This window comes from Salvia miltiorrhiza, chromosome 2 (genome assembly GCF_028751815.1).
Source record: "Salvia miltiorrhiza cultivar Shanhuang (shh) chromosome 2, IMPLAD_Smil_shh, whole genome shotgun sequence".
Lineage (NCBI taxonomy): Eukaryota > Viridiplantae > Streptophyta > Magnoliopsida > Lamiales > Lamiaceae > Salvia > Salvia miltiorrhiza.
This window is the reverse complement of record NC_080388.1, coordinates 61,345,671-61,417,393: the sequence shown is the minus strand read 5'-3', so window position 1 is coordinate 61,417,393 and position 71,723 is coordinate 61,345,671. Positions and strand designations below refer to the sequence as shown.

General features: G+C 37.9%; 6 protein-coding genes and 3 long non-coding RNA genes across 12 annotated transcripts; 4 read left to right on the top strand and 5 right to left on the bottom strand.

Moving 5' to 3' along the window:
• Positions 1-1,121: 1,121 nt before the first annotated feature.
• LOC131010912 (14-3-3 protein 2) lies at positions 1,122-4,845 on the top strand. The gene is made up of 4 exons (XM_057938620.1): positions 1,122-1,953; positions 3,804-3,926; positions 4,084-4,200; positions 4,470-4,845. The coding sequence occupies exons 1-4, from the start codon at positions 1,477-1,479 to the stop codon at positions 4,530-4,532; spliced, it is 780 nt and encodes a 259-aa protein (XP_057794603.1). The 5' UTR covers positions 1,122-1,476; the 3' UTR covers positions 4,533-4,845.
• Positions 4,846-6,847: 2,002 nt separating this feature from the next.
• On the bottom strand, positions 6,848-8,109 carry LOC131010899 (VQ motif-containing protein 9-like). The gene has a single exon (XM_057938602.1). The coding sequence runs from the start codon at positions 8,107-8,109 to the stop codon at positions 7,126-7,128; it is 984 nt and encodes a 327-aa protein (XP_057794585.1). The 3' UTR covers positions 6,848-7,125.
• Positions 8,110-9,879: 1,770 nt separating this feature from the next.
• LOC131010926 (uncharacterized) lies at positions 9,880-12,025 on the top strand. Of its 4 annotated transcripts, none has more exons than XR_009096699.1 (6): positions 9,880-10,141; positions 10,249-10,301; positions 10,596-10,953; positions 11,029-11,135; positions 11,358-11,534; positions 12,000-12,025. It is a non-coding gene; the product is annotated as an uncharacterized LOC131010926 (long non-coding RNA). The 4 variants fall into 4 exon arrangements; XR_009096698.1 differs by having other exon boundaries at positions 10,243-10,301; XR_009096701.1 differs by having other exon boundaries at positions 9,884-10,141; positions 10,852-10,953.
• A 908-nt stretch (positions 12,026-12,933) lies between these two features.
• LOC131010928 (uncharacterized) lies at positions 12,934-13,534 on the top strand. The gene is made up of 2 exons (XR_009096703.1): positions 12,934-13,002; positions 13,307-13,534. It is a non-coding gene; the product is annotated as an uncharacterized LOC131010928 (long non-coding RNA).
• A 12,112-nt stretch (positions 13,535-25,646) lies between these two features.
• LOC131009841 (uncharacterized) lies at positions 25,647-27,158 on the bottom strand. The gene is made up of 2 exons (XM_057937246.1): positions 26,223-27,158; positions 25,647-26,144 (listed from the first exon to the last, which is right to left on the bottom strand). Exons 1-2 carry the CDS (start codon positions 27,156-27,158, stop codon positions 25,647-25,649), a joined length of 1,434 nt encoding a protein of 477 aa, XP_057793229.1.
• Positions 27,159-42,793: 15,635 nt separating this feature from the next.
• Positions 42,794-44,329, bottom strand: LOC131009840 (uncharacterized). Its single transcript, XM_057937244.1, has one exon. The coding sequence runs from the start codon at positions 44,327-44,329 to the stop codon at positions 42,794-42,796; it is 1,536 nt and encodes a 511-aa protein (XP_057793227.1).
• A 2,023-nt stretch (positions 44,330-46,352) lies between these two features.
• Positions 46,353-51,803, top strand: LOC131009839 (uncharacterized). The gene is made up of 2 exons (XM_057937243.1): positions 46,353-47,288; positions 47,367-51,803. Exons 1-2 carry the CDS (start codon positions 46,353-46,355, stop codon positions 51,801-51,803), a joined length of 5,373 nt encoding a protein of 1,790 aa, XP_057793226.1.
• A 3,677-nt stretch (positions 51,804-55,480) lies between these two features.
• Positions 55,481-61,372, bottom strand: LOC131010879 (uncharacterized). Its single transcript, XM_057938569.1, has 2 exons — positions 57,794-61,372; positions 55,481-55,697 (listed from the first exon to the last, which is right to left on the bottom strand). The coding sequence occupies exon 1, from the start codon at positions 61,121-61,123 to the stop codon at positions 59,588-59,590; it is 1,536 nt and encodes a 511-aa protein (XP_057794552.1). The 5' UTR covers positions 61,124-61,372; the 3' UTR covers positions 55,481-55,697; positions 57,794-59,587.
• Positions 61,373-68,447: 7,075 nt separating this feature from the next.
• Positions 68,448-71,289, bottom strand: LOC131010927 (uncharacterized). The gene is made up of 3 exons (XR_009096702.1): positions 71,206-71,289; positions 69,314-69,377; positions 68,448-68,719 (listed from the first exon to the last, which is right to left on the bottom strand). It is a non-coding gene; the product is annotated as an uncharacterized LOC131010927 (long non-coding RNA).
• Positions 71,290-71,723: the final 434 nt, after the last annotated feature.

Sequence of the window (71,723 nt, the reverse complement as noted above, 5' to 3'; positions counted from 1 at the left end):
AGCCAAAAAAATGCAAGCCGAGTTGAAACGGGATGAGTTCGATTTGAAGCTCCTCAACACGGATACTACGAACATGACGGATGCACAATTGGCATTGCACAACCACATGGTCCAAGAAGTGCTCAAGCGTCGAAGAATTATTTAGATTAGGGTTTTAATTTATGTAATTTTTTCCTTTTTAGTTTCAATTATGTCATTTTTATTTTTATTGCAATGTTTGAATTTGAATTTTAATAAAAAAATTGAAATTTTGAAATTAAAGTGTAGAATTGAGAATTTTGCGGAAATGAAGATTTAAGACACAAGCTAAAACACAAGGGCTGTAGAGTGTTGTGCCTCAGGTGAGGATCACCATCTAAGACACAAGGGCACCGCCTTCGACCCGAGGCGCCATGGATACACGGCGTCGACACAACCCGTGTCTCCAGCGCGCAACCCCTTCCTTCAATCCGTGTCGACCCGGTGCGCCGCTGCCGCGCTGTGGTTGCTCTAATGCTACTGAATTTTGATCATTCGAATTGTATACATGTATAATAATTTAATTTTCGAGATTCGGGTTCGTCTACGAAAAAAATATTACTTCTATTTATAATAATAAATTTATACAACTCAACTTATATTTAAAGTGAGACTCATGTTCCACTAATAATTTTATTAAGTAGTTTATTAAGATTCGTAACTTGTGTACTGTGGTAAATTTTTATGTGGAATGAGAGAATATTATATTTATAATAAATTTAAATTAAAAATGGTGGTAAAATTAAAATTGGGGTTATTTTTTAAGGGTTAATTGCATATAAATTACTAATCTTTCAACAAATTCTCATTTTGGATACGAACTTTAAAATCTTTATTAAAATTACTCAACTATTAATTTCTTCTCATTTTGCATATTTATCCATTTTTCAGCATCATGACATTGCATAAATATATTCACTTGGCATGACATAAATATGACCGTGTAAAAATTGAACTGACGTTATAATGTATAATTGGATAAAAACGACGTTATTTTAGGATCAAAGTTTAACCAAAAAATAAATAAATATACAAAATAAGAAAAAATTAATAATTAAATAATTTTAATAAAAAAATTTGTTAAAAGTTCGGGTCAATGGAGGATTGCTGCTGTCAATTGGTACAATTATTAATCATATTTGATTTGATTTGATGGGTGTGTTTGTGAGAGTGTGGTGGCGGTGATAGGGAGAGAGAGAGGAAAAGAGAGAAAAAAGGGTGTGGCCCACAGCACGTCATTGGAAGCACCGCGTCGCCAGCAAGAGTTTTCCAAACTCCAGCTCACAAAAAATCCTAAATCCCCTCTCTTCCTCTCATTTCAAAACCACTTCCCCCTCTTTTCCATTTATTCCTTCATCTCAAAAATCCACACACACACACACACACACTCTCTCTCTCTTCCCTCGCACAACTAACTACACGCGATCCAGATCGGGAACAACCACACCGAATCCATCCATGGCGCCGCGAGAGGAGAATGTCTACATGGCCAAGCTGGCCGAGCAGGCCGAGCGCTACGAGGAAATGGTGGAGTACATGGAGAAAGTGTCCACGTCGCTCGAGGACAAGGAGGAGCTCACCGTGGAGGAGCGCAACCTGCTCTCCGTAGCCTACAAGAACGTCATCGGCGCGCGCCGGGCGTCGTGGCGGATCATCTCCTCGATCGAGCAGAAGGAGGAGTCCCGGGGCAATGAGGACCACGTCACCACCATCAAGGAGTACAGATCTAAGATCGAGGCCGAGCTCTCCAAAATCTGCGAAGGAATCCTCAAGCTGCTCGACGATCGCCTCATTCCGTCCGCCGGCACCGGGGATTCCAAGGTTTTCTACCTCAAGATGAAAGGTGATTACCATAGGTATCTGGCTGAGTTTAAGACTGCTGCTGAGAGGAAAGAGGCTGCTGAGAGCACTCTCAACGCTTACAAGGCTGCTCAGGTTTGGTTCTCTATTTCCTTGTATTATTATTCTTCGCATTTTTAATTTCTTTACCGCATATTTGTGAATGCTTTAATTGCCTAGATCAGATGCAGAGTTGCTACTGTATGTGACGTAACTGATTTCTACATTTCCGCATATAGTTGACTTTATTGTCCTCTTATGTTAATTGTGGCTTAGTCTCCAATGCAATAAATTAAAAAAAATGAAAGAATACACTGATGCAGGCCTGGACTGTAACCGCTAATTGTTACAATGTTGATTAACTAAGCTTAGAATGTCTAATTGGTAGTATTATTCTTTACGAAAAACATAGCCACTGCAGAAGATGTATGCTTCCATTTCTTGTTATTCTGATTAAAAAAACGTAACATCTTAGTTGTTGATGAGGATGGAATGGGTATAGGGAGTTAAAGAGCTGTTAGCATCGTAGCTGACTGACCTCTATGTGACACGAACAAATGCTTATTTTCTCTGCAATAATTTGGATATGACAAAACTGTGAAGTATAGTTTGAATTGGAAAACTTCAATTCACTAAGGCATTGAGCCCCCTATTAATAATGCAAGAATATAAGTTGAACAAGAGCAGGATTATCTTATAATAGAGGTTAGAGCTTCCAATACCTCAATTCCTCATATTGAGGTGATGAGCCACTAGGTGATATTTTTAAAAATGAAGTGAAGAACTAGTGCCAAACAGCCATGGTTACTCTCACCTCACAGGGTCATCACAAATTAGTGACATCAAGTTGGCATGGTCTGGTGAATGTTATAGCGCATATCTAAATTCTTAATTCCTGTATTCCACTATCGTATTCATGGACAATGCACTAAAATCATCAGTTCAGCTGATTGTAATTTACAATGCTGGCTATGCTGCTCTTTTCATTGTACTTTTGTTTGTACATCACAATTTATCTTTCGGTAACTAACTAGCATGTTAGAAATCTACTTTAAGAAACATGGCACTGTAATTGAGATATTATTGGGTTTTTAGGACTAATTAACAAATAACAACGCTCTGTACGTGTGGCGAGCTTGATTGTCTGATAATTATTAGTTGTTCATCGCGTACCACCTATAGTTGCATGTCTTGAACCTTGATCAAGTGACACGAGCAAGACTGAATTCTGACAAGAAGTTAGTGAAGAATTGTTTGTTGATTAGAGTTGACTTAAAAATTTCAAATATAAATTAACATAAATTCTCGTGGTTGTATATTTATGTGGATTGTAACATATTATATTCATTGAGTAAACATCTCATTGACAAATATTAAGTGCAAAACGTGACAAATTGCTTCAGTAATTCTATTTGTGGAAGTTCCAATATAGGAAAATTTTTATTTCATTTGAACTTCTCAAGTGAGACTATAATCCCAAACTTTCTCGTAGCTAGGAAATATCGGACCTTGGTTCATGAACTCTTGGATGTCCTATGTTTCAACCAGACAACTTCTGTCCTCTTCTTAATGCTCTGTTTTTTCTGCGTAAAGAGTTTCTAATACAATAAACTAGCCTGGGCAGGAACACATCTAAGGTGCTTTAAGAATTAAGATGATACATTGTGTTTTTATCTTGTTTTGTCTTGATAGATTTTCTCCCAAATCTTTTGTAATTATTGTTATCAAATGTGCTTGTCGACATCGTTTTGGCATTAGTTCAATTGTATTGACTGTTCTTATTAGTGAAACAGTAGATTGATACGGTAATGTCAATTATTTATATTTTCCCTTATTCTTAAGAGATCCATTATATGTTTTTGTAGTATTCATTTATCAGAGAGAGATGATAATTAATACGGGATATACTCTCCTAAGTTCTTTCTTATGATATATTCTTTTTGCAGGACATAGCTAACACAGAGCTCGCCCCTACACATCCAATTCGATTGGGATTGGCCCTGAACTTCTCTGTTTTCTACTATGAGATCTTGAACTCTCCTGACCGTGCATGTAACCTTGCCAAACAGGTACAAATTTGAACATATATCAGCTTATTTTCTGACATTTATGTCATATAGTGATTTGTCCTTGATACTGTAATTACCTTCTGTGATGAGCCTATGCATTCATAGATACATACGTATATGTATACGCATATTCATGTTCAGTTGTATGACTGTCCAGGCTTTCGATGAGGCCATTGCTGAGTTGGATACCCTTGGCGAGGAGTCCTACAAAGATAGCACTTTGATCATGCAACTTCTTCGAGACAACCTCACCTTGTGGACCTCTGACATGCAGGTATTGTTTCCTCTCAATTAGTCAATCAACAATCATACTGTTATCTATGTCCAATAGTTCTGATGAAGTATTAATAAAATGCCGTACAGATACAAACCGTTGTTTGATTTAATCAAGTTTACAAACTTCGTAACTCTTGATATACTCGTGGGCATTACAAAGAAGGCGAAAACCTAGCACATTATGCACATCATTTGAAACTAAACAAGTTTTATTTCCTACTACTATTTGCCAAATTTCCTGTAGCTAAAAAATGGTGTTGGATGCAGGATGATGGGGCCGATGATATCAAAGAAGCTCCTAAACCTGAAGAAGCAGCAGCTCAACAGTGAGGATGAGCCTTCACTTTGATTTTTCTTCCTTTGATCTCTCTTTTAAGCCTGGCATTTTTTCGGGTCTCGTTTAGGTCTTGATGTTTGTTGTTACTGAATTGTGCCGTTGGTTCAAACGCCCTGTCATGCAGCCCTCTAACTAATTATGCTGAGTTCTTTCTTTCGACTTTTTACCAAATACTTCTCAGTAATTATATTTCGCAGGAGGCTGCATCCAAATAATCCATTTGGGTTCTTTCTTGCAAAAAATAATGTTCGTCTTGTGATGTTTCATTGGCATAAGTGAAATAAAACATGAGATCCTAAATGTTAACATTTGCATTTACGAGAGCTTTGCCGATGTTTATTCATAAAACATGGCGAGAGTTTCAATTTCTCAGCTCTCAGATTTAACCTGAAAATCAAGACATGGTCGCCCCGTGCCCACATATATATTAGTGGTGGTTCCATGTAAACTAGTAATTCAAATATAAAGGTGTTTCTGGAGCACAGGAGAGATAGAAAGAGGGTGGGTGAAACTGATTCAGTTTTCATACACAATTGCTCTATCGAAAATAAATTCCTCACTCCACAGGTCATTGCTGGCTGCCTTTATGAGTTTCCAAGCAAAAATCATAATCCATCACTACTCACCACTGCTGCCCAAGGAGTCGAGTCCTCCTTCGTTTGCAACACTCCCCCGACCACCTAGCCACTTCTCGAAATCCATAACCTCATTACCATCTTCTTGGAAAAGGTGCAAACTCGGAGCTTCCCCCCTTTGAGGACAACAAATGTGGCACATGTATAACTAACTAGAGGATTACATCATTATAATTGATCTAAACTAAGTCCATCAACACCTCAACACCTATGCATGGCCTTTTGGATATAGTTCAGATCGAAGGATTACATCATTATAATTAATGTAAACTAAGTCCCACAACAAAAATTGTCACTATTACTAGCTCAGAACAGAAACTATTGAAAATCATAACAAATAGAGAACTGACAGTCCAACTCTTCATTTCCATATTCCATCAAACATACAATAACTGAAGTTTGTAACAAATCTTCCTACCAAAATGCATATAATAAAGCGCATGCATACACATCAAAAGCTTTCTCAAATATCAAAATATAAATCTTTCCTTTCATATTTTAAATCCTCAATGCAGCAACTCAAGCACATATATAAGGCCGTCCATAGATATTCAAGCATATTTCAATGTTTATCCTGCATGAACGGAGAGTAGACCTCCTAAAATAGTCTTTTACTGTTTCAAATGACCATACCGTATAGGTAGCTCGTGATATGACTTGGATGTTAAAGCATCAGACAATATCTAATAGATAGAACAGTATCTAAAAGATAGAAACTTTAGCACACCTACTTATTGAAGCATATTTGCTGCTTCAGAAAACATAAGGATTTAGTCATAATTTGCTAAATCTACGGCAGATTCTCACTCCATCTGGCTCCTAGTTTTAGTAGAAAACAGACTAAGTCGTACGGATAAAATGTCAGGAATTGAAATAAATGCAATTTAATCCATCACATTAGAGAGGCTTCCAAGCACAACAAAATCATTTAAATTAGAGCATCACGTTTCAAATCCATATCCAAACAATCACCACAAGATTTACTGCAATGGATTTCAAATCTGTGATCTATCCATAAATCCTCCAGTGTTAATGCAACTTAAGAAAATCATGATAATATTCTGATGTCATTTGTAAAACTATTTACTTCCCATCATCAGAGTAAATTAACTTGCCATGATTTTCAACTCTCGCTCTCGCACACACAAATGTGTTTATACTTCATTATGCAGAAAATGGAAGTTCCACTAAGCTCTATGCATATATTTGAATTTATTAAGCACAACCAACTTATTGTTAGGAAACGAGTGAACGTGTAATTCATGTAAGCGTTGACCATGGAATGGTGTTTCATAATTGTTCTTACTAATGTGTTCAATTCTAATATCAGAGTTCATAAACAAGAGTTATAAAACTCTTTGCATTACCTACGACACGTGGACAACCCAAGTCAATAATTTCCTAAATTTCACAAGTTCATTGAACTCTAGCAATGCTATTACAGATTGATTGCAATATCTGAAGAAATAATTCTGCAAATCCTAAACAAATAGTAATAGAAACTAGGTATGGTCCCAAACTTTCCATGGCACAAAACTATATTCAAATGAAGACGAAGCAAACACTTCTGTTATGTTCCCCTATGTATATTCATATATAAACTAGGAAAGATTCAAAATTCAAAACCTAAAACTATAAAAATCAAAAAAACAAAGTGCACAACTAATAAAATGGAAAGGGAAATTTTGAAATTGGAATTCCCACGAGTCCAAAATTCTACAAACATGTAAACTGGGAAAGACGAAGAGATCTTAACTTCCTTTGCCTTCATCGTTCATGTAAAGAACAGACAAGAATAACTTTTTCCACTGTAAATACAACAATTTCTTACTATCATACCCCAAAACCATGTACATATACAGTATTACTACTATCAAAATCTAAACAAGAAGAGACTGTAGAAACCCTAAATCACTTACCTTTTTTCTTACATTTAGAGATTTGAATTCCTTCACATCCCCTTCCACCTAGGGCTTGGAACGGGCAGAGTTGGAGATAATGGCAGCTGCGGCAGCCCCAATTGGCCGGTCGGCGAAAACAGCGTGCCGTAGGGAGACTTCGGAGAAGGAATGCACCCAAATGGCAGCGGCGACAATGGCAGCGCCGGAAATGGAGACAGAGAAGCGAAAGACGTCGGGAAAGGCGGCTGCTGCGGGGGTGGAAGCGTCGATTGCTGCGGCGGTGCAGTGGCGTTCCACTGCGGTGGAGCAGTAGACGAAGAGTAGGAGCTCTGCAGAAAACGCATGTAGGCAGAGACCGGCGACTCCGCCGCCGGTGGCGGCGCCCGCGGACCGTCGCTTTGGGGAATTAGGGCATCAGGGCGCGGAGCTGAATTCCAAAGAGACGAAGCCGAAGCGGCGGAAGCCGAGTTCTGGAGGAACCGCATGTAGGCGGAAATCGGCGACTCCGCCGCCGGGTGGACGGATGGCAACGGCGGCAAAGGCGTGAATGGCTGCTGCTGAGCGCCGCTGTTTTGGGGGCCAATCTGAGGGGGGCGATTGACGATTTGGGAGAGGGGCGGGGGGCGAATCCTCTGCAGGCGCGAGCTAGGGGGCCTAGTCTGAGGCGCCGGCGGCCCAGGCGCTGAGAACCGCTCGTGTGCCGGAGACCCGGTGAGCTTCTGAACGACGTCGCGGAAGTCGTTTTTGTTGATGTTGTAGACCGGCGGCTGCTGCGATTGGGGCTGCGCCTGGCTCGAATTAGGGTCCAGAATCGAAATACCGGCGGCGGAAGACGACAACGAGGCCGCCGCCGCAGGAGCGACGGCGGGAGGCAGAAGGAGAGGCTTCCGAATGGGCTTAGAAATTTTGTGCGAATTCCTGCTTACATGTTTGAGATACACATCTCTAGTGCTGCTGGAGCTGCTTCCACTATTACTGTAAGATGCGGAAGAAGCTGAATCATCAGCACCGCCACCAACAAATCCTTTATCCATATCTTCACAGCATAAACACTCAACTCTTTCTCTCTCTAGAATTTTCTCACTCCACACACACTCTCTCTCTACCTACGCAAGAATTTGTGGTGATTCTCTCTCGCTCTATCCCTAAATGCGAAATTAATATCGCAACGGGAAAGAATAAAGCGGTACAATTACACAGAGTTTTGGGTGGGGATCTTTTGTGTGAATTTGGGAATTAGGTTTAGTGATTGCTGGCTTTTTCGGGAACGGGCGATTGGTGCAGTGCGGGTTTGTACCGCGCGCTGTGTGGGAGGTGCGTCGACTTTATCATGAGTGGCTTTGGGGTGGGTCCCATCTACATTTAACGTTTTGTTTTTCGGTTTGACTGAGGTTACTTTTAATGGCACAATCCTACAACTATATTCTTTTCCATTTTCGATAAATAGAAAAAAAGGCCTTTTGTATTTCTTAATTTAATTCCCTCCTTTTTAAATGTAGGAGTAGTAATTTACAGAGAGCGCCAACTTTAAAATAGCTGTGTAGAGTGCGCGAAAATCAAACTAATTCCATCACTCCTTAAACAAAAAAAACTTTTTATTTTGGATTCGGTTTAAGATATTTAAAATTATAATTAGATTTTTTTTTTGAGGTAAAGATACGGCATTGTATTAACTCAAATCCCAACAAACCAACTCCAGGAGCCAAACCGGGAAATTGGACTCCCAAATAATCACATCATTACAAGAAATTACAGCATGAGCTAAAGAGTGAGCAACAACATTTGCTTCACGTCTAACATGGCGGAAATCAACCACACAAGCTTCCCGTGCAAAAGAGAACGCAACACGCAGGTCGTCACAAAGAGTCTCCGAGCTAACCTGTTCATCATGAGCCACATGCACAGCTAGGAGTGAGTCCGAGTAAACCATGATCGGCCCTAAGTCCAGTTGAAGGCAGTGACCAATACCCAGCAGCATGGCCTGCAGCTCTCCCATCAGCGTCGTAGCAGTTGCGCTGATCCTCTGAGCCACCGCCACCACCAACTCTCCTTTCCAATTTCGCACCACCATCCCTGCACCTCCGAAGCGACCTCCCTCAGCTCTCGCCACATCCACATCCACATCCAACCTAAGGAAGGTTTTTTTGGGTGGAATCCATCTCTTGTCACCCTCACAAGGAAGAAGTATCTCTTCATTTCCCCAAACCCTCCGCGCCTCGATAAAGTTTGAGAGCAAAACACCGCAACTGTCCACCATCCACTTTCTCTTCACCTCTGCCCTCATGCTTAATATCGCACAACCTTCTCCAAATCCACCATAAGCAAACACCAAAAAGATCTAGCTCGGTCTCGCCAACTTCGTCCGCCAAACGAGAAAAAATCTCTCGAAAAGAAAGATGAGAACTAACCGAAAGAATCCCCCACCATCTGCTTTGTTTCCAGAAAAACCTCACCTCTTTACAGAAAATCAAGCAGTGAGTAGAAGTCCCCCAATCCGCCTTGCACCAATAACAGATCCCCCGGGTTGGAATATGATGTGCTCGAAGATTCATGTCCGTTGCAATCCAGTCGTTAAACGGCTTCCAAAGGAAGATTTTTATTTTAGGCGGTATCACTACAACAAAATCAGGCTGTGAGGATGCTTATATTGGGACTATTAGATGATAAGTGTCCTATTACTAATATAATGGGACTCTCAACTAAAAATGTCTTTGTATAAGACATCCCATTAAAAATAAACACCAAAGACTACAATCCACATCACGCTACCTTGAACTTGTAGTTTATAAGTTATGTAAATAGGAAATAAAAAAAGTCCAAAAATGGAACCCCCAAATCCAAACCTACTCAAACCTAAAAACACTCCGGCCCCCAAATCTGATTATACCGTCGATTAGAATGAGGGATCCCTCATTCTGCCCTAATCTTGCCTCCGCCAGCCGCCGCGGTCGACCCTGCATCAAGTGACACTACACTGCTCCCATGCCCGGCGACGAAGACGGACAAAGCCCCTGCTCCGGCTTCCACTCCACCCACCGTCGCGCCGGCGTCTCTCTCTTGCGTTAGGTTTTAGATCTCTCTTTCACACGTTCTCTATGTCTCTCTCTTTTTCACACAATTTCTATGTGTCTTCCTCTCTTTTGGATCTAATTTCTCTCTCTCCAAAGTTGCAGTTAAATTGTATTCGAAGCAAAGAGCTAGCAGTCACCGCTCGCCTCGCTGAAAGGTTTTAATTTTTTCATTAACTTTGATTTTAATTGCTTTTTTGATAAGGTGAGTTATGAAATAGGAGCTCTAATATTCGAGTGTGATAGCATATAAATCCTGATTTGAGATTCAATCTCTCACTCTACCACAATAATGGTGAGGAAGTTCAAGTTCCTCTAGAAAAGCTGCTTCCAGATCTCGACCTAGCTAGCTCATCAGGAATCTCATGATGATTTGGAATAATAATTTTAGTTCGTGTGTCTTTGGAATTTCATATTTATTTATTCATGTTTGGTGACTTGTTTTATTTCAGTAACTTCTTGCATCGACAAAGGTAACTTCTAAATTTAATTGAAATCTCGTTTGTTAACCCCATATCATTGGAATGTCGTTTGTTACACTTATAAATTTCTTTAATTTTTTTTTCTCTAACATTTAGATTTGTATGGATTGAGCAGTCATCTTCTAAGGATACCACCAAGTCTCATATATGAAAGTAGTCCAATTAATTACTATTATTGCTATGACATTGATATCAATGATATTAGTTGTTCCATTCTCTTGGAAAGGGATTCTGCACTAGTGGTTCTGCACAAGTCCAGCAGCTAATTCTGGTCAGTATGTGATTCGATTTTAGGAGCTCCAATTCTGGTATTGTGCCTGCAGCTGAGGTAATTCACAGCAGAACTCGCACACTCGTTTTATTTAAATAGTGAATTTTCTTAATCACATTTCTGCTTTTGTAGGTGCAAGAGTTAAATGTAGCTCGTTCCTTGACTCTGTATGAGAGAGCAGTAGCTGTTGCCCTGGCTGTTTCACTTGATAATGACTACTTCTCTAGACACGGAGGCTGGTAAGATATTGGTTTTCCATATTCCTCTAGACATTCACTATCATGCTTTAGTGAAGAAAGTGCAGCTTTAGTCTAGCAGGGGTGCTTATTAGGGGATTTTCGCCTAAAATGGTTTATTTTTACTTCTCTTTCAGCTCATTCATATTTCTTTCTCTGACTTTTATTGGGTTAACTCTTTGAATTAAGTTTTAAACGAATGATAAATTTATTGTGATCATGAAGCCTCTTCATGATCACTGCATCAATTGAGGGGAGCACATGACCAAGAGTAGACAAATGCCAAGAAAGATGGGGGAAGAAGAGCTTCCACCTACACTACAATTGAAGGATTCTGCAGCAGACCGATCTTCAAAATAGAAGCAAGGAAGGGAATTCAACAGCAAGCCTTTATCACCTCTAGTAAGTTTTAGTGATGTTCATCATTCTATCTTACGCATTTAGGTAGTTATATCTATGAAGGTTTGTAGTCTGCATAGTAGAAGTATCTAATTTATGGTACACTAAAACAAAATGGGTATATAAATTTGTGGTTATACTTTTGGATCTATGACTTATGCACTTTGTGGGGTTAACTTTTTCACAATCTAGCACCTCAGTGCTCCTAGAACTTCTAGAGAAACTGAAGAATACTACACTTCCATTGTATCCGCAGGTGACTGAAGTACGAGTCTTTTTTGCTCAAATTTCAATGCTAGTCATGCATATATGTGAATTCTGTATATATGATAGGGTGAATCCACTTGAAAATAGCAAATTCATTTAGTATTAGGTGATAGCTGTAGTTTTGTGTGTTATGAAACAAGATCCTCAATAGATTTTTTAGGTTGCATTACTTACGCTCTGATGGTTTTGTATTTCAACAAGGTACTGATGGTCGATGGCAACGGACTGCTTCATCCTCGAGGCAAGTCATTTTTTCATCCTCGAGGCACTGATTTCTCTTGAGATTGAATAATCTGCAATACCTCTGCTTTGGTGGTGCTATTCTTTTCGGTTATATATAGACTTGACAGAGTAATAGTGTGTTTTATATAGTTGTCCTTATTGAATAATCTGCAATACCTCTGCCTTGGTGGTGCTATTCTTTCCAATTATAGACTTCACAGAGTTATAGTCTGCTTTATGTAGTTGTCCTTATTTTCTACTTCCTCATGCAATTAGTTACTAATTTTCACTTTGAGAGATGCTTATTTTTATCTTAGGAGTTACTAAACATTTTCAATTCGTCAGCCTCTTCTAAATTTTAGATTATAGCTGCTAAATGATTTTATTGTTGAGAGAATGTCAATCCTTCAACATCAGAATGTTCATGGCTGATATAGCTCTTCCTTTGTAATTATTTAGTCATAACCCGGCTCCTATTAACTAGTTTTCTGTCTTGGTGATAATAATAATAATGTTAGGAGCTCTTAAATCTAAGGGATTTTATAGTTATGTTACTCTGCTCTTTATTGACTCAATACATTTTTCAGACTTTGTATTGGCTTGTCATCTAGGTGTTTTAATAATCTCATACTTGCATTTCTTTGTGTGGTGGCTCTGGTTTTTTTTTTTCTGTCAACTGTCAGAGTTGAGGGGTATTTCTAAAAATTTCTGGAATGTAGTCATAGCTTTTCACTTTCTTATATACCACAAGATGCCTACATGTATCATAGTTCATATTTCCTTTGCTTCATGTTGGTCTAAATATGTCAAAATTAATGGCTGAATGCTAAAACGATGGATCCTTGTTATTGGTGCAGACTTATCTTCAATCTCTGTAGACTTAACTTATATTTGTATATTTTTTTTCTTATGCAGAGCAGGGGAAAGATTTAGAAGAGATTTTTTAGTCAAAAGATTTAAAGAGCTTTCTAGTCAATTACAGGTGCACCCTATTTCTCATATATATTTAGGTGAAATATTCTCAATTATGTACACTTGCTACCTTATCTGTCATGTTTATATATTGGGGTTCAATCTGAATACATCAAAGAAAAACCGAGTGATCCAACTGCTATTTGTTTGAATATATATTTTTGCATTTCATTGACCAGGTTTAGATCTACAAGATTTCTTTGTTATTCCTAGAAACACATGCTTACTAAGTTCAATTTTCACTCTTATTCAATTATTTAGTATCCTGTTGGAATAACTACAATTCTAATGGGGTTTTCTCTTGCAAATTTTAGGTGAAAGCTAATGACGATTTGGATTGATGAGAAGCTGAATAGCTAGTGGAGCCTAGAGGTCCCATTGTTAAACAGTTGGTACCAAAGAGAACATATTCCAAAACAGTTGATATAATATACACTATGTAATAAGTTTTTTTACTCATGATTGAGTTCCTTCACCAGAATATTCCTTGGTGATGTCTGAAATTTCAGATTTGAAATAAAGCATTGTTATATTGGGATTAATCTCATATTTGTTGGATTATTGTTACGTAGAATATCGCGGATATTAGGAAATAATAGTTAATTTAGTTATAACATTAATTTCATATTATAATTGTATTTTAAAAGCCTCCTAGCATCCTAAAATAAGAGACTCCAATTATCCCAAATAGGACGGTAAAAAATGTCCTATTATGCATTTTTTGGCAAACTTTGAATAGGACACTCCTGAGCATCCTAAGCGTCCCAGAATAGGACATGCGCATGCGTCCTATTATACCTATTGTGACTAGCACAAATAGGACTCATTTTGGGAAAGTCCCATACAAGGGAAAGTCCTATTATATTGCGTAATAGGACACTTATGAGAGTCCTAATATGGGATTTTTGTTGTAGTGTATATTCCTCCCCCACGCCAAACTCCAGAAGCCCTTATCCACCGTAGACGTCGAGTGAGGATCCGGGGTGTAAAAACCGACACCATAAAAATACCCCGACTTGACATTATATATGCCCTTCTCATCAAACCGCCAAAACCTTGAATCATTCTCAACAAAGAAATATCAATGGATACAATAGATTCTGCTTCATGAGCGAGGAAGGAGTTATAAACTTTTTACTCAATTATAATTAGATTTTCATTAGTGATTTTTCTATAATCTGAAGTTTCGTTTGTTTAATTAGCGTCTTATATTGCGGACATACTTATAAATATACTTCTAGTTATTTTTGTTTTTATATTACACTTAGAATAATATTCTATGTGAACATATATATTTTAAATTGATGACATGGCAATTTTATATAGCGGTAAATATCAATACAATCCATTACATTTTAAATTTAAATGAAGTTTTTTTTTTCTTATAATAAAAATCGGTTCAATATGTAAAAGGGAAAAAAAGGAAAGATATGAAATATTTCAATTCATGAAAAGATAATAATTGAAACAAAATTAAAAGCATATCAAAATTCTAAAATAAACCCTGAGAACTAAACAAATTTCCATAATTTGTCAAGACTCGCCTAAAAAAATCCATAGGAAATGACAAGTTTCTAGAAATTTAGTAAATTCCTTAAGAAGGTAATAAAATTATAGCAAACTAAACTAAATTTCTTGAGGAGCTAGCACTATCGGAACTAGCAAAATCCTACATGATATATTATCGAAAAATACAGAATATAGGAGCGACCCAATCATTAATAAAAGTCCATAGGCTGGGCCCTAACTCGTTTGTTACATGGGCCCACTGGGCCTGGATTTTGTCTAGGATTACACGAGTCACGTTTGAGTTGTTAATATGATTTTTTTTTCCTTTTATATATATAAATAAAATGAAATCAAGATGTTAGTAATAATGGGTTTGTAAGACTATAAACGTTAGAGTGTTTTTTTTTTTTTGTACCTCTTCAAATAAGTGAAAAAGTAATTTAGGAAGAAATGGGACACAAAAAGCTCAAGCGTGTGGGATGATACGACTCGGATCCAACTCAAATTCGACTCAACCCTCGATCCATGATCTTAATTCGACTTAAACCTGATCCAAAGCTTAATTCATTATTTGTGTAGATCAAGTTAGACTAAACCTGATTGATACACAACTCAAATCCTAATCCAATCTCATGTTTGAGTCAGATGAGAACTGACTTCAGACCAAATTCGACCTGTGCATCGTGCACTCTAGCTCATATGCGGCTTAAAATGGAATTCAAGAGCTGCTTTACTAGAGTGTAAAGTTCAATTGGCGAATAAAATTATGAACTATTTTGAAATTACAATTTTAACGTGACATTTGAAATGTGGTGAATTTCAATTTTTGCAATCCTTCATCCTATTTTTTCGATCGCTAGAGTGATGAGTTTAAGCTTACGTGGATTAGTAAATACGGCGTAATTTTTGTGATGTATGAACGACGTCATTTCGTACAATTTCAATTAAAAAATTTCCTAAATTATAAAGGTATCACGTATAAGGCTGGTAATCGGTCCGATTCGATTTTAACTGAACCGATTTTTCTGTTAAGCGGAATCAAATCAGTGCGATTCCACTAACTGATAACTGAACCGATTGATTAACCAATTAACCGAATCAACAGTTAACCGGTGTTAGCTGCAAATAACCGATTTGTTTAATTTTTTTTAAAAAAAATGCGTTTACATTACTACTCAAGGTATTTGAACCTGTGCCCTTAAGAAAAAATGTGTAAAGTCTTTTCCACTCCACTAACTTAACATTTATGTTTACATAGAACAGAAAATTATTTGATAGAAATTTGTAATTATTTTCGATTACTTTGTTTTAATTTTATTTTTTAAAATATAATATAATATTTTAATTATTAATTCGGTTAATCGGTCTTAACCTACCAGTTGCCGGTTAAACCGATTAATCAAATTTAGAGAATTCGATAACCCGCCCGGTGAAAATCGGTTATCGGTTAACCGATTAATCAAAAATTCAGTTCAGTTACGATTATAACTTATTAATCGAACCCGTTTTATCACCCCTAATCATGTATTTGCACCATATTTTTCAATATATAGTAATTTTATTGCAAACGACATCATAACTTTAATATTACGTGGCAAATTAATCTATGTAAGCTCCAATTCAATAATCCGACGATCGAAAAAATAATTAAAGGGATGAAATTGTACAAATTAAAAATATAATAATTTAATTCGTACACTGTAAAAATCATATAAAAATTACAATTTCAAAATAGTTCATAATTTTATTTATCAAGACCCCTAATTTATAATACACGATTACAGAACAAATCTTATTTCACTCCTAATCCCACAAGTTATTGATCATAATTTAACCAAGATCATGATTTAAGATTTTGCAATAAAACAACGTACTTTCCGTCATATCACTTATAGTTAAAACTAATCAAATATATACACGTTAGCATCCAACTATAGTACTATACATGACAATATTTCAAAGCTTGAAACTGATCCATATGACAATATTTCAAAGCTTGAAACTGATCCACAAAAGGGGTAATAGCTAGAAAAAATATACTAGGAGTTTTTTATTTTTTTGATTTATATTATCATTTTTTAAAATTTGATTAAGAAATACATTAATTTATAATTTTTTCACAATTATCCCACGACGAGGGTCTCCAACAAAATTAAAGCTGATGTATTATTTACGTGGCGAAATTGAAATTGATGTGTCAATAAATTTATATATATTTTTTTAATTTTATTTTTCTTATAAGACACAAAATCGTTTCATTAAATATTAAAAACATAGTATTATATTTAATTAACAATTGATGAGGACTAAAATCCCTCACCAGTAGGGCTGGGAATTTCGGGTTCGGGTAATCGGGTACCCGATACCCGACCCGAAAAAATCGGGTATAGGGTACCCGATACCCGATTTTTTCGGGATCGGGTACGGGTTCGGGTAGTTAGGGGTTCAAAAAATCGGGTATCGGGTATACCCGATCGGGTATCGGGTATACCCGAAAATACCCGATTTTTTTAATTAATAATTTTAAACTATTTAAATTATTTAATTAATTACATATGAAAATGAAATCTAAAACTAAAAAGTAAAAAAAAAAGCTCCCAGCCCTAGACTTACCTCCCGCGCCCCCCTTGTTTTTCAATTCATCCCTTCCCTCCCAAGTCCCAAATCGCAATCGGCAATTCCCAGCCCTAGAACTGTGAACTCTCGGCTCTCACGTCCAGCCCCGGCCGGCCGCCACTCGCCGTCGCCCCTCGCCCCTCGCCAGTGCAGGCTGTGCAGCAGCAGTTCCGCCTCCGGCCTCCCCAGTCCGCGACCCTCGCCTCGCCTGTGGCAGCAGCCCTTCGCCGCCCGCCGTTCTCCTCGGCCGTCGCCAGTGGGAAGCTCGCTCCCAGTCCCACCGCGACCCTCGCCCAGTCGCTCCGCCTCCGAGCTCCGACGACAGGTGAGCGGCGCCCCTCGCCGCCCGTCTTCTTCTTCTTCTTCTTCTTCCTCTTCTTCTTCTTCTTCTTCTTCTTCTTCTTTTTTTTTTTTTTTTTTTTTTTTTTTTTTTAAATACAGATCTGTATGTGTTCGACGAATTTGGTCTGATTTGGTGTATGAATTTGGTCTGATTTGGTGTATGAATTTGGTCTGATTTGGTGTATGAATTTGGTCAGCTTTTCTGTATGAATTTGGTCATCGAAATATCCGATTTGGTGTATGAATTTGGTCTGATTTGGTGTATGAATTTGGTCATCGAATTTCTCAGCTTTTCGACTGAATTTGCTGCTGCTGTTGTAAAAACTATCGGGTATTTCGGGTACCCGAATACCCGAATCGGATACCCGACTCGGGTATTAGGGTACCCGATTTCAGAATCGGGTTCGGGATCGGGTGTGGGTTTTGGTCAATTTTCGGGTTCGGGTACCCGATTTTTTCGGGTAGGGTACCCGAACCCGACCCGATTCCCAGCCCTACTCACCAGCGCTGTCTTTAACAGTATTGAGATATTTCACCTAATTATCATTATTACTACTACTATTATTATTAAATAGAGTTTATCAGCGCAGGTTTAATAGAAGATCTTGGATAATCAGTAAGAAATCCACCTGCGCAGCCAAATAAGGTTCCCTGCACAGCTAAAGAAGACCGCCCAGCACGGATGAAGAGAGAATCCCACTTTGTCATCTAGAGCTATTAAAGCAACCATACTGCCTGCGCAGCCTCTGTGGAATTTGCCCGTGCAGGCGGGACGCGTACCTTTCAATCGAGAAGCTTACCTGCGCAGACAACAAGAAGCTTAACTGCGCAGCCAACAATAAGCCTACTTGCGCAGCAATAAGGTTAACATCCCAATCTCAGCTCCCAGCGCAGACGACTCAAGCCAAAGACCGAAGCTAATGTAAAGAAGGGCTTAGGCCCAATTGTTAGAGTTTATGGGCCCAAAAGCCTTAAGGTTGCTTTATGCCCATAGATAGAAGTTATTGTCATAAGTTAGGAGAGGATTATTCATTCACTATTGGTGCGTCGTTTTACACCAAAAATATCCGGCAGTCAGCCGGTATGCCCACACTGCGTAGACAGCAGTAAGCAAAATCGTCTCCCAAGGGACTGGCGAGAATTTCTCTAATTAAAGTCTGCAAAGTAACCACGAAATTTTGAGAAGAAAAATATAGAAAATACTAAACTTAAAATTAAATAGATAAAATCCGAATAAACCAATTTTTCCAATTAACTAAAAGATGAATAAAAATTCCAACAATTAATAAAAGAATTCCAGCAATCAATTAAGTCCACCCTAGCTCAATTATTCCGATCATCGATGCAAAAATAACTTTAAATCATGCAAACAAACCAGTTATAACCACCGAAGACGCTTCTGACGTGATCTTATTTCTCCTTAATTATTCGATAATCAGGAAGACGCTTCACTAATTACTACCCTAATCGACTGACAACCGTAAGAAACGCTCTATAGGTTTAATGAGCCGACAGCATTAATATTTAGAGAAACCCGATTCAAAACCAATAAACTCTGACGCAGGATTATTGAATTAAGACTGCTTTTCCCTTAACCCTAATGAGTCAATTTACCACTAATCAAACCTAAACCACAATTACGGATGGCCGGTTCAATTGGCTATATAATTAATTCTAACCCAATAAATATTTGCAACTATCTAATGGATTAAAACAATTAATATCATTAAACATGGAGAATTGCAGATGCAAGCATAAAAATAAAGTATAAGAACAATTAGATCTCACAGAATAATTTCGCTAGTGCTTCCCTAATCAATGCCGGAATAAACGAATTTAGCTAGAAAACATAATTAAATAACACAAGAAATAAATAAATAAATTGCAAGGGATGAAGAAACGAAACTTGATTGGAAGAACTCCAAAATCGCGTCCCGTTGCTGCTCTCAAAAGTTGGTGTTTGAATATATGATATCTCCCAAAAACAAAGTCTGTATCCAAATTGATCTCTAGCCAATATATATATAACTAAGGAAAAATCAAAACCTACTAACCTAGTCTAAATAGGCAACTAAAGTGGCGTATGAAAGCTTTAAAAAAAATAAAAGGTAACCTAGTCTAACAAGGTGGCGCATGGAGCCCATTAGCAATAAGCTAAAGTATAGGCCATGCAAAAGTCAAAAGCAAATAATCGCCCAAACATTTCGCCAATTCGGACTTTAATCCATGCGATCAAACCACGTCCAGATAAAATGGGCACACCGCACGGCAGACGTGCACAACTTCCTCTTCACACAACTTCACCACTTCAAAACTCTTCTCAAAATTAATACTTTTTCTCCAAAACCTATCAAATACCATCAAAATACATATAAGATCATAATCATGTCCTAAAGATGATATTTAACACGAATTAAGCACAAAAATCATATCAAAAACTTCCAAATAAATGCGTATAAATACGCCCAATCAAATCCCCCCACACTTAAACAAAGCTCGCCCTCGAGCACCAAAAAGAACAAAACGACAGGAAATGAACAAAAGAAGACTCAAAACAGCAAAAACAAAGCTTTGGCAACAATATGATAGATAATACTCAAAATCTTGATCAAGATACAATCATCCACAAACCACTAACCATGCTCTTGCTCAGAAAATTATGCCATGTTCTTTATTCAAGTCAAAATTGTGCAAATTCAATCCTGCCTCACCAAGTTCACTCAATTTCTCTCAAAAGACAAATATGGACAAAATAGATTCACACAATTCACAACTTTATGCCTTCAAACACAGCTTGCCCTTATGTCACTATCTCCACCAAAATATGGAACCAATGCACAAATCAAAAGGTCTTGCATTTTGGTTGAAATGGGGCTAGGGTGCGCAAAGGTGGGATAAACAAGGAAAAGGGATCAAAAAGGCTCAATATATGACTGAAAACATGCAACACACCAGACCTTCCATCAATAAAACTCTAGAGTAACTCCTCAACATATCCACAATCCTCAAAACGTATGCATTTTATTATAGAACTCTATTTTTCTTTTTTTTTTTCTTTTTTCTTTTTTCTTTTTTTTGTTTTTTTTTTGTTTTTTTAACAGCATATATATCCCATAGAATCAATGAACTATCTCTCAACACACTAAAATTATAGGAGTACTCATCTTCTCATCTCGTCATAATCTAGTGCATTCACATGTTTTCAAGGGACAAAAGCAGGCTAAAATAGGCTAAGGCTCAATATATGTGAGTTTTCATCAAACAAAAAGGAGCAAATTAGGCACAAACGGGCTCACTAAGGGAATAGTGAAGTTTCGGATAATATGTTCAGGCCAAAATAATGGTTATTCCTAAATGCCTTAATCATTTTCATGCATTAAATTCTCAAACTCAGTCTTGACTATGGCAACAGGGCAAACCAGAAATTCGGCATTGAAGTTCGAATCAATCACTCATCAAAGAAACAATTAGAGCTAGTCATGTGTGCTCATTAAGGCTCAATCCTCACAATTTAGTAGGCTTCAAGTAATTTTGATCAAATTTTGCACGTTTTTCTCATACAAGAACACCTACAAACATATGCATAATTCCATCACAAGAGCAACAGCCTATCATACCAAATCCAATATCCTAATCTTAACTCTTCACATCATCCATCATAAAAATTGCCAAAGGACTCGAAACTGATTCGAAGACCAAAATAGCAACAAAGCAAAGACACACAAAACAAAGACACCCCCCCACACTTGGACAACACAATGTCCTCATTGTGTGAGAGTATGACAGACCAAAACAGAAACAACAGCAGACAACTAAAAGAAATCAAAAGCTTCAAAAATGAAAAGTAAAAAGAAAGAAACTTCCCTGAAATGGAATCATGTAGGTGGATGAGGGGCTGAAGCTTCCGGCGATGAGGAATGGTGGTTGGGCGGTTCGCTGGTGGTCGGGGCAGGGGTGGACGGACGGAGCAGCGGCGGAATGGAGGGGGTGGCGTTGGGGGAAACCAAATTGAGGGAATTTTGACTTTAGTCAAAAACCCTAGTTCTAGAATTTGCACCTTGGCCCCCAACTTTTCAGAAACTGGAGGGCAACCCCCAAACCTGCGAAATTGACCAAAACACACCCCAAGTTTTTTTTTTTTTTTTTTTTTGAGAAAAAACGAAAATAAACAAAACAAGGGCAAGAAAAATCGGGTTGCCTCCCGATGAGCGCCTTTATTTAACGTCCTTGGCTGGACAGAAAAGAAGTTCAAAATCCTTAGACAATGGTTGGAGACGTCAGGCTGATCGCATTGAACGACTCCATCTCGACTCCAGCATAGTATGGCTTGAGTAATTGTCCATTAACCTTAAAACACTTTCGTGTTTCGAGGCTTTGGATTTCCACAGCTCCATGAGGACTTACACTAACAACTTCAAACGGGCCCAACCAACGAGATTTCAATTTTCCTGGCATAATCCTTAAGCGTGCGTTAAACAAGAGAACCTTCTGCCCAACTTCAAAGGATTTCCTTCGAATGTATTTGTCATGTAGAAATTTAGTTCGTTCCTTGTAACGACTTGCATGATCATACGCCTCCAATCGAATCTCCTCTAATTCTTGCAGTTGAAATTTCCGCTCTTTGCCAACAACTTTTTCATCTAAACAGAATTCCTTCACGGCCCAAAAAGCTTTATGCTCCATCTCAACAGGTAGATGACATTGCTTCCCAAAAATCAGCCTGTACGGAGACATACCAATCGGTGACTTGAATGCAGTGCGGTATGCCCATACCGCATCGTCCAGTCTCAAACTCCAATCCTTTCGTCTCGGGTTGACTGTTTTCTCAAGGATGCTCTTGATTTCTCGGTTAGAAACTTCAGCCTGACCGTTGGATTGTGGATGATATGCTGTGGCAACTCGATGATGGACTCCATATTTCTTGAAAAGTGATTCCAAAGTGCGGTTGCAAAAATGAGTTCCTTGATCGCTAATGATGGCACGGGGCACTCCAAATCTGTTAAAAATATTAGCTTTAAGGAACCCTGCAACAACTTTAGAGTCATTAGTGCGGGTGGCCTTCACTTCCACCCACTTCGAAACATAATCAACAGCCAAAAGAATGTAAGAATTTCCAAAAGAACTAGGAAACGGTCCCATAAAATCCATTCCCCAAACGTCAAAGATTTCACAAACCAAAATAGGGACTTGAGGCATTTCATTGCGAGAAGAGATATTACCTGTTCTTTGGCACTTGTCACAATTTTTGCAGAAATTGTAAGAATCCTTAAAAATAGTTTCCCAATAAAAACCACAATCAAGAATCTTACGTGCCGTTCTTTTGGGACCAAAGTGACCTCCACAAGCATGAGCATGGCAAAAATTCAAAATGGAATGAATCTCCTCATCAGCGATGCAACGTCGTATCACTTGATCCGCACAAGTCTTCCACAAATAAGGATCATCCCATATGAAGTATTTTGCTTGGCTCCTCAACTTATTCTTACGGGCTGTCTCCATTCCCTTAGGAAAAACTCCAGCAGTTAGAAAATTAACCAAATCAGCATACCAGGGAGTGTTACCGTCGATGTGCAGCAGCTGTTCGTCTGGGAAGTCGTCTGGTATGGGCATACCGTCCGACACAGTCTGCAGTCTGCTCAGATGGTCAGCTACCAAGTTCTCGGCTCCCTTTTTATCTTTAATCTCCAAGTCAAATTCCTGCAAAAGTAGAATCCAACGGATCAAGCGAGGCTTAGATTCTTTCTTAGAGAGCAAATACTTAAGAGCTGCATGGTCAGAGTACACAACAACTTTAGAACCAATCAAATATGATCTAAATTTTTCACAAGCAAAAACGATGGCTAAAAGCTCCTTCTCCGTGGTTGTGTAATTGCATTGAGCCGGGTTGAGAGTTTTGGAAGCATAGTAAATCACATGGCTCTCTTTCCCAACTTTCTGCCCTAGCACTGCTCCAACGGCGTAGTCGCTTGCATCGCACATGATTTCAAAAGGTTCTCCCCAAATTGGTGGTTGAATGATGGGGGCAGAAGTGAGTCTACTCTTCAACAAATCAAAGGCCTCCTTGCACTTGTCATCGAACACAAAAGACACATCTTGATTAAGCAACCTAGTGAGAGGTTGAGCAGTCTTTGCGAAGTCTTTTATGAAGCGCCTATAAAAACCTGCATGGCCTAAGAAAGCACGAATCTCTTTCACATTAGAAGGATAAGGTAATTTAACAATCAAATCAATTTTCGCCTTATCAACTTCTACTCCTCTTGCAGAAATCACATGCCCAAGAACAATCCCCTCTCTCACCATAAAGTGACATTTCTCAAAGTTCAACACCAAATTAGTGTCGACACATCTCTGCAAAACTTGCTCAAGATTAGTCAAACAATGGTCAAAAGAGTCTCCATGCACAGTAAAATCGTCCATGAAAATTTCAATGCAACTCTCAATCATGTCAGAAAATATACTCATCATACAACGCTGAAAAGTACCAGGAGCATTACATAATCCAAACGGCATACGACGCCATGCAAAAGTGCCAAAAGGACAAGTAAAAGTGGTTTTCTCTTGATCTTCCTGAGCTACAAAAATTTGAAAATATCCAGAGTAGCCATCAAGAAAACAAAAGAATTCCTTACCAGCCAATCGCTCAAGCATCTCATCAATGAAAGGTAATGGAAAATGATCTTTCCTAGTAGCATTATTCAACTTCCTAAAATCAATGCACATACGCCAACCAGTTTGCAACCTCATGGGAATCAACTCATTCTTCTCATTCTTAACCAATTGAAAACCAGACTTCTTAGGAACCACATGAACAGGACTGACCCATGTACTATCAGAAATCGGATAAATAATCCCTAGATCAAGCAATTTAAGAATTTCTTTAAGCACAACTTCTTTCATGACAGGGTTCAATTTTCTTTGAGGATCCCTAGACGGCTTACTATTAGGCTCAAGTAAGATTCTATGCATGCAAGTAGAGGGACTAATACCTTTGATATCGGCTATAGTCCATCCAATGGCAGATTTATGCATCTTAAGAAGACTTACCAACCTTACCTCTTGTTCTGCACTGAGTTCATTGTTGATGATCACTGGCAGCGTGTCATTCTCTCCTAAAAATACATATTTCAGATGCTGGGGCAGTACCTTCAAGTCCAGCTTCGGTGGCTTCACAACAGAGGGCAAAATCGGTTCTGTGCTGGTCGGTATAGGCATCCTGCTCGACAGGTGCCGAACTGGAATTTCCTCCGTTGAGTACAGCTGCATGATAATCTCTCTAATGGCTTCATTCTCCTCAGTTTTGGAGTTCTCTTCAGTTAGGGAACTGAAAATAACCTGCTCAAGCTCATCCTCCCTGAAATTCTCAACAAATTCCTCAACCAAATGGTCAATAACATCAATCATGAACACAGATTCAGGATCCTCAACATGCTTCATAGCCTCAAAAATATTAAATGTGACAACATCTCCATCAAATTCAAGGCTAAGCATTCCACTATCCACATCAATTTTTGCTTTAGCAGTTTTCATGAATGGTCTCCCTAAAAGAATCAAGGATTGCTTAGCAGAATCATCCATATCAACAATATAAAAATCCACAGGAAAAATTAAATCATTGACCTTGACAAGGACATCCTCAACAACACCTTCGGGATATGCAGTAGACCTATCAGCTAACTGAATGATAACACGAGTGTCTTTCAAAGGTCCTAATTGCAAATCCTTATACACAGAATAAGGCATGACATTTATGGATGCTCCTAAATCTAGCATGGCTCTCTCAACAGTCTTATTACCTATAATGCATGGAATAGTGAACATACCAGGATCTCGACACTTTTGGGGCAATTTTCTTTGAAGAACAACAGAAACATTCTCACTCACTCGAATTTTCGCATCATTCCCAAACTTCATTTTCTTAGAGCATAACTCTTTTAAAAACTTTGCGTACCTGGGAACTTGCTTAATTGCATCAAGCAAGGGCAAGTTTATTTCTATCTTTTTGAAGATTTCTAGAATATCCTTCTCTTCTTCAATTCTCTTGTTCTGAGCCAACCTAGAAGGAAAAGGTGGTGCAATCAATGATTGAGGAATTGAAACCTTAGGTTTTCCACTTACCTTAGAAGAGATAGGCTCGGTGGATTCTGGTGACTTCTCACTAATTGCATCGTCCTTGGCTTCATCGGGCTTTTATTTGTCCTGCTGCTTAGGTTGTGGCTCAACTAGAATTCTCCCACTTCTTGTAGTTACAGCACTTGCATTTTCCTTGGGATTCATCTCCGTGACAGAAGGAAGTCGGCCTTGATTCGCCTGCAGCTTGTTCACCTGAGTGGCTAACTGCATGATTTGTGTGCCCATATTACTCAACGCTGCCTGAGTTTCATGCTGGAATGCCTGCTGACTTTGCACCAAATTCTTCACAATTTCACTGCTCTGGGCGAGGCTCTTCATGATATCGTTCATATTGGGTGCAGAACTCGGTGCAGGACGTGCGGTATGGGCATACTGTCCAGCCTGCGGCGGATTCGGCGCGTACATCCCTGGTTCCTGCTGTCTCCACCTAAAATTTGGGTGATTTCTCCACCCTGGATTGTAGGTGTTGGAAAAAGGGTCGTTTCGCCTTTGCCTTTGTGCGTTCATCTCTTGCTCATCAGCGGATCCCATGCACGCTTGCTCAGTATTATTATCCTGCAGAGATGGACATGCATCAGTAGGATGATTATTTTCAAAGCAAATTCCACATTGAACGTGTTGAGTTTTAGAGACAGCAAGTCCTCTAACTAAAGAGGTGAGAGCATCAATTCTCTCGTTCATGTTGGAATCTTCTACTTTCTGCACTGGCCTATAACGATCATCATCCCCATCCTCATATTGTTGGCCATTTGAAACCATGTCAACGATGAGTTGCTTTGCTTCGTCCAAAGTTTTATTGGTCAAGCTTCCACCACAAGCAGCGTCAACAATTTTCCTATCAAAAGAAGACATACCACGATAAAAATAGTTAGTAAGCAATTGGTAGTCAGAAAATCCATGATCAGGACACTTGCGACACAGCTGTTGGAATCTCTCCCAATAATCGGCTAGACTCTCCGCCTTCTTCTGTTTAATGCTGCTAATGGCCATTCTCAAATTTGCAGCTCTGGACTCAGGAAAGAATTTTCGCAAGAATTGTTCTTCTAAATCTCCCCAAGTTCTAATCGAACCAGGAGGAAGATCAAAAAGCCAATCTCTCGCTCTACCCTGCAAAGTATGAGAAAAAGTCAATAGCCTCAAATTATTTTCAGTAAAACCATGAGGGCGTAGAGTTGAGCAAACTAGATCAAATTCAGCCAGATGCTTGTGTGCACTCTCTCCAGGTAAATCACCGAATTTGGGTAGCACTTGAATGAAACCAGGCCGTATTTCAGCGTTGCCATTAATGGCAGGAAGGACAATGCACAAAGGGCGATTGTTTCTATGAGGGCCTAACTCTCTAATCAGTTGAGGTGGTTCCTGTCGAGGATCAACGATCTCTCTATCGTTCTCCTCAACCTTATTGTTACGATCACCCATTGGATCTTCAATTTCTTCTTGATCCTCAAGACTCGGTGGAGCAGAATTGGATATCTTTTTCCACTCCTTAGCTTGCTTCTTCAACTTTCGTGCAGTCTTCTCGATTTCTGGATCAAAAACTAATACGCCTGTACGAGAAGAACGGGGCATAAACTAAAAATAAAATAACTAAAAATAAAAGACAGACTGAAATCAGTAAAATCCTGCTTAAAACCAATCCCCGGCAACGGCGCCAAAATTTGGTGCGTCTGGAATATGTCTGATATGTCTAAAAACTCACTCCTTAATATATATATATAACTAATGAAATAGACCTAATTCTACTATGCAAAAAGTGGCGCATGGGCCTTACCAAACAAAAGCTCATAACTTAAAATAAAAGAAAAGTGGCGAGGCCCACTAAATAAAAATCAGTCCAAATCAAACATGGTGGCCCAGCATATCTTTCTTCTCGGCACTTTAGCCTTCAATCCATGCAATCAATTCACGCCCAGGCAGAATGGGCACACCGCACGGCAGACGTGCACAACTTCCTCTTCACACAACTTCACCACTTCAAAACTCTTCTCAAAATTAATACTTTAATTCGTGTTAAATATCGTCTTTGGATATGAATTATGGTCTTATATGAATCTTTATGGTATTTGATAGGTTTTGGAGAAAAGTATTGATTTTGAGAAGAGTTTTGAAGTCGTGAAACCAGTGAAGAGGAAGTTGTGCACGTCTGCCGTGCGGTGTGCCCATTCTGTCTGGGCGTGAATTGATTGCATGGATTGAAGGCTAAAGTGCCGAGAAGAAAGACATGCTGGGCCACCATGTTTGATTTGGGCTGATTTTTATTTAGTGGGCCTCGCTACTTTTCTTTTATTTTAAGTTATGAGTTTTTTGTTTTGTTTAGCCCATGCGCCACTTTTTGCATAGTAGAATTAGGTCTATTTCATTAGTTATATATATATATTAAGGAGTGAGTTTTAGGCATCAGCTCATATCAGACATATTCCAGACGGCAACTTTGAAGCAAAGTTGTGGATGCAAATTTGGAGTTCTCAATTCAAGTTTTATTCCTTCATCTATCCCTTGCAATTTATTTATTTATTTCTTGTGTTATTTAATTATGTTTTCTAGCTAAATTAGTTTATTCCGGCATTGATTAGGGAAGCACTAGCGAAATTATTCTGTGAGATCTAATTGTTCTTATACTTTATTTTTATGCTTGCATCTGCAATTCTCCATGTTTAATGATATTAATTGTTTTAATCCATTAGATAGTTGCAAATATTTATTGGGTTAGAATTAATTATATAGCCAATTGAACCGGCCATCCGTAATTGTGGTTTAGGTTTGATTAGTGGTAAATTGACTCATTAGGGTTAAGGGAAAAGCAGTCTTAATTCAATAATCCTGCGTCAGAGTTTATTGGTTTTGAATCGGGTTTCTCTAAATATTAATGCTGTCGGCTCATTAAACCTATAGAGCGTTTCTTACGGTTGTCAGTCGATTAGGGTAGTAATTAGTGAAGCGTCTTCCTGATTATCGAATAATTAAGGAGAAATAAGATCACGTCAGAAGCGTCTTCGGTGGTTATAACTGGTTTGTTTGCATGATTTAAAGTTATTTTTGCATCGATGATCGGAATAATTGAGCTAGGGTGGACTTAATTGATTGCTGGAATTCTTTTATTAATTGTTGGAATTTTTATTCATCTTTTAGTTAATTGGAAAAAAAAAGTGCTCAAGTCCACCTTCTTGATTACCGTTCAGGGAAGTTTCTCTCATTTTTGCTTTTCGTTTTTGAAGTTTTCTTTTAGTTGTCTGTTGTTGTTTCTTTTGGTCTGTCATACTCTCACACAATGAGGACATTGTGTTGTCCAAGTGTGGGGGGGTGTCTTTGTTTTGTGTGTCTTTGCTTTGTTGCTATGTTGGTTTTCTTGTCAGTTTCGAGTCCTTTGGCAATTTTTATGATGGATGATGTGAAGAGTTAAGATTAGGATATTGGATTTGGTATGATAGGCTGTTGCTCTTGTGATGGAATTATGCATATGTTTGTAGGTGTTCTTGTATGAGAAAAACGTGCAAAATTTGATCAAAATTACTTGAAACCTACTAAATTGTGAGGATTGAGCCCTAATGAGCACACATGACTAGCTCTAATTGTTTCTTTGATGAGTGATTGATTCGAACTTCTATGCTGAATTTCTGGTTTGCCCTGTTGCCATAGTCAAAACTGAGTTTGAGAATTTAATGCATGAAAATGATTAAGGCATTTTGGAATAACCATTATTTTGGCCTAAACATATGATCCGAACCTTCGTTTTTCCCTTAGTGAGCCCGTTTGTGCCTAATTTGCTCCTGTTTTGTTTGATTAAAACTCACATATATTGAGCCTTAGCCTATTTTAGCCTGCTTTTGTCCTTTGAAAACATGTGAATGCACTAGGTTATGACAAGATGAGAAATGAGTTTTTCTATCATTTTAGTGTGTTGAGTGATGATTCATTGAGTTATTGGGGATATATATGCTGTTGAAAAAAAAAATTAAAAAAAAAAATTAAAAAAAAAGAACAGAAAAAAAAAAAGTCCAAAAGTGCAAAGGAAATAAAGGGCCTATTGTGTATACATTCATTCATGCTTATGCCCTATATGTTATATGTTGGAGTTGAGCACACCGTTTTGAGGATTGTGGATATGTTGAGGAGCTAGCTACTCTAGAGTTTTATTGATGGAAGGTTTGGTGTGTTGCATGTTTTCAGTCATATATTGAGCCTCTTTGATCCCCTTTTTCTTGTTTTATCCCACCTGTACGTACCATAGCCCCATTATAACCAAAGTGCAAGACCTTTTGATTTGTGCATTGGTTCCATATTTTGGTGGAGATAGTGACATAACGGCAAGCTGTGTTTGAAGGCATGAAGTTGTGAATTGTGTGAATCTATTCTGTCCATATTTGTCTTTTGAGAGAAATTGAGTGAACTTGGTGAGGCAGGATTGAATTTGCACAATTTTGACTTGAATGAAGAACATGGCATAATTTTCTGAGCAAGAGCATAGTTAGTGGTTTGTGAATGATTGTATCTTGATCAAGACTTTGAGTATTATCTATCATATTGTTGCCAAAGCTTTGTTTTTGCTGTTTTGAGTCTTCTTTTGTTCCTTCCCTGTCGTTTTGTTCTTTTTGGTGCTCGAGGGCGAGCTTTGTTTAAGTGTGGGGGGATTTGATTGGGCGTATTTATACGCATTTATTTGGGGGATTTTGGTGTGGTTTCTATGTTTAATTCGTGTTAAATATCGTCTTTGGATATGAATTATGGTCTTATATGAATTTTTATGGTATTTGATAGGTTTTGGAGAAAAGTATTGATTTTGAGAAGAGTTTTGAAGTCGTGAAACCAGTGAAGAGGAAGTTGTGCACGTCTGCCGTGCGGTGTGCCCATTCTGTCTGGGCGTGAATTGATTGCATGGATTGAAGGCTAAAGTGCCGAGAAGAAAGACATGCTGGGCCACCATGTTTGATTTGGGCTGATTTTTATTTAGTGGGCCTCGCCACTTTTCTTTTATTTTAAGTTATGAGCTTTTTGTTTTGTTTAGCCCATGCGCCACTTTTTGCATAGTAGAATTAGGTCTATTTCATTAGTTATATATATATATTAAGGAGTGAGTTTTAGGCATCAGCTCATATCATACATATTCCAGACGGCAACTTTGAAGCAAAATTGTGGATGCAAATTTGGAGTTCTCAATTCAAGTTTTATTCCTTCATCTTTCCTTTGCAATTAATTATTTATTTTGTTTGATTTATTTTTATTATGAGTTCTAGCTAAATTTCTATATTCCGGCATTGATTAGGGAAGCACTAGCAAAATTATTCTGTGAGATCTAATTGTTCTTATACTTTATTTTATGCTTGCATCTGCGATTCTCCATGTTTAATGATATTAATTGTTTTGATCCATTAGATAGTTGCAAATATTTATTGGGTTAGAATTAATTATATAGCCAATTGAACCGGCCATCCGTAATTGTGGTTTAGGTTTGATTAGTGGTAAATTGACACATCAGGGTCAAGGGAAAAGCAGTTTTAATTTAATAATCCTGCGTCAGAGTTTATTGGTTTTGAATCGGGTTTCTCTAGATATTAATGCTATCGGCTCATTAAACTTATAGAGCGTCTCTTACGGTTGTCAGTCGATTAGGGTAGTAATTAGTTAAGCGTCTTCCTGGTTACCGAATAATTAAGGAGAAATAAGATCACGTCAGAAGCGTCTTCGGTGGTTATAACTGGTTTGTTTGCATGATTTAAAGTTATTTTTGCATCGATGATCGGAATAATTGAGCTAGGGTGGACTTAATTGATTGCTGGAATTCTTTTATTAATTGTTGGAATTTTTATTCATCTTTTAGTTAATTGGAAAAATTGGTTTATTCGGATTTTATCTATTTAATTTTAAGTTTAGTATTTTCTATATTTTTCTTCTCAAAATTTCGTGGTTACTTTGCAGACTTTAATTAGAGAAATTCTCGCCAGTCCCTTGGGAGACGATTTTGCTTACTGCTGTCTGCGCAGTGTGGGCATACCGGCTGACTGCCGGATATTTTTGGTGTAAAACGACGCACCAAATTTTGGCGATTAAAACAATTAATATCATTAAACATGGAGAATTGCAGATGCAAGCATAAAAATAAAGTATAAGAACAATTAGATCTCACAGAATAATTTCGCTAGTGCTTCCCTAATCAATGCCGGAATAAACTAATTTAGCTAGAAAACATAATTAAATAACACAAGAAATAAATAAATAAATTGCAAGGGATAGATGAAGGAATAAAACTTGAATTGAGAACTCCAAATTTGCATCCACAACTTTGCTTCAAAGTTGCCGTCTGGAATATGTCTGATATGTCTAAAAACTCACTCCTTAATATATATATATAACTAATGAAATAGACCTAATTCTACTATGCAAAAAGTGGCGCATGGGCCTTACCAAACAAAAGCTCATAACTTAAAATAAAAGAAAAGTGGCGAGGCCCACTAAATAAAAATCAGTCCAAATCAAACATGGTGGCCCAGCATATCTTTCTTCTCGGCACTTTAGCCTTCAATCCATGCAATCAATTCACGCCCAGGCAGAATGGGCACACCGCACGGCAGACGTGCACAACTTCCTCTTTACACAACTTCACGACTTCAAAACTCTTCTCAAAATCAATCCTTTTCTCCAAAACCTATCAAATACCATAAACATTTATATAAGACCATAATTCATATCCAAAGACGATATTTAACACGAATTAAACATAGAAACCACACCAAAATCCCCCAAATAAATGCGTATAAATACGCCTAATCAAATCCCCCCACACTTAAACAAAGCTCTCCCTCGAGCACCAAAAAGAACAAAACGACAGGGAAAGAACAAAAGAAGACTCAAAAGAGCAAAAACAAAGCTTTGGCAACAATATGATAAATAATACTCAAAGTCTTGATCAAGATACAGTCATCCACAAACCACTAACTATGCTCTTGCTCAGAAAATTATACCATGTTCCTCATTCAAGTCAAAATTGTGCAAATTCAATCCTGCCTCACCAAGTTCACTCAATTTCTCTCAAAAGACAATTATGGACAGAATAAATTCACACAATTCACAACTTCATGCCTTCAAACACAGCTTGCCCTTATGTCACTATCTCCACCAAAATATGGAACCAATGCACAAATCAAAAGGTCTTGCATTTTGGTTGTAATGGGGCTTGGGTACGTATAGGTGGGATAAACAAGGAAAAGGGATCAAAAAGGCTCAATATATGACTGAAAACATGCAACACACCAGACCTTCCATCAATAAAACTCTAGAGTAGCTCCTCAACATATCCACAATCCTCAAAAAGTATGCATCAACTCTAACATATACATATAGGACATAAACATGAATGAATGTATACACAATAAACCCTTTCTTTTCTTTGAACTTTTTTTTTTCTATTATTTTTTTTTTGTTTTTTTGTTTTTTTTTTTTCAACAACATATATTCTCAATAAATCAATGAATCATGAACAACACATTAACATGATAGGAGTATTCATCTCGTCATAACCTAGTGCATTTACATGTTTTCAAAGGACAAAAGCAGGTTGAAATAGGCTTAGGCTCAATATATGTGGCTTTTAATCAAACAAAACAAGAGCAAATTAGGAACAAACGGCTCACTAAGGTAATAGTGAAGGTTCGGATAATATGTTCAGGCCAAAATAATGGTTATTCCTAAATGCCTTAATCATTTTCATGCATTAAGTTCTCAAACTCAGTCTTGACTATGGCAACAGGGCAAACCAGAAATTCGGTATTGAAGTTCGAATCAATCACTCATCAAAGAAAAAATTAGAGCTAGTTATGTGTGCTCATTAGGGCTCAATCCTCACAATTTAGTAGGTTTCAAGTAATTTTGATCAAATTTTGCACGTTTTTCTCATACAAGAACACCTACAAACATATGCATAATTCCATCACAAGAGCAACAGCCTATCATACCAAATCCAATATCCTAATCTTAACTCTTCACATCATCATCATAACATTGCCAAAGAACTCGAAACTGACAAGAAAACCAACATAGCAACAAAGCAAAGACACACAAAACAAAGACACTCCCCCACACTTGGACAACACAATGTCCTCATTGTGTGAGAGTATGACAGACCAAAACAGAAACAACAGCAGATAACTAAAAGAAATCAAAAGCTTCAAAAACGAAACACAAAAAGAAAGAAACTTCCCTGAACTGGAATCATGTAGGTGGGTGAGGAGGCTGAAGCTTCCGGCGATGAGGAATGGGCCACCGGAAAGGGTAGAGGCGCCGGCAGAGGACTCGTACTCGGTGTACGCAGAGGTGGGCGGGCGTTCGAAACTGCAGCAGCGGCGGAATGGATGGGGTGGTGTTGGGGGAAACCAAATTGAGGAAATTTTGACTTTAGTAAAAAAACCTAGTTCCAGAATTTGCACCTTGGCCCCCAACTTTTCAGAAACTGGAGGGCAACCCCCAAACCTGCGAAATTGACCAAAACACACCCCAAGTTTTTTTTTTTTTTTTTTTTTTTTTTTTTTTTTAAAGAAAAAAAACGAAAATAAACAAAACAAGGGCAAGAAAAATCGGGTTGCCTCCCGATGAGCGCCTTTATTTAACGTCCTTGGCTGGACAGAAAAGAAGTTCAAAATCCTTAGACAATGGTTGGAGACGTCAGGCTGATCGCATTGAACGACTCCATCTCGACTCCAGCATAGTATGGCTTGAGTAATTGTCCATTAACCTTAAAACACTTTCGTGTTTCGAGGCTTTGAATTTCCACAGCTCCATGAGGACTTACACTAACAACTTCAAACGGGCCCAACCAACGAGATTTCAATTTTCCTGGCATAATCCTTAAGCGTGCGTTAAACAAGAGAACCTTCTGCCCAACTTCAAAGGATTTCCTTCGAATGTATTTGTCATGTAGAAATTTAGTTCGTTCCTTGTAATGACTTGCATGATCATACGCCTCCAATCGAATCTCCTCTAATTCTTGCAGTTGAAATTTCCGCTCTTTGCCAACAACTTTTTCATCTAAACAGAATTCCTTCACGGCCCAAAAAGCTTTATGCTCCATCTCAACAGGTAGATGACATTGCTTCCCAAAAATCAGCCTGTACGGAGACATACCAATCGGTGACTTGAATGCAGTGCGGTATGCCCATACCGCATCGTCCAGTCTCAAACTCCAATCCTTTCGTCTCGGGTTGACTGTTTTCTCAAGGATGCTCTTGATTTCTCGGTTAGAAACTTCAGCCTGACCGTTGGATTGTGGATGATATGCTGTGGCAACTCGATGATGGACTCCATATTTCTTGAAAAGTGCTTCCAAAGTGCGGTTGCAAAAATGAGTTCCTTGATCGCTAATGATGGCACGGGGCACTCCAAATCTGTTAAAAATATTAGCTTTAAGGAACCCTGCAACAACTTTAGAGTCATTAGTGCGGGTGGCCTTCACTTCCACCCACTTCGAAACATAATCAACAGCCAAAAGAATGTAAGAATTTCCAAAAGAACTAGGAAACGGTCCCATAAAATCCATTCCCCAAACGTCAAAGATTTCACAAACCAAAATAGGGACTTGAGGCATTTCATTGCGAGAAGAGATATTACCTGTTCTTTGGCACTTGTCACAATTTTTGCAGAAATTGTAAGAATCCTTAAAAATAGTTTCCCAATAAAAACCACAATCAAGAATCTTACGTGCCGTTCTTTTGGGACCAAAGTGACCTCCACAAGCATGAGCATGGCAAAAATTCAAAATGGAATGAATCTCCTCATCAGGGATGCAACGTCGTATCACTTGATCCGCACAAGTCTTCCACAAATAAGGATCATCCCATATGAAGTATTTTGCTTGGCTCCTCAACTTATTCTTACGGGCTGTCTCCATTCCCTTAGGAAAAACTCCAGCAGTTAGAAAATTAACCAAATCAGCATACCAGGGAGTGTTACCGTCGATGTGCAGCAGCTGTTCGTCTGGGAAGTCGTCTGGTATGGGCATACCGTCCGACACAGTCTGCAGTCTGCTCAGATGGTCAGCTACCAAGTTCTCGGCTCCCTTTTTATCTTTAATCTCCAAGTCAAATTCCTGCAAAAGTAGAATCCAACGGATCAAGCGAGGCTTAGATTCTTTCTTAGAGAGCAAATACTTAAGAGCTGCATGGTCAGAGTACACAACAACTTTAGAACCAATCAAATATGATCTAAATTTTTCACAAGCAAAAACGATGGCTAAAAGCTCCTTCTCCGTGGTTGTGTAATTGCATTGAGCCGGGTTGAGAGTTTTGGAAGCATAGTAAATCACATGGCTCTCTTTCCCAACTTTCTGCCCTAGCACTGCTCCAACGGCGTAGTCGCTTGCATCGCACATGATTTCAAAAGGTTCTCCCCAAATTGGTGGTTGAATGATGGGGGCAGAAGTGAGTCTACTCTTCAACAAATCAAAGGCCTCCTTGCACTTGTCATCGAACACAAAAGACACATCTTGATGAAGCAACCTAGTGAGAGGTTGAGCAGTCTTTGCGAAGTCTTTTATGAAGCGCCTATAAAAACCTGCATGGCCTAAGAAAGCACGAATCTCTTTCACATTAGAAGGATAAGGTAATTTAACAATCAAATCAATTTTCGCCTTATCAACTTCTACTCCTCTTGCAGAAATCACATGCCCAAGAACAATCCCCTCTCTCACCATAAAGTGACATTTCTCAAAGTTCAACACCAAATTAGTGTCGACACATCTCTGCAAAACTTGCTCAAGATTAGTCAAACAATGGTCAAAAGAGTCTCCATGCACAGTAAAATCGTCCATGAAAATTTCAATGCAACTCTCAATCATGTCAGAAAATATACTCATCATACAACGCTGAAAAGTACCAGGAGCATTACATAATCCAAACGGCATACAACGCCATGCAAAAGTGCCAAAAGGGCAAGTAAAAATGGTTTTCTCTTGATCTTCCTGAGCTACAAAAATTTGAAAATATCCAGAGTAGCCATCAAGAAAACAAAAGAATTCCTTACCAGCCAATCGCTCAAGCATCTCATCAATGAAAGGTAATGGAAAATGATCTTTCCTAGTAGCATTATTCAACTTCCTAAAATCAATGCACATACGCCAACCAGTTTGCAACCTCATGGGAATCAACTCATTCTTCTCATTCTTAACCAATTGAAAACCAGACTTCTTAGGAACCACATGAACAGGACTGACCCATGTACTATCAGAAATCGGATAAATAATCCCTAGATCAAGCAATTTAAGAATTTCTTTAAGCACAACTTCTTTCATGACAGGGTTCAATTTTCTTTGAGGATCCCTAAACGGCTTACTATTAGGCCCAAGTAAGATTCTATGCATGCAAGTAGAGGGACTAATACCTTTGATATCGGCTATAGTCCATCCAATGGCAGATTTATGCATCTTAAGAAGACTTACCAACCTTACCTCTTGTTCTGCACTGAGTTCATTGCTGATGATCACTGGCAGCGTGTCATCCTCTCCTAAAAACACATATTTCAGATGCTGGGGCAGTACCTTCAAGTCCAGCTTCGGTGGCTTCACAACAGAGGGCAAAATCGGTTCTGTGCTGGTCGGTATGGGCATCCTGCTCGACAAGTGCCGAACTGGAATTTCCTCCGTTGAGTACAGCTGCATGATAATCTCTCTAATGGCTTCATTCTCCTCAGTTTTGATGTTCTCTTCAGTTAGGGAACTGAAAATAACCTGCTCAAGCTCTTCCTCCCTGAAATTCTTAACAAATTCCTCAACCAAAGGGTCAATAACATCAATCATGAACACAGATTCAGGATCCTCAACATGCTTCATAGCCTCAAAAATATTAAATGTGACAACATCTCCATCAAATTCAAGGCTAAGCATTCCACTATCCACATCAATTTTTGCTTTAGCAGTTTTCATGAATGGTCTCCCTAAAAGAATCAAGGATTGCTTAGCAGAATCATCCATATCAACAATATAAAAATCCACAGGAAAAATCAAATCATTGACCTTGACAAGGACATCCTCAACAACACCTTCGGGATATGCAGTAGACCTATCAGCTAACTGAATGATAACACGAGTGTCTTTCAAAGGTCCTAATTGCAAATCCTTATACACAGAATAAGGCATGACATTTATGGATGCTCCAAAATCTAGCATGGCTCTCTCAACAGTCTTATTACCTATAATGCATGGAATAGTGAACATACCAGGATCTCGACACTTTTGGGGCAATTTTCTTTGAAGAACAACAGAAACATTCTCACTCACTCGAATTTTCGCATCATTCCCAAACTTCATTTTCTTAGAGCATAACTCTTTTAAAAACTTTGCGTACCTGGGAACTTGCTTAATTGCATCAAGCAAGGGCAAGTTTATTTCTATCTTTTTGAAGATTTCTAGAATATCCTTCTCTTCTTCAATTCTCTTGTTCTGAGCCAACCTAGAAGGAAAAGGTGGTGCAATCAATGATTGAGGAATTGAAACCTTAGGTTTTCCACTTACCTTAGAAGAGATAGGCTCGGTGGATTCTGGTGACTTCTCACTAATTGCATCGTCCTTGGCTTCATCGGGCTTTTCTTTGTCCTGCTGCTTAGGCTGTGGCTCAACTAGAATTCTCCCACTTCTTGTAGTTACAGCACTTGCATTTTCCTTGGGATTCATCTCCGTGACAGAAGGAAGTCGGCCTTGATTCGCCTGCAGCTTGTTCACCTGAGTGGCTAACTGCGTGATTTGTGTGCCCATATTACTCAACGCTGCCTGAGTTTCATGCTGGAACGCCTGCTGACTTTGCACCAAATTCTTCACAATTTCACTGCTCTTATACGCATTTATACGCATTTATTTGGGGGATTTATACGCATTTATTTGGGGGATTTTGGTGTGGTTTCTATGTTTAATTCGTGTTAAATATCGTCTTTGGATATGAATTATGGTCTTATATAAATGTTTATGGTATTTGATAGGTTTTGGAGAAAAGGATTGATTTTGAGAAGAGTTTTGAAGTCGTGAAGTTGTGTAAAGAGGAAGTTGTGCACGTCTGCCGTGCGGTGTGCCCATTCTGCCTGGGCGTGAATTGATTGCATGGATTGAAGGCTAAAGTGCCGAGAAGAAAGATATGCTGGGCCACCATGTTTGATTTGGACTGATTTTTATTTAGTGGGCCTCGCCACTTTTCTTTTATTTTAAGTTATGAGCTTTTGTTTGGTAAGGCCCATGCGCCACTTTTTGCATAGTAGAATTAGGTCTATTTCATTAGTTATATATATATATTAAGGAGTGAGTTTTTAGACATATCAGACATATTCCAGACGGCAACTTTGAAGCAAAGTTGTGGATGCAAATTTGGAGTTCTCAATTCAAGTTTTATTCCTTCATCTATCCCTTGCAATTTATTTATTTATTTCTTGTGTTATTTAATTATGTTTTCTAGCTAAATTAGTTTATTCCGGCATTGATTAGGGAAGCACTAGCGAAATTATTCTGTGAGATCTAATTGTTCTTATACTTTATTTTTATGCTTGCATCTGCAATTCTCCATGTTTAATGATATTAATTGTTTTAATCCATTAGATAGTTGCAAATATTTATTGGGTTAGAATTAATTATATAGCCAATTGAACCGGCCATCCGTAATTGTGGTTTAGGTTTGATTAGTGGTAAATTGACTCATTAGGGTTAAGGGAAAAGCAGTCTTAATTCAATAATCCTGCGTCAGAGTTTATTGGTTTTGAATCGGGTTTCTCTAAATATTAATGCTGTCGGCTCATTAAACCTATAGAGCGTTTCTTACGGTTGTCAGTCGATTAGGGTAGTAATTAGTGAAGCGTCTTCCTGATTATCGAATAATTAAGGAGAAATAAGATCACGTCAGAAGCGTCTTCGGTGGTTATAACTGGTTTGTTTGCATGATTTAAAGTTATTTTTGCATCGATGATCGGAATAATTGAGCTAGGGTGGACTTAATTGATTGCTGGAATTCTTTTATTAATTGTTGGAATTTTTATTCATCTTTTAGTTAATTGGAAAAATTGGTTTATTCGGATTTTATCTATTTAATTTTAAGTTTAGTATTTTCTATATTTTTCTTCTCAAAATTTTGTGGTTACTTTGCAGACTTTAATTAGAGAAATTCTCGCCAGTCCCTTGGGAGACGATTTTGCTTACTGCTGTCTGCGCAGTGTGGGCATACCGGCTGACTGCCGGATATTTTTGGTGTAAAACGACGCACCAAATTTTGGCGCCGTTGCCGTTTGGATTATGTAATGCTCCTGGTACTTTTCAGCGTTGTACTTTTCAGCGTTGTATTTTGCCGTTTGGATTTGGTGTAAAACGACGCACCAATCCCCGGGTTCGATCCCCGGCAACGGCGCCAAAATTTGGTGCGTCGTTTTACACCAAAAATATCCGGCAGTCAGCCGGTATGCCCACACTGCGCAGACAGCAGCAAGCAAAATTGTCTCCCAAGGGATCGGCGAGAATTCTCCTAAAATCCAACCTGTAAAGAAACTCCAAAAACGAGATTTATGGGGAAAATATTGAGAAAATACTAAAATAGAAATAAATAAATAAAACCCAAAAGAATTGCAAAGGTTCTAATCCTAAATAAATAAATAGAAAATTCTAACAATTAATAAAGAATTCCAGCAATCAATTAAGTCCACCCTAGCTTAATTATTCCGATCATTGATGCAAATATAACTTTAATTTATGCAAGCAAACCAGTTATAACCACCGAAGACGCTTCTGACGTGATCTTATTTCTCCTTAATTATTTGGTAACCAGGAAGACGCTTCACTAATTACTACCCTAATCGACTGACAACCGTAAGAGACGCTCTATAGGTTTAATGAGCCGACAGCATTAATTACTAGAGAAACCCGATTCAAAATCAATAAACTCTGACGCAGGATTATTGAATTAAGACTGCTTTTCCCTTGACCCTGATGTGTCAATTTACCACTAATCAAACCTAAACCACAATTACGGATGGCCGGTTCAATTGGTTGTATAATTAATTCTAACCCACTAAATATTGCGCACTACTTAATGGATTAAAACAATTAATAACGATAAACACAGAGAATCACAGATACAAGCATAAAAATAAAGTATAAGAACAAATTAGATCTCACAGAATAATCTTGCTAGTGCTTCCGTAATCGATGCTGGAATAAACGAATTAGCTAGAACGCATAAACAAATAAATAAAGAAAATTAAGAAATAAATTGCGAAGAACAGATGAAGAAAAGAAAACTTGAATTAAATTGCTCCAAAATCACGTCCCAGCTGCTCTCCAGAATGGGTGGCGTCTATATGTGATGTCTCTCTAAGCGTGTATCATCACAAATATATATATATATATCTATGGAAATAACAAACCTAATCTAATAAAGTAATATAAAAAATGGCCCATGGGCCTAACTAAAGATATAAGGCAAAATGCAGCCCTTTTAAAAGTCAAAGCCCACTAAAAGAAAGTAAAAGAGATATCAGTCGCCCAACTCTCGCCAATTCAGCCTTAATTTCGGACATCACAGACAGTATGGGCACACCGCACAGCAAACGCGCACAGCAAACGCGCACAGATTCAAACTCTTCAAAATTCGATCCTCTTATCCAAAACCTATCAAAACCATGAAGAATATTTATTAGTTTCACAATTAAGTCCAAAAGATAATAATAAGCAGGAACTAGGCATTTAAAATTCACCAAAAACACTCAAAATATGCGTATAAAATATGCCCAATCAAACTCCCCCACACTTAGACAATGCTCGCTCTCGAGCATAAGAAAAACAAAACAAAGGGAAGAACAAAACTCAAGACACAAACAAGACAAGACAAGACGCAACTAACGACGACTAGCCATGGCAACAATCACAACAAGCAAATCTCAAAGTTAGAATAAGATACAATCATCATTTTTCCTCAAACCATTCTTGGAATCAACAATCATGTGCATTCACCCTTCATTCGAGTCAAAAACGTGAAAATCAATCCAGCCTCACTAAATTCGCTCAAATCTCTCAATATCAAAAGGTAGGTAAATTCACACACATGCAACTCGACTCTATCCATTATAAGTTTGCCACTATGTCAATATCTTCAATTCGAAAACTGAACTTATCCATGAATCAATAGGTCTTTCCACAAGGTTGTAATGGGGCTAGGGTGCATAGGTAGGATAAACAAAAGTGGATAAACAAGGCTAATAAAACCAACACAATGCAAGTAGTTCACCACATTCTAATCCCAAAATCAAACTAAATCAAATCAACCCTTATTCCCAATACATAGACATTCAAACTCCAGCATTTTCTTTTTTTTTTTTTCTCTTTTTTTTTTGTTTTTTTTTTTGTTTTTTTTTTTTTTTTGAATTAACATCATAAGATCACCTCATTTTTAAACAACCAACAACCTCTTTTGTCAATTTCAATCCTCAATCATTCCAACCAAGCACTAAATTTTAATCAACCTTATTCTTCCAACAAAGTAATATCACAAAACAAACCACTTGCATCATGCTGGAAATGGACAAAGCAAGGCTAAAAGAAGGCTAATGGCTAAAATTTTCGAGGCTTCAATCATATATAACAATAAAAAGGGTCAAGGCTTCAAAATGGCTCACTAATGGATATTGCAAGGTATGAAATTTTTAAGGCCAATGAGGTTTATTCCTAATGCCTAAATCGCTTTCACAAATGAGTCCAATTGGTTGTTTAAAAATTTATTATGGCAACATGGCAAACCGAATATCAAGAAGTCAAGAATGCATAACACTCATCGAAAACAAGCAAGGAGCATTCAAGTTATTGCTCTAAAGGCTCAATCCTCACTATATGAGTGGTTTTCAACAAAATTGATCAATTTGCACATTCGTCATCCTCAAACACATATGGGTTTCAACACATTTTTGTATCATCCAAGAAAACAACCATACAATCCATATCAATATGCTCATCCTAACAAATCGAAATGCTCGCATGAAAAGTTGCCATAGACAGACTCAAAAGGAAGACCAAAACAAAACATGCACACAGACTCAAGACAAAAGACATAAAAACTCCCCCACACTTAAACAACACAATGTCCTCATTGTGTGGGGAAATACTAAGAACAAAGACACAAAACAAAGAAAGCATAAAAGACAAGAAAAAGAAAAATAAAATAAAATAAAAACGAAAGTAAACTAACAAAAACTTCCCTGAAACTGGATCAATCATCAGGTGGTTTCAATTTCCGCTTTGGCAGTTTCACAATTGAAGGCACAATCTGTCCAGTGCTGGTCGGTATGGGCATACCGCATGACAGATGCTGAGTGAAACCGTCATTGGTGGGGTTCAGCTGCACTTTACATCCTTGAATTTCATCATAATATTCTGGTGGTTCTTTATTCATCGTGAATATTTCCAGAATCTCATTTTCCTCATTTCCATTCTTATGTTGAGCCAACCTGAAAGGAAAAGTGAGAGAAATTAATGCTTTAGAATTATAAATTTCAGATTCAACACTTACCTCGGAAGAAGAGAGATTTTCATATTGTTGTGCCTCTTCGACAACTTCATCATTCTGAGCACTTTCTTGCTCTTCCTTCTCCTTTTCATCTTCCATGGGCTTTGGATCAAAGAAATCTTCCTCACTCATTAAATGCATAGCATAAACATGCTCCTTGGAATGTACTTCTTCTTGAGATGGAAGTTTTCCACGATTTACTTGCAACTTGTTCACTTGGGTGGTGAGCAGAGTGATCTGTGTGCCCATACTACCCAACGCAGCTTGCGTCTCTTGCTGGAAAGCTTGCTGACTTTGCACCAAATTGTTAACAATCTGGCTGCTCTGTGCCAGACTCTGAAGAATATCGCTCATACTGGGCTCTGGGCGGTCGGTATGGGCATACCACCCAGCCTGCGGCTGTGCGCTGGTGAAAAATTCAGGCGAATGATTCCAGCTGAAATTTGGATGATTATCCTTCTGAATTTGAGCTCCAACCATGCCTCTAACTAAGGAAGTTAGAGCATCGAGTTTCTCATTCACACATACATCTTCTGCTCTGTTGATCGGCCTGTACCTATCATCATCCTCATCCTCATATTGTTGACCATTGGTGACCATATCAAAAATCAATTGTTTTGCTTCATCTAAGGTCTTGTTGGTCAAACTTCCTCCACAAGCAGCATCAACAATCCTCCTGTCAAAAGAAGACATACCACGATAAAAATAATTAATGAGCAACTGATAATCAGAAAATCCGTGGTTAGGACATCTATGACATAATTGTTGAAATCTCTCCCAATAATCAGACAAACACTCGTGTTGCCTCTGCTTGATGCTACTAATAGCTATTCTTAGATTTGCAGCCTTTGATTCTGGAAAGAATTTACGCAAGAACTGCTCCTCTAAATCGTTCCAAGTTCTGATTGAGCCAGGTGATAGATCTAACAACCAATCTCGAGCTCTACTCTGCAATGTATGAGGAAAAGTTAGTAATTTTAAATGATCTTCAGGAAAACCTTGAGGGCGTAAAGTAGTGCAAACTAAATCAAATTCAGCAAGATGTTTATGTGCACTCTCTCCAAGCGAGTTGCTGAATTTTGGAAGAACTTGAATAAAGTCAGGCTTGATTTCAGTATTTTGATTAATCGTGGGCAACACAATGCATAGCGGATGATTTCTCTTGTGGCGGCCCAACTCTCTTATCAACGGTGGTGGTGGCAGAATGTCATCACGGTCATCATCCCCATCTTCAGACATCTCAATTTCAGCTATAGATCAAACTCAAACAAAAATAAAAAAAATAAAAAAAAACAAATCGAAATAATAGGAAAATTACTACTTAAAAACCGATCCCCGGCAACGGCGCCAATCATTTGGTGCGTCGTTTTACACCAAAAATATCCGGCAGTCAGCCGGTATGCCCACACTGCGCAGACAGCAGTAAGCAAAATCGTCTCCCAAGGGACTGGCGAGAATTTCTCTAATTAAAGTCTGCAAAGTAACCACGAAATTTTGAGAAGAAAAATATAGAAAATACTAAACTTAAAATTAAATAGATAAAATCCGAATAAACCAATTTTTCCAATTAACTAAAAGATGAATAAAAATTCCAACAATTAATAAAAGAATTCCAGCAATCAATTAAGTCCACCCTAGCTCAATTATTCCGATCATCGATGCAAAAATAACTTTAAATCATGCAAACAAACCAGTTATAACCACCGAAGACGCTTCTGACGTGATCTTATTTCTCCTTAATTATTCGATAATCAGGAAGACTGATTGGGCGTATTTATACGCATTTATTTGGGGGATTTTGGTGTGGTTTCTATGTTTAATTCGTGTTAAATATCGTCTTTGGATATGAATTATGGTCTTATATAAATGTTTATGGTATTTGATAGGTTTTGGAGAAAAGTATTGATTTTGAGAAGAGTTTTGAAGTCGTGAAGCTGTGTGAAGAGGAAGTTGTGCACGTCTGCCGTGCGGTGTGCCCATTCTGCCTGGGCGTGAATTGATTGCATGGATTGAAGGCTAAAGTGCCGAAAAGAAAGACATGCTGAGCCACCATGTTTGATTTGGACTGATTTTAAGTTAGTTAATTAGCTAGTAGTCCACTAGTTTGTTTTTGTGGACTTTATATTATTTTTTTTAGTTGCCTATTTAGACTAGGTTAGTAGGTTTTGATTTTTCCTTAGTTATATATATATTAGCTAGAGATCAATTTGAGGGAGACTTTGTTTTTGGAGATATCATACATATTCCAGACGGCAACTTTGAAGCAAATTTGTGGATGCAAATTTGGAGTTCTAAATTCAAGTTTTATTCCTTCATCTTTCCTTTGCAATTATTTATTTATTTTGTTTGATTTATTTTTATTATGAGTTCTAGCTAAATTTCTATATTCCGGCATTGATTAGGGAAGCACTAGCAAAATTATTCTGTGAGATCTAATTGTTCTTATACTTTATTTTTATGCTTGCATCTGCGATTCTCCATGTTTAATGATATTAATTGTTTTGATCCATTAGATAGTTGCAAATATTTATTGGGTTAGAATTAATTATATAGCCAATTGAACCGGCCATCCGTAATTGTGGTTTAGGTTTGATTAGTGGTAAATTGACACATCAGGGTCAAGGGAAAAGCAGTCTTAATTCAATAATCATGCGTCAGAGTTTATTGGTTTTGAATCGGGTTTCTCTAAATATTAATGCTGTCGGCTCATTAAACCTATAGAGCGTCTCTTACGGTTGTCAGTCGATTAGGGTAGTAATTAGTGAAGCGTCTTCCTGGTTACCGAATAATTAAGGAGAAATAAGATCACATCAGAAGCGTCTTCGGTGGTTATAACTGGTTTGTTTGCATAATTTAAAGTTATTTTTGCATCGATGATCGGAATAATTGAGCTAGGGTGGACTTAATTGATTGCTGGAATTCTTTTATTAATTGTTGGAATTTTTATTCATCTTTTAGTTAATTGGAAAAATTGGTTTATTCGGATTTTATTTATTTAATTTTAAGTTTAGTATTTTCTATATTTTCTTCTCAAAATTTCGTGGTTACTTTGCAGACTTTAATTAGAGAAATTCTCGCCAGTCCCTTGGGAGACGATTTTGCTTACTGCTGTCTGCGCAGTGTGGGCATACCGGCTGACTGCCGGATATTTTTGGTGTAAAACGACGCACCAAATTTTGGCGCCGTTGCCGGGGATTGGTTTTAAGCAGGATTTTACTGATTTCAGTCTGTCTTTTATTTTTAGTTATTTTATTTTTAGTTTATGCCCCGTTCTTCTCGTACAGGCGCATTAGTTTTTGATCCAGAAATCGAGAAGACCGCACGAAAGTTGAAGAAGCAAGCTAAGGAGTGGAAAAAGAAATCTAATTCTGCTCCACCGAGTCTTGAGGATCAAGAAGAAATTGAAGATCAAATGGGTGACCGTAACAATAGGGATGAGGAGAACGATAGAGAGATCGTTGATCCTCGACAAGAACCACCTCAACTGATCAGAGAGTTAGGCCGTCATAGAAGCAATCGCCCTTTGTGCATTGTCCTTCCTGCCATTAATGGCAACGCTGAAATACGGCCTGGTTTCATTCAAGTGCTACCCAAATTCGGTGATTTACCTGGAGAGAGTGCACACAAGCATCTGGCTGAATTTGATCTAGTTTGCTCAACTCTACGCCCTCATGGTTTTACTGAAAATAATTTGAGGCTATTGACTTTTTCTCATACTTTGCAGGGTAGAGCGAGAGATTGGCTTTTTGATCTTCCTCCTGGTTCGATTAGAACTTGGGGAGATTTAGAAGAACAATTCTTGCGAAAATTCTTTCCTGAGTCCAGAGCTGCAAATTTGAGAATGGCCATTAGCAGCATTAAACAGAAGAAGGCGGAGAGTTTAGCCGATTATTGGGAGAGATTCCAACAGCTGTGTCGCAAGTGTCCTGATCATGGATTTTCTGACTACCAATTGCTTACTAACTATTTTTATCGTGGTATGTCTTCTTTTGATAGGAAAATTGTTGACGCTGCTTGTGGTGGAAGCTTGACCAATAAAACTTTGGACGAAGCAAAGCAACTCATCGTTGACATGGTTTCAAATGGCCAACAATATGAGGATGAGGATGATGATCGTTATAGGCCAGTGCAGAAAGTAGAAGATTCCAACATGAACGAGAGAATTGATGCTCTCACCTCTTTAGTTAGAGGACTTGCTGTCTCTAAAACTCAACACGTTCAATGTGGAATTTGCTTTGAAAATAATCATCCTACTGATGCATGTCCATCTCTGCAGGATAATAATACTGAGCAAGCGTGCATGGGATCCGCTGATGAGCAAGAGATGAACGCACAAAGGCAAAGGCGAAACGACCCTTTTTCCAACACCTACAATCCAGGGTGGAGAAATCACCCAAATTTTAGGTGGAGACAGCAGGAACCAGGGATGTACGCGCCGAATCCGCCGCAGGCTGGACAGTATGCCCATACCGCACGTCCTGCACCGAGTTCTGCACCCAATATGAGCGATATCATGAAGAGCCTCGCCCAGAGCAGTGAAATTGTGAAGAATTTGGTGCAAAGTCAGCAGGCATTCCAGCATGAAACCCAGGCAGCGTTGAGTAATATGGGCACACAAATCACGCAGTTAGCCACTCAGGTGAACAAGCTGCAGGCGAATCAAGGCCGACTTCCTTCTGTCACGGAGATGAATCCCAAGGAAAATGCAAGTGCTGTAACTACAAGAAGTGGGAGAATTCTAGTTGAGCCACAACTTAAGCAGCAGGACAAAGAAGAAAAGCCCGATGAAGCCAAGGACGATGCAATTAGTGAGAAGTCACCAGAATCCACCGAGCCTAGCTCTTCTAAGGTAAGTGGAAAACCTAAGGTTTCAATTCCTCAATCACTGATTGCACCACCTTTTCCTTCTAGGTTGGCTCAGAACAAGAGAATTGAAGAAGAGAAGGATATTCTAGAAATCTTCAAGAAGGTAGAAATAAACTTACCCTTGCTTGATGCAATTAAGCAAGTTCCCAGGTACGCAAAGTTTTTAAAAGAGTTATGCTCTAAGAAAATGAAGTTTGGGAATGATGCGAGAATTCGAGTGAGTGAGAATGTTTCTGCTGTTCTTCAAAGAAAATTACCTCAAAAGTGTCGAGATCCTGGTATGTTCACCATTCCATGCATTATAGGTAATAAGACTGTTGAGAGAGCCATGCTAGATTTAGGAGCATCCATAAATGTCATGCCTTATTCTGTGTATAAGGATTTGCAATTAGGACCTTTGAAAGACACTCGTGTTATCATTCAGTTAGCTGATAGGTCTACTGCATATCCCGAAGGTGTTGTTGAGGATGTCCTTGTCAAGGTCAATGATTTGATTTTTCCTGTGGATTTTTATATTGTTGATATGGATGATTCTGCCTCTGCTAAGCAATCCTTGATTCTTTTAGGGAGACCATTCATGAAAACTGCTAAGGCAAAAATTGATGTGGATAGTGGAATGCTTAGCCTTGAATTTGATGGAGATGTTGTCACATTTAATATTTTTGAGGCTATGAAGCATGTTGAGGATCCTGAATCTGTGTTCATGATTGATGTTATTGAACCTTTGGTTGAGAAATTTGTTGAGAATTTCAGGGAGGATGAGCTTGAGCAGGTTATTTTCAGTTCCCTAACTGACGAGAACACCAAAACTGAGGAGAATGAAGCCATTAGAGAGATTATCATGCAGTTGTACTCAACGGAGGAAATTCCAGTTCGGCACTTGTCGAGCAGGATGCCCATACCGACCAGCACAGAACCGATTTTGCCCTCTGTTGTGAAGCCACCGAAGCTAGACTTGAAGGTACTGCCCCAGCATCTGAAATATGTATTTTTAGGAGAGGATGATACGCTGCCAGTGATCATCAGCAATGAACTCAGTACAGAACAAGAGGTAAGGTTGGTAAGTCTTCTTAAGATGCATAAATCTGCCATTGGATGGACTATAGCCGATATCAAAGGTATTAGTCCCTCTACTTGCATGCATAGAATCTTACTTGAGCCTAATAGTAAGCCGTCTAGGGATCATCAAAGAAAATTGAACCCTGTCATGAAAGAAGTTGTGCTTAAAGAAATTCTTAAATTGCTTGATTTAGGGATTATTTATCCGATTTCTGATAGTACATGGGTCAGTCCTGTTCATGTGGTTCCTAAGAAGTCTGGTTTTCAATTGGTCAAGAATGAGAATAATGAGTTGATTCCCATGAGGTTGCAAACTGGTTGGCGTATGTGCATTGATTTTAGGAAGTTGAATAATGCTACTAGGAAAGATCATTTTCCATTACCTTTCATTGATGAGATGCTTGAGCGATTGGCTGGTAAGGAATTCTTTTGTTTTCTTGATGGCTACTCTGGATATTTTCAAATTTTTGTAGCTCAGGAAGATCAAGAGAAAACCACTTTTACTTGTCCTTTTGGCACTTTTGCATGGCGTCGTATGCCGTTTGGATTATGTAATGCTCCTGGTACTTTTCAGCGTTGTATGATAAGTCTATTTTCTGACATGATTGAGAGTTGCATAGAAATTTTCATGGATGATTTTACTGTGCATGGAGACTCTTTTGACCATTGTTTGACTAATCTTGAACAAGTTTTGCAGAGATGTGTCGACACTAATTTGGTGTTGAACTTTGAGAAATGTCATTTCATGGTGAGAGAGGGGATTGTTCTTGGGCATGTGATTTCTACAAGAGGAGTAGAAGTTGATAAGGCGAAAATTGATTTGATTGTTAAGTTACCTTATCCTTCTAATGTGAAAGAGATTCGTGCTTTCTTAGGCCATGCAGGTTTTTATAGGCGCTTCATAAAAGACTTCGCAAAGATTGCTCAACCTCTCACTAGGTTGCTTCATCAAGATGTGTCTTTTGTGTTCGATGACAAGTGCAAGGAGGCCTTTGATTTGTTGAAGAGTAGACTCACTTCTGCCCCCATCATTCAGCCACCAATTTGGGGAGAACCTTTTGAAATCATGTGCGATGCAAGCGACTACGCCGTTGGAGCAGTGCTAGGGCAGAAAGTTGGGAAAGAGAGCCATGTGATTTACTATGCTTCCAAAACTCTCAACCCGGCTCAATGCAATTACACAACCACGGAGAAGGAGCTTTTAGCCATCGTTTTTGCTTGTGAAAAATTTAGATCATATTTGATTGGTTCTAAAGTTGTTGTGTACTCTGACCATGCAGCTCTTAAGTATTTGCTCTCTAAGAAAGAATCTAAGCCTCGCTTGATCCGTTGGATTCTGCTTTTGCAGGAATTTGACTTGGAGATTAAAGATAAAAAGGGAGCCGAGAACTTGGTAGCTGACCATTTGAGCAGACTACAGACTGTGTCGGACGGTATGCCCATACCAGACGATTTTCCAGACGAACAGCTGCTGCACATCGACGGTAACACTCCTTGGTATGCTGATTTGGTTAATTTTCTAACTACTGGAGTTTTTTCTAAGGGAATGGAGACAGCCCGTAAGAATAAGTTGAGGAGCCAAGCAAAATACTTCATATGGGATGATCCTTATTTGTGGAAGACCTGTGCGGATCAAGTGATACGACGTTGCATCCCTAATGAGGAGATTTATTCAATTTTGAATTTTTGCCATGCTCATGCTTGTGGAGGTCACTTTGGTCCCAAAAGAACGGCACGTAAGATTCTTGATTGTGGTTTTTATTGGGAAACTATTTTTAAGGATTCTTACAATTTCTGCAAAAATTGTGACAAGTGCCAAAGAACAGGTAATATCTCTTCTCGCAATGAAATGCCTCAGGTCCCTATTTTGGTTTGTGAAATCTTTGACGTTTGGGGAATGGATTTTATGGGACCGTTTCCTAGTTCTTTTGGAAATTCTTACATTCTTTTGGCTGTTGATTATGTTTCGAAGTGGGTGGAAGTGAAGGCCACCCGCACTAATGACTCTAAAGTTGTTGCAGGGTTCCTTAAAGCTAATATTTTTAACAGATTTGGAGTGCCCCGTGCCATCATTAGCGATCAAGGAACTCATTTTTGCAACCGCACTTTGGAAGCACTTTTCAAGAAATATGGAGTCCATCATCGAGTTGCCACATCATATCATCCACAATCCAACGGTCAGGCTGAAGTTTCTAACCGAGAAATCAAGAGCATCCTTGAGAAAACAGTCAACCCGAGACGAAAGGATTGGAGTTTGAGACTGGACGATGCGGTATGGGCATACCGTACTGCATTCAAGTCACCGATTGGTATGTCTCCGTACAGGCTGATTTTTGGGAAGCAATGTCATCTACCTGTTGAGATGGAGCATAAAGCTTTTTGGGCCGTGAAGGAATTCTGTTTAGATGAGAAAATCGTTGGCAAAGAAAGGCAATTCCAACTGCAAGAATTAGAGGAGATTCGATTGGAGGCGTATGACCATGCAAGTCGTTACAAGGAACGAACTAAATTTCTACATGACAAATACATTCGAAGGAAATCCTTTGAAGTTGGGCAGAAGGTTCTCTTGTTTAACGCACGCTTAAGGATTATGCCAGGAAAAGTGAAATCTCGTTGGTTGGGCCCGTTTGAAGTTGTTAGTGTAAGTCCTCATGGAGCTGTGGAAATCCAAAGCCTCGAAACACGAAAGTGTTTTAAGGTTAATGGACAATTACTCAAGCCATACTATGCTGGAGTCGAGATGGAGTCGTTCAATGCGCTCAGCCTGACGTCTCCAACCATTGTCTAAGGATTTTGCACTTCTTTTCTGTCCAGCCAAGGACGTTAAATAAAGGCGCTCATCGGGAGGCAACCCGATTTTTCTTGCCCTTGTTTTGTTTATTTTCGTTTTTTTTTTCTCAAAAAAAAAAAAAAAAAAAAAAAAAAACGAGGGGTGTGTTTTGGTCAATTTCGCAGGTTTGGGGGTTGCCCTCCAGTTTCTGAAAAGTTGGGGCCCAAGGTGCAAATTCTAGAACTAGGGTTTTTGACTAAAGTCAAAATTCCCTCAATTTGGTTTCCCCCAACGCCACCCCCTCCATTCCGCCGCTGCTCCGTCCGTCCACCCCTGCCCCGACCACCAGCGAACCGCCCAACCACCATTCCTCATCGCCGGAAGCTTCAGCCCCTCATCCACCTACATGATTCCATTTCAGGGAAGTTTTTTTTTTTTTTTTTTGCTTTTCGTTTTTGAAGCTTTTGATTTCTTTTAGTTGTCTGCTGTTGTTTCTGTTTTGGTCTGTCATACTCTCACACAATGAGGACATTGTGTTGTCCAAGTGTGGGGGGGTGTCTTTATTTTGTGTGTTTTTGCTCTGTTGATCTGTTGATTTGGTTTTCGAGTCAGTTTCGAGTCCTTTGGCAATATTATGATGGATGATGTGAAGAGTTGAGATTAGGATATTGGATTTGGTATGATAGGCTGTTGCTCTTGTGATGGAATTATGCATATGTTCGTAGGTATTCTTGTATGAGAAAAACGTGCAAAATTTGATCAAAATACTTGAAGCCTACTAAATTGTGAGGATTGAGCCCTAATGAGCACACATGACTAAGCTCTAATTGTTTCTTTGATGAGTGATTGATTCGAACTTCAATGCCGAATTTCTGGTTTGCCTTGTTGCCATAGTCAAGACTGAGTTTGAGAATTTAATGCATGAAAATGATTAAGGCATTTAGGAATAACCATTGTTTGGCCTGAACATATTATCCGAAACTTCACTATTCCCTTAGTGAGCCCGTTTGTGCCTAATTTGCTCCTTTTTGTTTGATGAAAACTCACATATATTGAGCCTTAGCCTGTTTTAGCCTGCTTTTGTCCCTTGAAAACATGTGAATGCACTAGATTATGACGAGATGAGAAGATGAGTACTCTTATAATTTTAGTGTGTTGAGAGATAGTTCATTGATTCTATGGGATATATATGCTGTTAAAAAAAAAAAAAAATTGAAAACAAAAAAATAAAAAAATAAAAAAAAAAGAAAGAAAAGAAAAATAGAGTTCTATAATAAAATGCATACGTTTAGAGGATTGTGGATATGTTGAGGAGTTACTCTAGAGTTTTATTGATGGAAGGTCTGGTGTGTTGCATGTTTTCAATCATATATTGAGCCTCTTTGATCCCCTTTTTCTTGTTTTATCCCACCTGTACGTACCATAGCCCCATTACAACCAAAGTGCAAGACCTTTTGATTTGTGCATTGGTTCCATATTTTGGTGGAGATAGTGACATAACGGCAAGCTATGTTTGAAGGCATAAAGTTGTGAATTGTGTGAATCTATTCTGTCCATATTTGTCTTTTGAGAGAAATTGAGTGAACTTGGTGAGACATGATTGAATTTGCACAATTTTGACTTGAATGAAGATCATGTCATAATTTTCTGAGCAAGAGCATGATTAGTGGTTTGTGGATGATTGTATCTTGATCAAGACTTTGAGTATTATCTATCATATTGTTGCCAAAGCTTTGTTTTTGCTGTTTTGAGTCTTCTTTTGTTCCTTCCATGTCGTTTTGTTCTTTTTGGTGCTCGAGGGCGAGCTTTGTTTAAGTGTGGGGGGATTTGATTGGGCGTATTTATACGCATTTATTTGGGGGATTTTGGTGTGGTTTCTATGTTTAATTCGTGTTAAATATCGTCTTTGGATATGAATTATGGTCTTATATAAATGTTTATGGTATTTGATAGGTTTTGGAGAAAAGTATTGATTTTGAGAAGAGTTTTGAAGTCGTGAAGCTGTGTGAAGAGGAAGTTGTGCACGTCTGCCGTGCGGTGTGCCCATTCTGCCTGGGCGTGAATTGATTGCATGGATTGAAGGCTAAAGTGCCGAAAAGAAAGACATGCTGAGCCACCATGTTTGATTTGGACTGATTTTAAGTTAGTTAATTAGCTAGTAGTCCACTAGTTTGTTTTTGTGGACTTTATATTATTTTTTTTAGTTGCCTATTTAGACTAGGTTAGTAGGTTTTGATTTTTCCTTAGTTATATATATATTAGCTAGAGATCAATTTGAGGGAGACTTTGTTTTTGGAGATATCATACATATTCCAGACGGCAACTTTGAAGCAAATTTGTGGATGCAAATTTGGAGTTCTAAATTCAAGTTTTATTCCTTCATCTTTCCTTTGCAATTATTTATTTATTTTGTTTGATTTATTTTTATTATGAGTTCTAGCTAAATTTCTATATTCCGGCATTGATTAGGGAAGCACTAGAGAAATTATTCTGTGAGATCTAATTGTTCTTATACTTTATTTTTATGCTTGCATCTGCGATTCTCCATGTTTAATGATATTAATTGTTTTGATCCATTAGATAGTTGCAAATATTTATTGGGTTAGAATTAATTATATAGCCAATTGAACCGGCCATCCGTAATTGTGGTTTAGGTTTGATTAGTGGTAAATTGACACATCAGGGTCAAGGGAAAAGCAGTCTTAATTCAATAATCATGCGTCAGAGTTTATTGGTTTTGAATCGGGTTTCTCTAAATATTAATGCTGTCGGCTCATTAAACCTATAGAGCGTCTCTTACGGTTGTCAGTCGATTAGGGTAGTAATTAGTGAAGCGTCTTCCTGGTTACCGAATAATTAAGGAGAAATAAGATCACATCAGAAGCGTCTTCGGTGGTTATAACTGGTTTGTTTGCATAATTTAAAGTTATTTTTGCATCGATGATCGGAATAATTGAGCTAGGGTGGACTTAATTGATTGCTGGAATTCTTTTATTAATTGTTGGAATTTTTATTCATCTTTTAGTTAATTGGAAAAATTGGTTTATTCGGATTTTATTTATTTAATTTTAAGTTTAGTATTTTCTATATTTTCTTCTCAAAATTTCGTGGTTACTTTGCAGACTTTAATTAGAGAAATTCTCGCCAGTCCCTTGGGAGACGATTTTGCTTACTGCTGTCTGCGCAGTGTGGGCATACCGGCTGACTGCCGGATATTTTTGGTGTAAAACGACGCACCAAAGACGCTTCACTAATTACTACCCTAATCGACTGACAACCGTAAGAAACGCTCTATAGGTTTAATGAGCCGACAACATTAATATTTAGAGAAACCCGATTCAAAACCAATAAACTCTGACGCAGGATTATTGAATTATGACTGCTTTTCCCTTAACCCTAATGAGTCAATTTACCACTAATCAAACCTAAACCACAATTACGGATGGCCGGTTCAATTGGCTATATAATTAATTCTAACCCAATAAATATTTGCAACTATCTAATGGATTAAAACAATTAATATCATTAAACATGGAGAATTGCAGATGCAAGCATAAAAATAAAGTATAAGAACAATTAGATCTCACAGAATAATTTCGCTAGTGCTTCCCTAATCAATGCCGGAATAAACTAATTTAGCTAGAAAACATAATTAAATAACACAAGAAATAAATAAATAAATTGCAAGGGATAGATGAAGGAATAAAACTTGAATTGAGAACTCCAAATTTGCATCCACAACTTTGCTTCAAAGTTGCCGTCTGGAATATGTCTGATATGTCTAAAAACTCACTCCTTAATATATATATATAACTAATGAAATAGACCTAATTCTACTATGCAAAAAGTGGCGCATGGGCCTTACCAAACAAAAGCTCATAACTTAAAATAAAAGAAAAGTGGCGAGGCCCACTAAATAAAAATCAGTCCAAATCAAACATGGTGGCCCAGCATATCTTTCTTCTCGGCACTTTAGCCTTCAATCCATGCAATCAATTCACGCCCAGGCAGAATGGGCACACCGCACGGCAGACGTGCACAACTTCCTCTTTACACAACTTCACGACTTCAAAACTCTTCTCAAAATCAATCCTTTTCTCCAAAACCTATCAAATACCATAAACATTTATATAAGACCATAATTCATATCCAAAGACGATATTTAACACGAATTAAACATAGAAACCACACCAAAATCCCCCAAATAAATGCGTATAAATACGCCCAATCAAATCAACGGCGCCAAAATTTGGTGCGTCGTTTGGCACCAAAAATATCCGGCAGTCAGCCGGTATGCCCACACTGCGCAGACAGCAGCAAGCAAAATCGTCTCCCAAAGGATCGGCGAGAATTCTCCTAAAATCCAACCTGTAAAGAAACTCCAAAAACGAGATTTATGGGGAAAATATTGAGAAAATACTAAATCTAAAAATAAATAAATAAAACCTATAAGAATTGCAATGGTTCTAATATTAATTAAATAAATAGAAAATTCTAACAATTAATAAAGAATTCCAGCAATCAATTAAGTCCACCCTAGCTCAATTATTCTGATCATTGATACAAATATAACTTTAATTCATGCAAGCAAACCAGTTATAACCACCGAAGACGCTTCTGACGTGATCTTATTTCTCCTTAATTATTCGGTAATTAGGAAGACGCTTCACTAATTACTACCCTAATCGACTGACAACCGTAAGAGACGCTCTATAGGTTTAATGAGCCGACAGCATTAATATCTAGAGAAACCCGATTCAAAACCAATAAACTCTGACGCAGGATTATTGAATTAAGACTGCTTTTCTCTTGACCCTGATGTGTCAATTTACCACTAATCAAACCTAAACCACAATTACGGATGGCCGGTTCAATTGGCTATGTAATTAATTCTAACCCAATAAATATTTGCAACTACCTAATGGATTAAAACAATTAATATCATTAAAATCCACACTGCGCAGACAGCAGTGTGGAAAATCGTCTCCCAAAGGATCGGCGAGAATTCTCCTAAAATCCAACCTGTAAAGAAACTCCAAAAACGAGATTTATGGGGAAAATATTGAGAAAATACTAAATCTAAAAATAAATAAATAAAACCTATAAGAATTGCAATGGTTCTAATATTAATTAAATAAATAGAAAATTCTAACAATTAATAAAGAATTCCAGCAATCAATTAAGTCCACCCTAGCTCAATTATTCTGATCATTGATACAAATATAACTTTAATTCATGCAAGCAAACCAGTTATAACCACCGAAGACGCTTCTGACGTGATCTTATTTCTCCATAATTATTCGGTAATTAGGAAGACGCTTCACTAATTACTACCCTAATCGACTGACAACCGTAAGAGACGCTCTATAGGTTTAATGAGCCGACAGCATTAATATCTAGAGAAACCCGATTCAAAACCAATAAACTCTGACGCAGGATTATTGAATTAAGACTGCTTTTCTCTTGACCCTGATGTGTCAATTTACCACTAATCAAACCTAAACTACAATTACGGATGGCCGGTTCAATTGGCTATGTAATTAATTCTAACCCAATAAATATTTGCAACTACCTAATGGATTAAAACAATTAATATCATTAAACATGGAGAATCGCAGATGCAAGCATAAAATAAAGTATAAGAACAATTAGATCTCACAGAATAATTTTGCTAGTGCTTCCTTAATCGTTGCCGGAATAAAATAAATTAACTAGAACTCATAATCAAAATAAATCAAACAAAATAAATAATTAATTGCAAAGGAAAGATGAAGGAATAAAACTTGAATTGAGAACTCCAAAATTGCATCCACAATCTGCCTCCAAAGTTGCCGTCTGGAATGTATGAGATGTCTAAAACTCACTCCTTAATATATATATATATATATATATATATATATATATATAACTAATGAAATAAACCTAATTCTACTATGCAAAAAGTGGCGCATGGGCCTAACCAAACAAAAGCTCATAACTTAAAATAAAAGAAAAGTGGCGAGGCCCACTAAATTAAAATCAGTCCAAATCAAACATGGTGGCCCAGCATGTCTTTCTTCTCGGCACTTTAGCCTTCAATCCATGCAATCAATTCACGCCCAGGCAGAATGGGCACACCGCACGGCAGACGTGCACAACTTCCTCTTCACACAGCTTCACGACTTCAAAACTCTTCTCAAAATCAATACTTTTCTCCAAAACCTATCAAATACCATAAACAATATTTATATAAGACCATAATTCATATCCAAAGACGATATTTAACACGAATTAAACATAGAAACCACACCAAAATCCCCCAAATAAATGCGTATAAATACGCCCAATCAAATCCCCCCACACTTAAACAAAGCTCGCCCTCGAGCATAAGAAGAACAAAACAAAAGGAAGAACAAAACTTAGCACTCAAAACACGGCAAGACAAGACTGAACTAACAACGACTAGCCATGGCAACAATCACAACACGCAAATCTCAAAGTTAGGACAAGATACAATCATCATTTTCCTCAAACCATTCTTGGAATCTACAAATATGTCCATTCACCCTTCATTCGAATCAAAAGTGTGCAAATCAATCCAGCCTCACCATGTTCACTCAAATCTCTCAATATCAAAAGGCAACGTAAATTCACACACATGCAACTCGACTATATCCATTATAAGTTTGCCACTATGTCAATATCTTTCATTTGAAAACTAAACTTATCCATGAATCAATAGGTCTTTCCACAAGGTTGTAATGGGGCTAGGGTGCATAGGTAGGATAAACAAAAGTGGATAAACAAGGCTAATAAAACCAACACAATGCAAGTAGTTCACCACATTCGAATCCCAAAATCAAACTCAATCAAATCAACCCTTATTCCCAATACATAGACATTCAAACTCCAGCATTCTTTTTTTTTTTTTCTTGTTTCTTTTTTTTTTCTTGTTTCTTTTTTTTTTTTTTTTTTTGGAACTAACATCATAACATCACCTCATTCTTAAACAACCAACAACCTCTTTTGTCAATTTCAATCCTCAATCATTCCAACCAAGCACTAAATTTCAATCAACCTTATTCTTCCAACAAAGTAATATCACAAAACAAAACCACTTGCATCTTGTTGAAAAGGGACAAAGCAAGGCTAAAAGAAGGCTAATGGCTAAAACTTTCGAGGCTTCAATCATATATAACAATAAAAAGGGTTAAGGCTCAAAATGGCTTACTAATGGATATTGAAAGGTAGGATATTTTTAAGGCCAATGAGGTTCATTCCTAATGCCTAAATCATCTTCACAAATGAGTCCAATTGGTTGTTTAAAAATTTATTATGGCAACATGGCAAACCGAATATCAAGAAGTCAAGAATGCATAACACTCATCGAAAACAAGCAAGGAGCATTCAAGTTATTGCTCTAAAGGCTCAATCCTCACTATATGAGTGGTTTTCAACAAAATTGATCAATTTGCACATTCGTCATCCTCAAACACATATGGGTTTCAACACATTTTTGTATCATCCAAGAAAACAACCATACAATCCATATCAATATGCTCATCCTAATAAATCGAAATGCTCGCATGAAAAGTTGCCATAGACAGACTCAAAAGGAAGACCAAAACAAAACATGCACACAGACTCAAGACAAAAGACATAAAAACTCCCCCACACTTAAACAACACAATGTCCTCATTGTGTGGGGAAATACTAAGAACAAAGACACAAAACAAAGAAAGCATAAAAGACAAGAAAAAGAAAAATAAAATAAAATAAAATAAAAACGAAAGTAAACTAACAAAAACTTCCCTGAAACTGGATCAATCATCAGGTGGTTTCAATTTCCGCTTTGGCAGTTTCACAATTGAAGGCACAATCTGTCCAGTGCTGGTCGGTATGGGCATACCGCGTGACAGATGCTGAGTGAGAACGTCATTGGTGGGGTTCAGCTGCACTTTACACCCTTGAATTTCATCATAATATTTTGGTGGTTCTTTATTCATCGTGAATATTTCCAGAATCTCATTTTCCTCATTTCCATTCTTATGTTGAGCCAACCTGAAAGGAAAAGTGAGAGAAATTAATGCTTTAGAATTATAAATTTCAGATTCAACACTTACCTCGGAAGAAGAGAGATTTTCATATTGTTGTGCCTCTTCGACAACTTCATCATTCTGAGCACTTTCTTGCTCTTCCTTCTCCTTTTCATCTTCCATGGGCTTTGGATCAAAGAAATCTTCCTCACTCATTAAATGCATAGCATAAACATGCTCCTTGGAATGTACTTCTTCTTGAGATGGAAGTTTTCCACGATTTACTTGCAACTTGTTCACTTGAGTGGTGAGCAGAGTGATCTGTGTGCCCATACTACCCAACGCAGCTTGCGTCTCTTGCTGGAAAGCTTGCTGACTTTGCACCAAATTGTTAACAATCTGGCTGCTCTGTGCCAGACTCTGAAGAATATCGCTCATACTGGGCTCAGGGCGGTCGGTATGGGCATACCGCCCAGCCTGCGGCTGTGCGCTGGTGAAAAATTCAGGCGAATGATTCCAGCTGAAATTTGGATGATTATCCTTCTGAATTTGAGCTCCAACCAGGCCTCTAACTAAGGAAGTTAGAGCATCGAGATTCTCATTCACACATACATCTTCTGCTATGTTGATCGGCCTGTACCTATCATCATCCCCATCCTCATGTTGTTGACCATTGGTGACCATATCAAAAATCAATTGTTTTGCTTCATCTAAGGTCTTGTTGGTCAAACTTCCTCCACAAGCAGCATCAACAATCCTCCTGTCAAAAGAAGACATACCACGATAAAAATAATTAATGAGCAACTGATAATCAGAAAATCCGTGGTTAGGACATCTATGACATAATTGTTGAAATCTCTCCCAATAATCAGACAAACACTCTTGTTGCCTCTGCTTGATGCTACTAATAGCTATTCTTAGATTTGCAGCCTTTGATTCTGGAAAGAATTTACGCAAGAACTGCTCCTCTAAGTCGTCCCAAGTTCTGATTGATCCATGCAATAGATCAAACAACCAATCTCGAGCTCTACCCTGCAATGTATGAGGAAAAGTTAGTAATCTTAAATGATCTTCAGAAAAACCTTGAGGGCGTAAAGTAATGCAAACTAAATCAAATTCAGCAAGATGTTTATGTGCACTCTCTCCAAGCGAGTTGCTGAATTTTGGAAGAACTTGAATGAAGTCAGGCTTGATTTCAGCATTTTGATTAATCGTGGGCAACATAATGCATAGCGGATGATTTCTCTTGTGGCGGCCCAACTCTCTTATCAACGGTGGTGGTGGCAGAAAATCATCACGGTCATCGTCCCCATCTTCAGACATCTCAATTTCAGCTATAGATCAACCTCAAACAAAAATAAATAAAAAAAAAAGCAAATCGAAATAATAGGAAAATTACTACTTAAAAACCGATCCCCGGCAACGGCGCCAAAATTTGGTGCGTCGTTTTACACCAAAAATATCCGGCAGTCAGCCGGTATGCCCACACTGCGCAGACAGCAGCAAGCAAAATCGTCTCCCAAAGGATCGGCGAGAATTCTCCTAAAATCCAACCTGTAAAGAAACTCCAAAAACGAGATTTATGGGGAAAATATTGAGAAAATACTAAATCTAAAAATAAATAAATAAAACCTATAAGAATTGCAATGGTTCCAATATTAATTAAATAAATAGAAAATTCTAACAATTAATAAAGAATTCCAGCAATCAATTAAGTCCACCCTAGCTCAATTATTCTGATCATTGATACAAATATAACTTTAATTCATGCAAGCAAACCAGTTATAACCACCGAAGACGCTTCTGACGTGATCTTATTTCTCCTTAATTATTCGGTAATTAGGAAGACGCTTCACTAATTACTACCCTAATCGACTGACAACCGTAAGAGACGCTCTATAGGTTTAATGAGCCGACAGCATTAATATCTAGAGAAACCCGATTCAAAACCAATAAACTCTGACGCAGGATTATTGAATTAAGACTGCTTTTCTCTTGACCCTGATGTGTCAATTTACCACTAATCAAACCTAAACCACAATTACGGATGGCCGGTTCAATTGGCTATGTAATTAATTCTAACCCAATAAATATTTGCAACTACCTAATGGATTAAAACAATTAATATCATTAAAATCCTGTCACGACCGCACTTGCTAAGGATAGCAAATTCGGGAAAATCGCGACTAAGGGAGGGAATTTAGGAGCGGGATCTAGAAAGGGCATATTCGTTTTCTTGATGACTCGACTTGTATAAAGAAATCAATCGAAATATCTAGATATCAATGAAGGCCACAAGGGGACCGTACATAATATTATCCCAAAACGGGGTACTCAATGGTTTTAGTACATTATTAAATAATACATATTGTTTGACAAATGACATAATATCTTAACATAATCAGTGTTCGCAGCGGAATAACAATAACTTGAGTATATGTATGAAGACATATACTCCACTCTGAGGTTCTCGTCCTAAATTGACAAAAGCTCCGCTTGCACACTACATCCTCGATCACAGCTCAACCTGCACATTTAAAAATACATGCAGGGCTAAGTACAAAAGTACTTAGTGGACACTTGCCGAAATTTACATATATGCATAATATTTTATTGTCAAGCCTTTCAACAGTAGTAAGATACGAGGGTTTTCCTTTAAAGACTCGTATTTACCAAACATAATATCATTTCTTTCATCAATAACCCGCGCAGGTATTTTATATCATTAATCACCATATCAGTAACTCGTGCCGAGAGGGAGGCCTCCCTCTACGGACACTATGATCGGCCAACCCGCTAGATGACTCACGATCACAAGGTGTACACTAATTCCGAAGGGATTTGCGGTCCCATCCAGAATCCGAATTCGATTAACATCAGATAGGCAATTAATAATAAAACATAAAGCATTTAGGCATTGACAATATCATTTAAATTCATAAGCATAAAGTCTTAACAATTCTAATATATAATTTTAGTTTATACGTAGAAAGCCCACCTGAATAGCAGACTCACGGTTTAGCTCTAACTCTGGTGCTTGACCTTTAATTCGAGAAAATAAAATAAGATTCTAATTCTCGAAAAATCTCAATAAATGAGGATGCGTGAAATGATTATGCATGACTCATATTCCTTTAATTAAATTATGAGATGCTAATCCTATTTAAGGAATTAAAGCTCGTCTTATGAGGTCGGATTATTAATCTTATCTCGTCAAAACCTTAAACTCAAAACATTATCACATAACTATCATTTAGGTTCGAAACTATTTATTCGAACATCAACATGCGCATTAATCATAACTCGTTCTATTTATGTCATCAAGTCAAATATTCCGTCATTTAAAAACAAATCCTATAATATTACATAGATAAATTATATTATCATAGATCATGCTTTCTTATTTTTAAAATCATTTAATCATTTTCAAATAATCCATATTAATAAGTCATTTGAAAAGAATTAATTTAAATGAGAGTTTAACTCAAAATATTTCATTTTATAATCCATTTATAAATACTTGAAATAAAGAACTCCATTTAAATAATTAATTTAAAGGTCAATATATAATTAAATTAATCAAGCTCAATTTAAATTAATAATTAAGAGCTCAAATAATTTAAATAGATATAAGCCCAAATTAATTAGATAAATTAAGTCTATCATGTTTTTCTTTGAATAAGGCCCAAACAATTTAATTAAAATAGGCCCAAATCCTTTAAATTCTAGAGCCCAACAAATGAGGCCCAAGATAATAAAATCATGAAGCCCAATAAGTGAGCCCATCATCACCCTTAAAATAATTAGTAAATTTTAATATTAATCACTAATTAAAAATAATTAGGATTAATAAAGAAGCCTAAAATAATAATTCTTATTGGGTTAAATAAATAAATTTCATTGGACTTAATCAATTAAATCGTAGGAGCCCAAGTAATATAAATTCGAGACCCATTATTAATAAATAATAGGAGTCCAAGTAATAATTAATGTGGACTGGAAAGAATTAATCTTAGTCCAATAGACACTTTAATCGGCCCAAATGACGAATTAACAGCTGGGCTGAACTAAACAAATCTGAAACAGACCCAATAGAATTAAATAAATTCCAGCCCAAGAACATTAAATAAATTCGGCCCAGATAGAAATAAAAAGATGGCCCAATGAATTAATCCCCGGCCCAACAAATAAAATGAACTAGGCCCAATAAAAGAGTCCAAAAATTCTCCCCATAAGTCTTCACTCTCGGTTCTCTCACTACCGACAATTCTCCTCTCTCTCTCTATCTTTTTTAAAGAAAGGAACACTCTCTCTCTCTCTTAATTATCGGTTCTCTCCCTTTTTTTTTAAAGTAGAACACACTCTCTCTCTCAATTATCGGTTCTCCCTTTTTTTTTTATTAAAGTAGAACTCTCTCTCTCTCTCTCTCAATTAACAAAACTGAATCTCTCTCTAAATTCTCAAGAAACGAACGCTGCTCAACATCTCTCTCTCTCGCTCGATCCAGCTGTCGCCGCCCCGCGTCCTGGCCGTTCCGGTCGCCAGCGAGGCCGGCGTTAATCTGTCGACCACGCCGCCTGCTCCCTCATCTTCTCTCCCTCGATTTTTCTCCCCCCTCTCTTCTCCTCTATCTCTCTCGCTCTCTCGGCCGCTGGACCCAGGCGCAGCAGACACTACCACCGCGGTGTGCCGCCATCGCCGGGCCGCCGCCTGCTCCCTCATCCTCGCGGCAGATCCGTCGCCGCCGTTCAACGCCACGGCCGCCACCTGTTCTCCCTCTCTCTCTATCCCTAACTCTCACACACGCCGGCAGACACGGCGTAAGCCGCCGCCGCGCCTGGTGTATCTTCTCCAGCCGAAGGCCGGAGCCACCGCCGCCACTGCTTCCATCGACCGGCAGCCTAAGGTAAGCCCTAATTTCTTCCTTTTCTATTTTCCCCCTTTTTCCATTTTCTAAATTAAAAATCTGAAATACTCATCTCTTTTTCCCTCTTTGGCAGATCGGAGACCACCTCGGCTCCGTCGCCGACCGTCGACCGCCGGCAGCCACCGCGGCTGCCGTCCCCTGACCTTGACTCACACACACAGTAGGGTTCAAGCCACAATTCAGTTCACAAAATAGCATAGGATTTTGAGCAAAAATCAAATACTGTAAATTTCAGTTCATACGTTAATACATGTAAATTTTTCTTTTGGATCATTCTCGTTTGGTGGTTCTCTGATATATTGGATAAAAGGGGAATACCTTGAATAGGTGTGGTGGAAGATATTTATTTCTGCAGATTTTGTTTATCACTAAGATTAGAAACGTCAGTTGTGAAAAAAATAAATTGAAAGAGATGAATATCCTCATTCTATTACCTTAACTTGTTGTGTGAAATTGAGACTGCAGAATTTAGAAATGGTGAAGTGGTGAGGTTTGGGTGAAGAATGGTGTAGATTATAAAAGAAAAATGGGGTGGTGAGGGTCGTGGAAATTCTTCAACTTACAGGTATGAACACTTTCAGCTAGCTTTGTATGACTGAAGAATTTCTTCAGCATGCGTAGTAAATTCTTCAGCATGCTTAGGATTCAGCATGCTTAGGATTATTCAAATTAAAATATCTAAGAGATTAATATATTAATTATATGGTTCCAAACTCATTTAAATACATTAAGACATATAAGCCTAATTCTTATTGAAGCATAAAATCCATTTGAGCTTGCTTCTAACATAAATTAAATTACTCATGGGCTTAAGTAAACAATCGATAAAAGATTCATATTTAACACTTCAGTGTTAAATTCTCCACAATAAATTAATGGACTCAAAATATATTTTGAGTGCATCATCTATTGAAGAAAAAAAAAATCATCACATATATAAATTATCAAATTCATATAAATACGTATTTTATTAATGGATGCTGAACCCTAATTACCATAATCAATCCTTAAATCAGTAATTAAAAGTATATAATTCTTAATAAAAAGTCGGGTCATTACAAATCCACACTGCGCAGACAGCAGTGTGGAAAATCGTCTCCCAAAGGATCGGCGAGAATTCTCCTAAAATCCAACCTGTAAAGAAACTCCAAAAACGAGATTTATGGGGAAAATATTGAGAAAATACTAAATCTAAAAATAAATAAATAAAACCTATAAGAATTGCAATGGTTCTAATATTAATTAAATAAATAGAAAATTCTAACAATTAATAAAGAATTCCAGCAATCAATTAAGTCCACCCTAGCTCAATTATTCTGATCATTGATACAAATATAACTTTAATTCATGCAAGCAAACCAGTTATAACCACCGAAGACGCTTCTGACGTGATCTTATTTCTCCTTAATTATTCGGTAATTAGGAAGACGCTTCACTAATTACTACCCTAATCGACTGACAACCGTAAGAGACGCTCTATAGGTTTAATGAGCCGACAGCATTAATATCTAGAGAAACCCGATTCAAAACCAATAAACTCTGACGCAGGATTATTGAATTAAGACTGCTTTTCTCTTGACCCTGATGTGTCAATTTACCACTAATCAAACCTAAACCACAATTACGGATGGCCGGTTCAATTGGCTATGTAATTAATTCTAACCCAATAAATATTTGCAACTACCTAATGGATTAAAACAATTAATATCATTAAACATGGAGAATCGCAGATGCAAGCATAAAATAAAGTATAAGAACAATTAGATCTCACAGAATAATTTTGCTAGTGCTTCCTTAATCGTTGCCGGAATAAAATAAATTAACTAGAACTCATAATCAAAATAAATCAAACAAAATAAATAATTAATTGCAAAGGAAAGATGAAGGAATAAAACTTGAATTGAGAACTCCAAAATTGCATCCACAATCTGCCTCCAAAGTTGCCGTCTGGAATGTATGAGATGTCTAAAACTCACTCCTTAATATATATATATATATATATATATATATATATATATATATAACTAATGAAATAAACCTAATTCTACTATGCAAAAAGTGGCGCATGGGCCTAACCAAACAAAAGCTCATAACTTAAAATAAAAGAAAAGTGGCGAGGCCCACTAAATTAAAATCAGTCCAAATCAAACATGGTGGCCCAGCATGTCTTTCTTCTCGGCACTTTAGCCTTCAATCCATGCAATCAATTCACGCCCAGGCAGAATGGGCACACCGCACGGCAGACGTGCACAACTTCCTCTTCACACAGCTTCACGACTTCAAAACTCTTCTCAAAATCAATACTTTTCTCCAAAACCTATCAAATACCATAAACAATATTTATATAAGACCATAATTCATATCCAAAGACGATATTTAACACGAATTAAACATAGAAACCACACCAAAATCCCCCAAATAAATGCGTATAAATACGCCCAATCAATCTTGGTGCGTCGTTTTACATCCCAAATTTTGGTGCGTCGTTTTACACCAAAAATATCCGGCAGTCAGCCGGTATGCCCACACTGCGCAGACAGCAGTAAGCAAAATCGTCTCCCAAGGGACTGGCGAGAATTTCTCTAATTAAAGTCTGCAAAGTAACCACGAAATTTTGAGAAGAAAAATATAGAAAATAATAAACTTAAAATTAAATAGATAAAATCCGAATAAACCAATTTTTCCAATTAACTAAAAGATGAATAAAAATTCCAACAATTAATAAAAGAATTCCAGCAATCAATTAAGTCCACCCTAGCTCAATTATTCCGATCATCGATGCAAAAATAACTTTAAATCATGCAAACAAACCAGTTATAACCACCGAAGACGCTTCTGACGTGATCTTATTTCTCCTTAATTATTCGATAATCAGGAAGACGCTTCACTAATTACTACCCTAATCGACTGACAACCGTAAGAAATGCTCTATAGGTTTAATGAGCCGACAGCATTAATATTTAGAGAAACCCGATTCAAAACCAATAAACTCTGACGCAGGATTATTGAATTAAGACTGCTTTTCCCTTAACCCTAATGAGTCAATTTACCACTAATCAAACCTAAACCACAATTACGGATGGCCGGTTCAATTGGCTATATAATTAATTCTAACCCAATAAATATTTGCAACTATCTAATGGATTAAAACAATTAATATCATTAAACATGGAGAATTGCAGATGCAAGCATAAAAATAAAGTATAAGAACAATTAGATCTCACAGAATAATTTCGCTAGTGCTTCCCTAATCAATGCCGGAATAAACGAATTTAGCTAGAAAACATAATTAAATAACACAAGAAATAAATAAATAAATTGCAAGGGATGAAGAAACGAAACTTGATTGGAAGAACTCCAAAATCGCGTCCCGTTGCTGCTCTCAAAAGTTGGTGTCTGAATATATGATATCTCCCAAAAACAAAGTCTGTATCCAAATTGATCTCTAGCCAATATATATATAACTAAGGAAAAATCAAAACCTACTAACCTAGTCTAAATAGGCAACTAAAGTGGCGTATGAAAGCTTTAAAAAAAATAAAAGGTAACCTAGTCTAACAAGGTGGCGCATGGAGCCCATTAGCAATAAGCTAAAGTATAGGCCATGCAAAAGTCAAAATGTCACAGCCCGCAATCCCTAAGGATTGTTTAACCGGAGTTATGACTCGGGAAGGGGATTAAGAAGCGGGGAAAGAAAGGGGCATTTACTTAACAATCAAACATTTTACGAAAAGAGACATTTATTATATAACACTAGGATCATAACTGATCACTTGGGCAAAATCAAGACATTCGTTCGGGAAGGCCCGTCGAAGTGGATTACTCAACAAAAGAGTATCATACTTAAAATAAAACATTATCATAATCAGAGTATCTTTCAGCGGAAATACGTGTGAGTTATACATATGAAGATGTATACTCAAGGTTACATTATTGTTCTATGTCAAAAGGTACATCCGCTCAACTCCACTCCATTCCATCACCCGCTCAACCTGCACATTAGGGAAAACAACATGCAGGGCTGAGTAAAAATACTCAGTGAACATATGCCGGAAACATAACATTTTATATCATTTATTGTACTGCCAACAGTAACACACAGGGTTTTATTTGAAGGACCTGTGCTTACTAAACATTTTCTTTCATTTCATAAAGTTGGATGCGCATCCCATTTTCAGTCTATATGATCCATATCTGTTCCTTTTACACGCCGGGAAGGAGGCCTCCTTCCACGGACGCCAAGACCGGTCGCAAGCGACACACAGTCTCCATGAGTGTACACGTTAACCCTTACTAGCAAACCTTCGTCTAGCGTAGGGTCCGAATTCGATTTCCTTTATAGTTGGCGAACCAACACAGATAGGATACATACATAAAACATAAATATTTTTGGCAGACAATCATTCATAAACATTTCATTCATTTCATAAAGAACCATTCATCATTTGATCATTTCCATAAACATTTCATTTAATAAGAACCATTTACCATTTAAAATATCACAGTTATATCATGTCATTCATTTCATTTCGTATAAGAGGCTTGTATGCAGGGGATCTCTATATACGTGTTTTAAGAAAGCCCACCTTATTCGTTCCCACAACGGGCGTAGAGTTACTTCCCTCTTTAGCTATCACTTCCCGCCTGGACCTTTATTGACGAAGAATCGATAAGTTTGAGAAGAAGTCGTGAAGGAAAGGAAGATAGGTCTCTAAACTAAACTATCTCCTTTTTAATGATTTTAGGGTTCTAACATCCATATTAATCTTGTCTCGTTCAAAACCTTAAACTCAAAACATCTATCACATAACTATCATTTAGGTTCGAAACCGTTTATTCGAACATCAACATGCGCATCAATCATAATTCGTTCTACTCACGCCATCAAGTTAAATATTCCGTTATTTAATAACAAATCATATAATATCACATAGACAAATTAAATCATCATAGATCATTCTTTCTCATACTTAAAATAATTTAATCATTTTCAAATAATCCATATTAATAAGTCATTTGAAAAGAATTAATTTAAATAAGAGTTTAACTCAAAATATTTTATTTTAAAGTCCATTTGTAAAAATACTTGAAATAAAAGAACTCCATTAAAATAATTAATTTAAAGGTCAATATATAATTAAATTAATCAAGCTCAATTTAAATTAATAATTAAGAGCTCAAATAATTTAAATAGATATAAGCCCAAATTAATTAGATAAATTAAGTCTATCATGTTTTTCTTTGAATAAGGCCCAAACAATTAAATTAAAGAAGCCCAAATCCTTTAAATAAAAGAAGCCCATCATAATTTTTATTTAAAAGGGCCGAGCCCAACAGATATTGAAGCCCAAACAATTAAATTCTAAGCCCACCAATTAATTAAATAAGGGCCCAAACACTTATTAAAATCGGCCCAAGTCTCGGCCCAACAGCAATTAAATAACAGCCCAAATCATGTCCAAGCCCACCCATCATACTAACCCTAAAATAAAAACACACACAACACATTCAGCACACACACAAAGAAGCTGCGCCTCTCTCTCCCTCGGTCGTCTGCCCGGCGTCGCCGCCTCCGCCGCCGTCGCCGCCGGCGAGCGGCGCGGCCTCTCCCTCTCACCCCCAAGTTCTCACCTCTCTTCTCCCCTCCTTGACTCTATCCCTCTCGCTCACTCTGCCACCGGAAACAGGGCACGCCCGCCTCTCTGCGGCTCTCTCTCTGCTCGGTCGAGTGCGGCGCCGCCTCCGGCGCGCCGCCTCGCCGAGCACCTCCCTTTCCCCTCTCATCTCTCTGACCTCCTCCGTCCGCCTCCCTCTCTCTCAGTTCTCACTGACTCACACACACACGCACGCAGACACGGCGTAAGCCGCGCCGCCGCGTCGTCTTCTTCCCCGGCGAGGACAGCACCGGTCAGCCATCTCCCTTCTCTCGACTCTAGCAGCAGCTGTTAATGAAGCCAGCCACCGCCGAAGCCCTGAATCACCGACTCCCTCGAATCCGGCGACCACAGGACAGCCATGGCCGCCGCCCTTCCTCCCTCCGATTTCCGGTGAAGCCGCAGCCGCAGCCGCCGACAACCCAGGTAAAACCCTATCTCCCTATTCTCATTTTCTTTTTCTTTTTCCTCATCTTTTTCCCTTTTTTTAAATTAAAATCTGAAATCCCTCCTCTCTTTCTCTCTTGGCAGAACGGAGACCACCTTGTGGCTCCGCCGCCGTCCGTCGACCACCGGCAGCCCCGCGGCTGCCGCCCCCTAACCTCGATTCACACACACACACAGCAGGGTTTCAAGCCAAGATGCAGTCGAACACTTAGCAAATAGGATTTGAGCATAAATCAAATACTGTAAATGATCAATTGTAAACTGTACACAAACATTCATTCATGTATATTAATCCTTCATGTAATTTCAGTTTCAAAATACATGTGTAAACGTATTGGTGATCGTTGGTTCCCTGTAAAAATGAAATAGGGGAAAACCTTGGATTGGTGGTGAATGTTGCTTGTCTCTGCAGAATTGATATATCGCATAAGTTAGAATTTTTGTGAAGAAGAATTGAATGAGATGAATAATCTTCACTCTATTACCTTATAAAACTTGCTGCAGAGGTGGGAATGGGTGAGGTGAGATGCAGAGGTGGGAATGGGTGAGGTGAGATAGTGGAATAGGTTTTAAAGAAGCAAAATTCTATTTGGAGATTGACTTCAGAGGTGAAGAAAATTGTGAAGTAGTAGGTGAAGAAAATTGTGAACGTATTGGTGATTGGTTTAATAGAAGAATGAGAGGAATGTGGATGAATGAGATCCATATGTGCTTAATCTCATATAAACACATTAAGATATATAAGCCTAATTCTCATTGAAGCATAAAATTCACTTGAGCTTGCCTCTAACATAAATTAAATAACTCATAGGCTCAAGTAAAACAATCGATAAAAGATTCATATTTAACACTTCAGTGTTAAATCCTCCACAATAAATTAATGGACTCAAAATAT

What these genes read in the sequence shown, in the direction of transcription:
- LOC131010912 (XM_057938620.1), top strand. Translation starts at nt 1,477, where the DNA reads ATGGCGCCGCGAGAGGAGAATGTCTACATGGCCAAGCTGGCCGAGCAG. An exon ending in ACGCTTACAAGGCTGCTCAG is followed by an intron (nt 1,954 to 3,803) that starts GTTTGGTTCTCT and finishes TTCTTTTTGCAG; the next exon opens with GACATAGCTAACACAGAGCT. An exon ending in CATGTAACCTTGCCAAACAG is followed by an intron (nt 3,927 to 4,083) that starts GTACAAATTTGA and finishes ATGACTGTCCAG; the next exon opens with GCTTTCGATGAGGCCATTGC.
- LOC131010899 (XM_057938602.1), bottom strand. Translation starts at nt 8,109, where the DNA reads ATGGATAAAGGATTTGTTGGTGGCGGTGCTGATGATTCAGCTTCTTCC.
- LOC131009841 (XM_057937246.1), bottom strand. Translation starts at nt 27,158, where the DNA reads ATGCCCCGTTCTTCTCGTACAGGCGTATTAGTTTTTGATCCAGAAATC. An exon ending in CTTTAGTTAGAGGACTTGCT is followed by an intron (nt 26,145 to 26,222) that starts GTCTCTAAAACT and finishes CCATCTCTGCAG; the next exon opens with GATAATAATACTGAGCAAGC.
- LOC131009840 (XM_057937244.1), bottom strand. Translation starts at nt 44,329, where the DNA reads ATGTCTGAAGATGGGGATGATGACCGTGATGACATTCTGCCACCACCA.
- LOC131009839 (XM_057937243.1), top strand. Translation starts at nt 46,353, where the DNA reads ATGCCCCGTTCTTCTCGTACAGGCGCATTAGTTTTTGATCCAGAAATC. An exon ending in CTTTAGTTAGAGGACTTGCT is followed by an intron (nt 47,289 to 47,366) that starts GTCTCTAAAACT and finishes CCATCTCTGCAG; the next exon opens with GATAATAATACTGAGCAAGC.
- LOC131010879 (XM_057938569.1), bottom strand. Translation starts at nt 61,123, where the DNA reads ATGTCTGAAGATGGGGACGATGACCGTGATGATTTTCTGCCACCACCA.